General features: G+C 37.9%; 4 protein-coding genes and 1 pseudogene across 4 annotated transcripts; 3 read left to right on the top strand and 2 right to left on the bottom strand.

Annotated features, from left to right (window-relative positions):
* LOC136200409 (uncharacterized) overlaps window positions 1-1,538 on the top strand; it is a 13,829-nt pseudogene extending 12,291 nt beyond the window's left edge.
* An 8,186-nt stretch (window positions 1,539-9,724) lies between these two features.
* Window positions 9,725-12,232, top strand: LOC136201213 (protein WALLS ARE THIN 1). Its single transcript, XM_065991829.1, has 6 exons — window positions 9,725-10,008; window positions 10,085-10,147; window positions 10,230-10,346; window positions 10,427-10,832; window positions 10,973-11,124; window positions 11,757-12,232. Exons 1-6 carry the CDS (start codon window positions 9,785-9,787, stop codon window positions 11,947-11,949), a joined length of 1,155 nt encoding a protein of 384 aa, XP_065847901.1. The 5' UTR covers window positions 9,725-9,784; the 3' UTR covers window positions 11,950-12,232.
* Window positions 12,233-32,094: 19,862 nt separating this feature from the next.
* On the bottom strand, window positions 32,095-34,853 carry LOC136235057 (protein NRT1/ PTR FAMILY 8.2-like). The gene is made up of 5 exons (XM_066024575.1): window positions 34,402-34,853; window positions 34,151-34,265; window positions 33,852-34,069; window positions 33,222-33,772; window positions 32,095-33,125 (listed from the first exon to the last, which is right to left on the bottom strand). The coding sequence occupies exons 1-5, from the start codon at window positions 34,495-34,497 to the stop codon at window positions 32,225-32,227; spliced, it is 1,881 nt and encodes a 626-aa protein (XP_065880647.1). The 5' UTR covers window positions 34,498-34,853; the 3' UTR covers window positions 32,095-32,224.
* Window positions 34,854-36,044: 1,191 nt separating this feature from the next.
* On the bottom strand, window positions 36,045-39,179 carry LOC136235703 (asparagine--tRNA ligase, cytoplasmic 1-like). Its single transcript, XM_066025595.1, has 6 exons — window positions 38,610-39,179; window positions 37,287-37,874; window positions 36,963-37,219; window positions 36,757-36,886; window positions 36,481-36,539; window positions 36,045-36,377 (listed from the first exon to the last, which is right to left on the bottom strand). Exons 1-6 carry the CDS (start codon window positions 39,054-39,056, stop codon window positions 36,194-36,196), a joined length of 1,665 nt encoding a protein of 554 aa, XP_065881667.1. The 5' UTR covers window positions 39,057-39,179; the 3' UTR covers window positions 36,045-36,193.
* A 20,910-nt stretch (window positions 39,180-60,089) lies between these two features.
* LOC136201414 (purple acid phosphatase 2-like) lies at window positions 60,090-62,591 on the top strand. Its single transcript, XM_065992077.1, has 7 exons — window positions 60,090-60,375; window positions 60,449-60,649; window positions 60,728-60,839; window positions 61,135-61,364; window positions 61,442-61,801; window positions 61,912-62,033; window positions 62,124-62,591. The coding sequence occupies exons 1-7, from the start codon at window positions 60,205-60,207 to the stop codon at window positions 62,332-62,334; spliced, it is 1,407 nt and encodes a 468-aa protein (XP_065848149.1). The 5' UTR covers window positions 60,090-60,204; the 3' UTR covers window positions 62,335-62,591.
* The last annotated feature ends 9,498 nt before the right edge of the window (window positions 62,592-72,089 follow it).

The raw sequence follows: 72,089 nt of genomic DNA on the forward strand, positions 1-72,089 counted from the left end.
CCTTACAAGGGACCAACAAAGAGTGCAAGGAAGCCTTTGATAAGTTGAAGTCATTGCTAACAACTGCTCCCATCATTCAACCACCAAAGTGGGATGAACCATTCGAAATCATGTGTGATGCAAGCAACTATGCAGTCGGAGCTGTTTTGGGACAACGAATTGATAAGAAGAACCATGTCATCTATTATGCCTCAAGGACTTTGAACGATGCACAACGAAATTACTCTACAACAGAAAAAGAGCTTTTGGCTATTGTTTTTGCTTTAGATAAATTTAGATCATATGTGTTGGGTTCTAAAGTAATTGTGTTTTCTGATCATGCAGCATTGAAATATCTTTTGGCAAAGAAGGAGTCTAAACCAAGGTTGATAAGATGGATTCTCCTACTTCAAGAGTTCAATTTGGAGATTAAGGATCGGAAGGGATCTGAAAATTCAGTAGCTGATCATTTGAGTAGAATTATCCAAGTAGAAGAACCTCTCCATCTCTCCGAGCACTTTCCTGATGAACAATTATTCGAAGTGCAAGGTTTGCTTCCATGGTATGCTGATATAGTTAATTACTTGGTTATTAGACAGTTTCCAACTGATATGAGTCGTTCTAGGAAAGAAAAAATTAAAAGAGAGGCAAGATATTATGTGTGGGATGAACCATATTTGTGGAAATTTTGTTCGGATCAAGTAATTAGATGTTGTGTACCTGAAAATGAACATGCATCAATTTTAAATTTCTGTCATTATCTTGCATGTGGTGGTCATTTTGGAGCCAAAAGAACAGCTAGGAAGGTTTTGGATTGTGGTTTGTATTGGGAAACATTGTTTAGAGATGCATACATGTTTTGCAAAAGTTATGAACGATGCCAAATGACCGGAAATATTTCTAATCGTAATGAAATGCCTCAAACACCTATACTTGTTTGTGATATTTTTGATGTATGGGGCGTTGATTTCATGGGTCCTTTTCCGTCATCTTGTGGGTATGTTTATATACTTTTAGCTGTCGATTATGTATCAAAGTGGGTGGAAGCTAAAGCCACCAAAACTGATGATTCTAAAGTTGTTATAGGTTTTATCAAGTCTAACATTTTCAGTAGATTTGGAGTTCCGAAAGCCATCATAAGCGATCAAGGGAGTCACTTTTGCAATCGCTCAGTTGAGGTCTTGTTGAAAAGGTATGGGGTAAATCACAGAACATCCACTGCCTATCATCCCCAAACAAATGGGCAAGCTGAAGTATCAAATCGAGAGGTCAAATCTATCTTAGAGAAAACGGTCAATCCGGGACGAAAAGATTGGAGTTTGCGTCTCGAAGATGCACTTTGGGCTTATCGGACCGCATACAAAACACCTATAGGGATGTCTCCCTACAGGTTAGTGTTCGGGAAACCTTGCCATTTACCAGTGGAAATTGACCACAAAGCATTCTGGGCAATACGAAGATGTAACTTGGATATGGAGCTAGCCGGTGTAAATCGAAAATTGCAAATGCAAGAACTTGAGGAGCTACGTTTGGAAGCTTATGAGAATTCGAGAATTTAGAAGGAGAAGACGAAGTTGTTTCATGATAGTATGATCTTGAGAAAACAATTTCAAATCGGACAAAAAGTTTTATTATATAGTTCTCGATTAAAACTCATGCCCGGTAAGTTACGTTCTCGTTGGATTGGTCCTTTTGTTGTGATTAACATTTTTCCTTATGGTACAGTTGAGATCAAGAGTCTCGAGACGAATAAAGTTTTCAAGGTAAATGGACATCGCTTGAAGGTGTTCCATGAAGGTTTCAAAGAGGAACGAGAGTCGGAGATGAGTGTGGGAATCCCACATTATGAGAAAAATTAAAAAAGGGAGTTCGTCGAGCATAGCGACGTTAAATAATTGCGCTCTTGGGAGGCAACCCATTAAATAACCTTTTTTTTGTAGTATTGTTAATTTTTAGTTTGAATTTCAGGGGCTAATTTCGTTTAAGCCGTGACCACTAGGGCTGCACAAAACTAACCGGAAAACCGAAAAACTGATTTCCGAAACCGAAACCAAACCAAAAAATATCTTAACCGTAACCGATGGACTAGTGTACGGTTTTTATTTTAAAAACCGATGGTTAACCGAAACCGAAAAATAAACCGATTATGTATTAATATATATAAAACTAGTATAAATATATAGAAATTTAATTATCAATCTATAAATATACATATTTGTATTTAATTTTTAAGTTAAAAATATCAAAATAACTTAAAACTTATTTGTTTTGGCAATTTTGTTAATTAAAATTGAAGTTACATATTTTTATTTAATATTTAAGTAATTATATACTTATTTTAAAGTGAATAATTATAAATGTAAAGTGATATTTGCTACGAAAAGTCACTAATGGTTAACCGATCGAAATATAGGTTAACCGACCGAAGTTTATATTAACTGAAATATGGTTAACCGAATTAAATGGACTGGTTAACCGACCATGTGCACCCCTAGTGACCACGTGTCAAATTATAACATTTTGGTCAAATAAAAGCAGAAACCAATTTTACTTTGACCGTGCCCACGGCTTATGAAAAATTGGTTACAGCTCTTAGTGTATAAGTGCGTTGACAATTGACGTGCCCACGACTTAAGTAAAATTGGTCTCTGTTCCTTTTGTTTCTTTCACTACCAATTTTTTTATTTTTTTTATTTTTTTATTTTATTAGTTTTATTTATTTATTTATTATTAATAGTTTTCTTTAATCAATTAATTTATATCATAATTATAAAAAAGTTGAAAAAAAAAGAAGTGAATAAATCGTGACGATGTGTAATGGTTTGGATCCGTTGTATCCAAATTATTAAAAACCATTTTTTTATTATTATTTTATTTTAATTCTAATAAAACAAAAGACTTGAACTAACCTAAATTGTTTCTTCTCCTTCGTTTTTTTCTTTTTGCGCAGCAGCAATATCGGTGATTAACAGATTTTCTTTTCTTGTTTTCGCCGTCCTCGTTTCATCCCGATCACCAGAGTATAGGGGTCTTTCTGTCGTTTTTCTTTCTCCTTTTTTCCCCTCTGTACCCTCCTTACAGTCATGGGAAGGAAGCGCGCCGCTAGAACAATGAAAATCGATGTTCCGTTCACCTCTTCGCCACAAAAATCAGCAACGCCGGAGGACCCATCAGAGGATGTGATCGGAGCAGTTCCTCCTTCCAGTCACAAGCAGAAAACCAAACCAAAAGGTTCTAAAATTCCTCCTACTAGTAGATCAAAAATGCAAAAAGGTAAGGCGATTCTTCCCCCTTCCGAAAAAGCTCTTAAAGGTAACCTTTCTTTCTCAACTCAGGCTAGGAGAAATCGATATGCTTTGATTCAGTCTAAAACTATACTTCCTTGCAAGTATGTGGATTATGCTACCCTTAAACATTTTAGCTTGGTTGAGTCTTTTGAAGATTTGGTTGCTGATAATTGTTGGAAAATTTACTTGTCAATTAATTGTCCTGCTTATATCGAGTTAACAAGAGAATTTTACACTACATTTCAGTTTGACAAACCTGCTAATTTTGATTTGGATAGTCCTAGGGTTATTCAATTTAGATTATTGGGACATGAATTTAAATATTCAGTTACTGAATTCAATTTAGCCTTGGGTTTCATTGACAAAGCATTTGCTAAAACTGAAATTTATAAGCAGTCGGTTGTTGATTTTGGAAATTTTGAACCTGTTAATGCTTGGAAAGAATTGTCTTCAGATAAGAGTTTGTATAGGGCAAGTACAAACAAGGATTCTTACTTTATTGAACCTGTGTGGAGATATGTTCATCGCTTGTTAGCGTTTAATTTTTCAGGTCGTAAGGATAGTTCAAGCTTATGTTCTAAAACTGAACTGTATTTTATTTGGTGTATGGTAAAAGGTATTAAGGTTAATTTGGGATGTTGGCTAGCTAACCAATTTCAGTCGGCTATAACTAATTCTCGCAATTTAATCCTTGGTTCAATTATCACTCACTTGGCCGTCAATTTAAAGTTGTTCAGTCTTGAGAAAAATGATTTACATATAGCGTGTGATATGGAACCTCTTAATATTGATTGTCTGTACAGGATGGGTTTAGTTTCTTCTGCGCAGGAACCTTCTGCTTTCTTCCCATCTGGAGATTATGGGGAACCCAAGAAAATCGCCAAGCGGAAGCGAATGGATGAAAGTGACAATGTTTTTGAGGATGGCGAGCCTTCTTCGTCTTCGAGTTCGGATATTCAGAAATTATTGACTCAAAATCAAGAACTGAAGGATGAAGTCAGGAAACTAACTCACATTGTGGAAGGGCTTTGTAGTTTTTTGGGTTTCGCTCCACCTCCTCCACCAACTCTTTGATCTGTTATCTGCATCGGCTCAGTTAAGGGACGTTTTCTATATCTCTATCTTTATCTTTCTGAGCCGTTTGCTTATGCATACATTGGGGACAATGTAGATTTTAAGTGTGGGGAGGGAAATCATTGATTGTAACCAACATCTGCATCAATTGCCTAAATGTTTCCAAAAAAAAAAAAAAAAGTCAAAACAAGTTTTGGAACCCCATTTCTCTTTTATACAACTGTTTTGCATTGATTTTTAACGTGATATGCATTCTTCAAATTTAAGTTTTGATGAATGATGAAGGCAAGTATCAAAGTAGATTTTCTTCAAAAATTTGGGCATTTTTGCTAATTTTGACATTGGAATTGGATGAAAAAGTGCAACATTTAACTCTATTTAACATAGGTGAGCTTTTGAGCAATTCATCACTTATTGCTCCATATTTCTTGTTGTGTGTTTAATCAAACATAACTTGTTCATTCTAGAATTTTCTCTTTGAAGCATTTCAAGACCACATAGATGATTGTATGCTTTCAAAATGATTTGGGCATTTAGGTATAGCCAATTTTGAATTCTTAAATAGCCTACCCTACTCTTTTCCATTAGTTAGCCCTTTTGAGCCTCTAGCCTTTTTCTTTCATTAACACACCTCATTTCATCCCTTTTCCCTTTCACTTTTATCCTTCTAAATTACCCCATTTTCTTAAGAATTAGTAAGTCGAGTCATTTCTCTGCAATTATCAATATTTTCAGTCAACTATTAGCATAGGTGGGGTAAACTTTTCACCACCCCCTTCTTTTAATGTTATGTTAAAAAAAACAAATAAATAAATAAAGTTCATCCTACAAAAACTTGTTTCATTTTACTCTTCCTATATGAAGTGTCAAGCATTCAAACGTCATTCCAATATCCTCATTATGCTTGAACACTTATTATCAGTAGCTTTCTTAAAGCTATCTCCTTATTTTAGTTGTGTCTTGTTACCTTAAAAAAAAGAAAAAAAAAAGAAAAAAAAGGATTGAATTGTCATTTTCGTTAATTGCAGACCCGCGTTATTTACTTTGGCTTACTATTCTTATTTTCGCCCAAAATTTCCTTTCTCTTCACACCCTTACCTAAGCCCCGTTACAACCTTGAACAAAGACCCGTTGATTGATTGCATACTTTCATTCCAAGTGGTGGCGATTTGATCTTTGAGCAAACTTATGGTAATTACATGTTTATGTTTTGATTCAAGTGCTTATTGATTACCCTAAACACTTTGAGTGAATAGAGTGAATTCCCCTTGTGAGAGAGTTAAATTGTGTGCTTTGATTCTAAGGAAAGTGTTGAGAGAAGTTAAATGCTTGTTTTCTCTATTAAAACCAAATGCTTATATTACTTGCCTATGACTCATTCTTCTTAATGGAAATTCTTGATGCATACTCACTAGTGAGATCATGTAGATAGTTCTTAATTGAGTTTTGGATGTTCTATATGCTTGAGGACAAGCATAGTTTAAGTGTGGGGAAGTTTGACAAGACCATTTTAGTCTTGTTACTTTCTATCTTATTCTATGTAATTTGGAAACATTTGGTGTTTAATTGATGTTTTTGTTTCATATTTTGTTTTGGGAGAAAGTTTAGATGTTTGGTGAAAAATCTGGAAATTAATGGCCTTTTGGAGCATTTTGGAGTATTTGCAAATCAGAGGCCAATTTCAGTTAAGGCGTGGGCACGTCCTGTCTCAGTTGTAATTGAGAAACAGCAGCCAATTTCAGTTAAGGCGTGGGCACGTGGCTGGACGAATTTGGAAAAGATAAGAATATATTTTCAGATTTGATTTTGGGATATTATCTTATTTAATTGTATTCTATTTTAGTTAGGATTTGAATATTTCTTATTATCTCTATTTAATCATTAATTAATTAGAGATTTAGTTTCTTTCCTTATCTCTTAAGGATATTTTAGTCTTTCTTCTTAGGGTTTTCCCCCTATAAATAGAAGGCTTAACATTCCTTAGAGAGGAGAACTAGGTTTTACAGATTTTCAATTGTATTGTTGAATTGTTTTCATTATGAGTAGCTAAGTTTCATCTTCTGATTCAAGAGGGATTTCATTAGGTTGAAAGTTGTGAGGTTTCATGTATTAATTTCTTCAAGTATTAATTCAAGTTCTGATTTCCTTCTTCAATTCTTTTTATGATTATTGAATCGTATTCGATCTTCTATTGCTAAGTATTTATTCTTGATCCGTAATTGTCTTGAATGAATTACAACAAGTAGCAAAAATCGATCTTGAGTAATTGAGTTTTTGCTTGAGATTGATTGAGAAGAAAATTCAGCCAATTGCTATTGTTTGTCGACGTTCCTCTCAATAGGAATTGATTTGATAAATTTTCTTAATCCTAATGCGGTTATTGAGAAATTGGATATGCTTCATTCCCTTTTCTTAATAACCAGGTTGATTTAGATGCTTCATTTAAATTAATAAATTAAGAGAAAGTGAAAGAGTGAATTAGGTAATCCTTATACTCTTTAATCAAAGATTTGAATTTTAATTTGTTTATCATTTAAACCAAGGATCAACAAACACCCAATGAACCCAATCTCTTGAATCAGGCTCTCTCATTATTGAATTCCCATTTACTTTACTTGTTTAATTTGATTTAATCATCCATCAAAATCAAAACCCCCCTTTTTTTATTTTATTTGCTCATTTGAATTAAGAGGTTAATTGTTCTCTTGGGATTCGACCTGGTCTTACTATTACTACAAATCAAATTGTAGTCCAATAGAGAAATCAGTAAGTAAAATTATAAATCTATTTTGTTGGGCTTCGACAAACCCGTCACATATGGACATAGTCCATACAATTTTTGCTGTATATATAAGCATTTATTATCTATTCAACATGTATCAAAACAAGACAAGGAATTTTCGGCTCAGGTGAATGTTGCGAAGACTGACATCTTATTTAAGAAAATAAGAACTCTAAAATGTGGAGTTCAATTAAGTGAATCGCTGAAAAGAAAAAAAAGCTTTAGACTTTTCATTAGTAATTAGGATATATGACTCTGATACCGTGTGAAAGAGTTGTGTATCTTCGACGTGTTTGTTAGAAGGGATATAGGAGGTGGGATAGGGATAAAAAATACGAGATAACTTATCCCGTGTTTGTTTGGGAGATAGAAGACTGAGACGGATGAGGGATAAGCTTCTTATCCCTCAAATCCTATACCCAGGAGGGGGGTGGTATAAGGAGGTGGGATAAGGAGGGAAAATTTTAGGGTACTCCTGGAGTAATACTCCTTACCAATCAACCCATGACACGTGTATATATATTTCTTTTTCCACCAATCATACCCATGTAGTGAGATGCAAAAACGATTTTGATTGGCCGGGAGTATTACTCCCGGAGTACTGTAAAATTTCTCGATAAGGAAGTGGGATAAGCTCCTGCGATTTTAATAGGATGGAAAAGTCCATATTATCCCTCAAATTAATGTTATGTAGTTTAAATAAGGTTAAAAAAGTAAAATGTATTATTTTATCCCTATCCCTATCCCACATACCAAACATTGAATAATAATTCTCGACTATCATATTTTATCCTTATCCCAACCATTTATCCTTATCGCTATCCCAACCTTTATCTCTATCTCTATCCCAATAGAATACCAAACGCCCCGCTTGTGTATATATTGAAGAAATATAATAGCGGGTGTTTGTTAGAGGGGATAAAGACACGGGGATAGGGATAAAAAAAACTGAGACGATGTTTGTTTTAGAGATAGGTTATGGAGATAAAAGAGGGATACGAGTCTTATCCCTCAAATCGTTTACCCAAGAGGGGGTGGTATAAGGAGGTGGGATAAGCTCATGCGATTTTAATGAGATGAAAAAGTACATCATGTCCCTCAAATTAATGTTATGTAGTGTAAATAAGGTTAAAATAGTAAAATGTATTATTTTATCGCCATCTCTATCCTACGGACCAAACATTGATTAATAATTCTCGACCGTCATATTTTTATCCTTATCCCAACCATTTATCATTATCCCTATCCCAACATTTATCCTTATCTCTATCCCAATATAATACCAAACGCCCCGTAGGGGGTAGGAGTGTGTATATTTATACAATTTCAAAGAAAATTCCAAAATTAGGAAAGAAATACAAGAGACACAGAAAACCCTAACCCTAGAGACCTAGAAACCGTAGAACTCTTTTGTTTTGTTTTCTTCATGATTGAAATTCGTTTATCAAAAAAAGTATAGTGCAGTTGTAAATTTAAATATTATACATGGTTCTATCCTCTTTATTACTTTTGCTGTATTCTTCATTTCCGGTCAATATTGAAAACGATAGACTGTAACACCAAAAATCATCATTCCAGCTCTTATAATCCTGTCAATTAGTATAATCTTATAAAAATGTAGTGAAGAAGAATGAATATTAGTAGGAACATAATATAAATATACATATAAACAATAATAAATAAAAAAATAGAAAGCAAAAGAAAAAGAAAGCATATGTAGTAGCGTAGGTGAAGAGGAGAGGAGAGGAGAGGAGGTGGGGTTGAAGTTCGTTGATGGTCATAGGCATGGGTCACCCACTTTCCCTCGTGCGCTCTCTCTATCAATGGCGGCTTCTTCCCCTTCCATTAATCATCATTCTTCCGCATGCTGCCAATACTCTTTCTGTTTCTCCATCTTAAATGGTATTACAACCCTCCTATCATTACCCTTAATATATCATTTTTCCGGATTAGAGCTTTCAACTTTCAGAGTGTCCCATAACTCCCTCATTATGATTAAAATGTCTCGATAGCTTCCTTATGATAAAGGTGTTTTACACGTTATTACATAATTCAGATAATAGATTAAAAATGAAGTTCTTTAAGCAAGTTGAAGAGGCTATCAAAATATTTTAAACAAGTTGACTAGGTGTATCGAAATACTTGAAAGTTCAAGAGGTCAATCGAGTGTCACAGATTAGTATAAGATCTACAATTGGACCTTAACTATCGGCTTTGAACTTTTAGTTCAAACGGTTGCATGACATCGAGTAGATACAGGTGATGTACTAAGCGTGATAAACATATGGAGAAATGATTTAGATATTAATGTTCCTATATTCTTAGAGCTAACCTTAAGGATCAATAATCTAAGTTAGCTGTAGGTCTCTCTTGTAGTTGGTAGCCAGTTGTGCGGTTAGGGATTGTCTTGTCACCAAATAGTGTAGAAGAAGAAGAGGGCGTGGGGTGGAATAGAGAATGAAATTAAGAAAGTGAGACAACCAAAAACATCTCAACACTTGATTATACCTCTTTTAAGGGTCCTTGTAGGCCCTTTTGTAGGACCATCCTCTTTCTTTTGCACTCCCTCCAACTATATTTATACCAATCCTCCCAACCCCTTGCTCTCCACAACTCCTCCTCTTCACTTCATCACTACTACTACTAATCCTTCTTTTCAATCATGGCTGACAATGGAGGTTCAGTCTCCAATTCAAGGAGAATATGTTCAGTCCCTGAGAAATTCCAGCTGCATTTGGCCATGCTGGCCTTGCAGTTTGGTTATGCTGGTTTCCATGTCGTTTCTAGGGCTGCCCTTAATATGGGCATCAGCAAACTTGTCTTCCCTGTTTACAGAAACATCATCGCCTTGCTTCTTCTTCTCCCTTTCGCTTATTTCCTTGAAAAGTACGCCTCTTTACTCTTTTAACACTTTCATTAATTAGACTCAACCATTAATTAATGTTTTCTAATCTGTAATTAGGAAGGAGAGGCCTCAAATTACACTCAACTTCCTCATTCAGTTCTTCCTCCTTGCCCTCATAGGGTACGTATACGTAACGATTCAAATCTAATTACACTTAATCTAATTTAATTTAGTTAATCATCTGTTTAAAACCTGTAAATAGAATCACAGCAAATCAAGGATTCTACTTGCTGGGATTAGACAACACATCGCCTACCTTCGCATCAGCGATTCAAAACTCCGTCCCGGCTATTACTTTTCTCATGGCAGCTTTACTCCGGCAAGCCACCGCTCTCTTCCTCTCTTTCTCTCGTATATGAGTACCAAAACGACACCGTTTTAACACTTTTTTTGTTGCAGGATTGAGAAAGTGAGGCTAGACAGAAAAGATGGAATTTCGAAAGTGATAGGAACAATCTGCTGTGTAGCAGGGGCTTCGGTTATAACTTTATATAAAGGTCCAGTTTTATATGGTCAATCAAGTACAGTCCAAGTGAACATAGCCATGTTTGAATCACTTGGAGATGCAAAGGGGAAAAGCTGGACTCTTGGGTGTATTTATCTGATCGGACATTGCTTGTCATGGTCCGGTTGGCTTGTGTTACAGGCACCGGTGCTTAAGAAATATCCGGCGAGGTTATCGGTGACCTCTTATACTTGCTTTTTTGGGCTTATTCAGTTCTTGATTATTGCTGCTATATTTGAGAGAAATTTAGATGCTTGGGTTTTTCACTCCGGTGGAGAAGTTTTTACCATCCTATATGCGGTTAGTAATTAATTAATTAATTAATTAATTTGGTTTATTTATTTAATTAATTAAAGAAGTATGTATATGGTAGTATAAAATATAAAAAAAAGGAGAAGTGGTTAGGAAAGGAAGGTTCTAAAATGGTTAAAAAAATGCAGGGAGTGGTGGCATCAGGGATTGCGTTCGCTGTACAGATATGGTGCATTGACAGAGGTGGTCCTGTGTTCGTTGCTGTATATCAACCAGTTCAAACTCTTGTTGTCGCTATCATGGCTTCTTTTGCTTTAGGTGAAGAGTTCTATCTCGGAGGGTATGTGGGTCCTTTCCTTTCTTTCTTCTTTCTCCTTTCTTCCATTTTGTCCTTTCCCACCCTCCCCGAGCCGTTCTTTTCTAAACTCATCAGTACTAATCTGAAATTGTTTGTTAAAACTTAACTAATTGTTAATAGTTGTTTGTGTAAAATAACAAATAAAAATATAATAAGCTAATTGAAAAGGCTCGTAAAATAAACTTTTTCAAAATTAATTTTTTAGACTAATAAGTTTTTTTAAACCTCTATTCACTAAACACCACTATTAGAGATTTGACTAGTAAAATCTCTAAAGTGTCTCAAACTTCCAATTTTAGTTATTATTTACCAAACAGGATCACTGTCATACTAACAGTTAGATTGACGAATTATTATCTAAATAGATAGAATATGTACTGATCTCGACGAATTAGATACTTCTTTATTACACTTTAAAGAAGTATGTAACTAGTTTTTTATATTTTGGATATAATAAATACTATTTTTAGACTTTATTCATCAACTTAAATATGAGGATTCTTTATTCATTAAAGGAAAAGATTAGGATTCTTTAGAATCTAAAGTTGATATTTTAAAAAGGAAAAGTAGAACTAATGGGATATACTTGTCTTGGTATGGATGTGGATGTACAGGATAATCGGAGCAGCACTGATTATAGTAGGATTATACCTTGTACTATGGGGCAAAAGCGAAGAAAAGAAGTTTGCAGCAAAGGAAAGTGCAGCAATCCAGTCTATCTCAGACCACAGTAACATCAGATCACAACCACACATCAAGTCCTCCATTACTCAGCCACTTCTCCCTCCGTCAACGGAAAATGTTTGACCACCCTTTTGACAAAAAAAAAATCAGTATTTATTAAGAAGGCTTGTGAGTGTATGAAAAGTTGTTTTTTTTTCTTTTTTAATTAATATTTTTGATTTTTTTTTTTTTTTTATAATCCTTATGGGTTAGTAGGAGATTGAAGAAAGGGGAGATTTTGAGGGATTGGAATGATTATCTGTGGCCTTATAAAACACCCCTTTTTATGCTTATTTATTTATATAATATGGTTTGTTTTTACAGAAAAGATATAAACATTATGATAGCTATGCTATGTTCCAATTAATTTCATAATGTTTAATGGACCCACATTTTCAGAATTATCACATTTTAATTTTTGTTTCCTTCAAAAAATATAAATGGAAGCAACCATGCTCATGTTCCTATACTGTCTATCATCATAATCTAACATAATTTTTGTCGGAGAATTAAAATTAAAATTCCAATTTCATTTAATGTGACATATATAAAATAATTGGATAGGTACATATATGTAAATGCAAAAGGTTCATTTGTGTTTTTATGTATATGTATCTTTTAGAATTAAAATGTTCCATAAGAGGGTGCCAAGATTGACATTACAACCATTTTAGTTGCTAAAATTGATATGTTTGGGGTCATTAATTTTAATCAATCATTTTCTAATCTGCATTATTTTTTTGACATGGAATATTTGATCTTTTTCAATTTCAATAGTACTAATTTGAGCATGTAAAGAAAAAGTTTATAGTTTCTCAAATTAATTAATTTTCTACTGTAAAAAAATTTATTTTTTTTTAAATAATAATAATTAATTTACTCTTTATTTCAATTCATGGGTGAGAACAGTGGCGGAACCAGGACCCCGGATGACCCGGGGCTCAAACATATCAACAAAAAAAATTCAAAACGTCAAAAAGAAAATTGAAATTAACTGTACGGTTGACGATAAATTTTCAAAGTCCAACCCGTAGGGGCTGGGCAAAATTTTTTTAGCCTCTAACACATTAAAACTGTAAAAATGTTATCATTTTTTTAGAAACTAGCATTGAACTAATAGAAAATTAAACATGTTTACTTTTTTTTAATGGTAAAGACATAATAAAAATGAATTTAAACATGTCTACTTTTTTTTAATGATAAAGACATATTAAAAATGAATTCAAAAGTGTTATCTTTTTTTTTATCAATTCAAAAGTGTTATAAAAATAAAAACAAAGAGTCCATTTAAATTAATTAATAATGGTGACATGTTTTTATAATTATTAAAAAATAAAATAGAAATAAATAAAAACTTTTTTAAAAAAATGAGGTTGAAAAGAGTCGAACATATGACCTCTAAAATATAAGTAAACATCTTTAACCATTTCATCCACCTTTAAATATTGAAATAATACTACATAGAGTCAATATAATTATCTTCCAAATATTACCAGACATCATTACTAAAAAAAAAAATTTCAATTCTCCGACCGCCGGCCGGGGCTCGAGCCCTAACCCCCTTAGTTCCGCCCCTGGGTGAGAAGGTACATTGCACCTTATAAAAATCCCACTTTTTTTCTTTTTTTCCCGGAGAATGTGGATATCATATGTTAAATCAATTGGAGGGAAAAAGATTTGAAATATATATAATATAATACTGTATATGGTTACTGGCTTTTTTTTTTCTTTTTTTCTTTTTGAAGAATTACTGGCTAAATATTTAATTAGATAATCCATGAGAATGGTCGGCCATGATTGGCAATAAAGGGAAGGAAAGGTTCAGCTCATAACAATAAATAAATTCATATAAGTTAAGGTAGAGGATGCCTAACCTTATTTCTGTTTATAGTAAATATTTCCAGTTAATAGATTTAAAATTATTCATAGGCATTTTTAGGTGATTATCTCTTCATTAAAGTTTTATATGTATATGCAAACATTACAAATTAAAATTTAGGAAAATTTACATGGAAGCTCATTTTCTTAAATTATCTACAATTATCAAATAAAAATTTCAATTATGTCAAACTAAGTAAATCATTATTTTTACTATATTTTAAAAATTTGAGGTTTATAAACTATGAGTTTAGAATTTATGAATTAGGAGTATAAAATTCTTAAATTATGATATAAAATCATACTTTATTTATGATATCTATATATAGTAACATATTTAGAATTATTTTTAGTAATATGATTTAATTGTAATTTTATAATCAAATATTATTTTCATGTAAATAGCCTTTAAATTTATTAACAATTCTCGCGCAATTTGAAATTTGAATGAAATTAGACAAAATCGGAACAAGAAAAAGCCTTCTTAGGACCTCAAAAATTTTAAGGCCCCAATTTCATTCCATATTAGTTTTATAAATTCATTTATTGTTGGAATAGAAATGATTTAATTGCCCATTAATCTATTGAAAATGTTGGTTATTTACCTTCTGATTTAGTTGCAGATAAGCTGGATAATTTTGGTAGAGTTAGTTCGGAATTTTGTTAGTGAGATGGAATTCTGGATTTTTGTTCTTTTCTCCTTCGCGATAATGCTTTAGGTAGAGATTCTTTCCGTTTTGTTTAGTTGTTGTTTTCTGGATGTTCTGTTGTTAATTTTTGCTTCGCTTTTAATAATATTGGGTATTACCCAACCTTTATTCAAAAAAATATTGGTGAAATCTCAATTAATATAAATAATAAATTAACAATTTCATTAGATTGTCCAACTTGATATAAGTTTTGACATGCTAAATAATAGACATATGATAATATAACAGTAAAAATTTGACATATAAATAAAATATGTAGTATAAGTCAATTCATTAAAAAAAGGGTTAAGGTGCAAAAATACCCCTAACGTTTTGGATCAGGAACAATTTTACCCTTAATGTCTAAAATGGTGCAATTTTACCCCTAACGTTGGAAGCCAAGAGCAATTTTACCTCTAACGTTGATAAATTTGGTGATTTCAAACACTATTATAAATACAGATATTTTTGTTCATTATTCTGCAGCAATTGCATAATAATTCGTTCTAAAAAAAGAATTCATGTTTTTTATAATTTAATAATAGAATTTGAGATTAATATTTATAAATTCGGTAGATTTTTTGAATTTTTTTGTCTAATCCGTACAAAAAGACAATCTATTTTATTATTATTTTTTTCACATTCTAACGAATGTTTGTGATTTGTTACTGATAAAATGACACACGTATGAAGTGTAGATAACAAGATTTATGACCGAGAAGACAGTTTGATGAATTATTTCTCAAATTGACCCAATTTATGAACGTTAGGGATAAAATTGCTCTTGACTTTCAACGTTAGGGGTAAAATTGCACCATTTTAGACGTTAGGGGTAAAATTGCTCCTGACCCAAAACGTTAGGGGCATTTTTGCACCGTAACCCTTAAAAAAATAAAACAAATCCTTAACTAACAAAAATATGATCCATGAAAATTTAATGAAACTGTTTAACTTATCATCACATTGATAAGATTTCACCAAATTTAATAGGTCAATGAAAAAATATTATAAGATGATCCTTGAATAAATACGAATATTTTAGATAAATGAGAAGGCAAATATTATGGAATACATATTGACAAGACAACAAAACAAACCCCAATGTAATTAAATAATATTGAAGTGTTCATACATAGGGTTTAAACTATAGTATTTGAAATTAATGAATTGCTTTAAAAAAAAAAATGAAGTGATGGAACAAAGTTAGACTTTTATAGATGGAAGTAAGTGATGGAAGGAGACGAGAGGAAGGGGACAAAATTGTAGTTGAGATTAGATTAGGTTAGGATTAACGGATCCCGAGATCACATCATCATTAAAGGTAAATTAATCATTAGGTTTCACAATTGCTTTTCCTAAAAAAAAAAGAGAGGTTTCATTAACATTTGAATTAGACCTGAAAATTATCGTGTTCGTGTCATGTCATTTCGGTTCGTGTTAAAAAGAGTAAATCCAAATCCAAATCTAAAAACTTTCATGTCACAATCGTGTTAATTTGTTCAGATTAGTATCGATTTCGTGTCATATTTTCGGGTTATATATGTAATTATGTTATGCATATATATTAATGATAACTTTTAAAAATATAAGAATATATAATATTATTTTTAAATATTTTATATCATTTTTAGGTTAGTACGTTAACATTAACCATCGAAAAGTTCTCCAATATCGTATTATAGGGTTATACAATGTGTTCATAACAATTTAGGAGGTTCAACTTATAGTTACAAGTAATAATTATAATTTTATTATCTTTATAAAGTGACATATAAAAACATGAAAGAATATAACAATAATTTAAAATATTTCGTGTCGTTTTCGGGTTAGCATATCAACTCTAACCCAATCCAAAAATTTACGTGTCAGTTTCGGAAAGGTTTGAGCGGAACCAGGTTTGTCATGGTCGGCTTCGGAAAGGTCCACAACAGGTTGTGGCGTCTGTGTTGTCAGCTTTGAATGGGTCTATTGTTGTTGATCTTGTGTACGATACAAGAGTTGATTAAGTTTTTTCTAGACAAGGTGTGGCTAGATCGATCCACTGGTCTCCACCGCTGATTCACCAATATAAACTTAATTGTGATGCAGCTTACTCTTGTAGGTCTAATAAGGGAACTTTTGGTTTAGTTGTTCGTGATTCTGCAGGTTATGTAGCACTATCGGGTGGAGAACCTTTGGGTGTGGTTATGTCTACCTTGCATGCAGAATTATTGGCAATATTATCATCAATTCGTATTGTTCGGGAAGCTGGGTTTAATTCAGTTTAGATTGCATCAGATTCTCTATCGGTTATCCGTCTTCATTGCAAACAAGAAATTATTCACAATTGGATGGGTGTGCTTGTTAATGATATTCTTGAAGAGATAAAGTCATTCTCACATATTGATTTTATTCATGAAAGGCACCAATCGAATATGGTTGCACATAACCTGGCAGTCTGGGCTATTTCTCTTTCATATGTAGAAATCCTTATTGAGGATTTCCCTTTATGTGTTTACCTTGTATTCAAAATGATTGTAATTATTTGTGTTATATGCAAGTGTTTTTTTATTAAAAAAAAAAGCTTCTTGAAGAAGATGATATAATTTTGATTGATAAAAAGTTAAGATTTACAAAGAGAAAGAGATGAATTTATATCACCTCAAACCTCAATGGCAAATTACAATAAAGGACAATCACATAGTTAATTAAAAATGTAAAGATAAGGGTAAAATGGATTGAATATAAAGGGATGACATGAATGGTAAATAGGGAGTGGCATGTGTTGTAAATAAAGAGTGGTAGAATTGTAATTAAGGAGGAAGCTGGAGTAAGGGACAAGTTCTTTAAATTGAGTCCAAGCGGAGCATGCCTAATTCCAAAGTGAGCGTGGATTGGCTGCTGAAACTTTTCTCCTGATCAAACCTTCCTTCACGCGGAGCGTGTTTTCACTCAAGTGGAGCGTGCCCAATCCAAGCGGAGCGTGGATTGGCTGCTGGAACTTTTCTTCGGATCAAACCTTCCTTCACGCGGAGCGTGCCTGAGATGCTGACCTGTCGTGTGGCACTATTTGGCCTCTTTACTCGCTTGTTACTCGTGCTTGGTTCTTTCTCCGACTTCCCTCGTCCAGACTCGATCCTCCAAGGAGATGCCCCGTATCATACACTCTCTCTTAAAAAGAACTTGACCCTAAGTTACTTGCTACATATTGATGAGACGTGTTCATTTTGAGCGGACCCAAGCTCTCAAATCGAACCAAGGTGTTGTTCGAAATGAATTCAAGAAACCCACTCCATATATCGCCAGACTCACCTTCTCCTCACGAGCTTTTCCCCATATTTCAACAAGTGCCTCACCCCGGCTTTCATCTTCCGTGGTACTCATCTCCCAATCTCTACCAACATCGAATTGTATGTCTTGGCGAAGCTTGTCAAACGACTTTCCAACAAATGCTTGGATGGTCTTCCAACGCCCCTTATTTCGTTGAACGGACCACCCATGGATCCTCTTGATCTCCCCATCATGAACTTGAGGAATCAACACAATCTTCTTCCGCTCATGGCCTACCTCGAATGGAATGTCCCGACGACATGTATCAACCCAATTAGAATCAATCCCATAAATACTCTTCAAAACCCCAAAATGACCTTGAGTCGAATATGCTCGGACCCCAATATACCTCACGCCATCAACCCGGATGCAAGGTTCAAACTCCACTTGCTCATAGCCCACCTCAAATGGCATGTACCGGCGCCATATATCAACTCAAATTGGAGCGATCCCTTGAGTACTCTTCACAACCCAAACATGGTTTTGAATTGAATATGCCCGGCATTTGCTTTCACTCACTTCACTAACTTGGCTATCATGTTCCACCTCGACTTGCCCATGGCCCACATCAAACGGAATATCCCGGTGACACTTGTCAACCCACTTCATAGAGAACTTAAGCACACACATAGTAGCTCCATCCTCACCTTGGGCTAACAACCTCGGGACCTCAAGACTTTCCCCTTGACTAACTCGGTCACCATTCCATAGCCTTGGCTTCCTTCCATCTTCTCTATATTCCCCAGGAAGTCATTCCCCATCAACAAATATTCAATGAAGCTCACATTCTTCACAACAAAATCACCCCTCATGGGTTCATCATAGGAAAGGTCCTCCCTCAACATACACAACCAAGATTCCAACACATATATTTCAACAAAGCACAAAAGAATAAGTTCAGATTTTACCAAGTGAGTGACTTGATTCTTTTGCATGTGGCATGTGTTAGGCGTCTTGGTGCTATTAATAAGCCTCGCGGAGTAACCTTCATCCTCCTCTTTAGAGCTCAACTCACCATATGTAGGGCTATGTGCACTATCTCTCGGATCTCATGCTATGTCATGTGGTAGCTTCCTCAAAGGTGGAAGCCTTTTAGGAAACCCTTTAGGTGGCTCGTTGAAAGACATGTGATTGTCACCCTCGGACATCGGCTCAACTTCCCCCCTTTCAACTTTGCTCTCCCCCTTCTCAACTCCATTCACCTCTTTGGATTTGACTTCATTGGGAGAGTGGCTAGCTAACTCAACCATGGAACCCAAGTCAAAATGATTTAATGTCTCACCCGTTCCACCAATGCTCCCATTCACATTCAACTCCCGAGTTGGACAAACTCCCAAAGTGGACTCTATTTTCTTACTAGGAGAACTTTTCAAAGGTGTAAGGATGTATCGGACTCCGCTTTTGCATATGGTGTAGGTGTTGCTTCTTCCCGCATGTGAGGCATCACAATCAAATTGCCATGGCCTACCTAGTAGCACGTCACAAGCATCCATCTCCACAACATCACACATAGCTTCATCCCCATAAGCTCCAATAGTGAAAGGAACTTTACACCAATGAGTAACTTGAAGTTTTTCCACCTCGTTGACCCAACCAAGGCGGTAAGATCTAGGGCGTGGTTCGGGACCCAACCCAAACTTACTCACGGCGGACCGACTAATGATATTCACTTGGCTTCCTCCGTCGATCACCATCTCACACTTCTTCCCAAGAACTAAGCATCGAGTTCTAAATAATAGATGACGTTGGCTATGCTCACTTTCACTAGGCATTAGCACCCTCGTCACCAAATACACATTGTGCTCATTGCCATCATTATCAACTTCATAGGTGTCTTCAATTTGGCCCCACTCAACATTTCCTGACTTATCTTCAACTTGGAACCGATCTTCTTCACCATCATAAGCTTCTTCATTTCGGTTCCACCCAACATTTCCCGACTCATATTCGGTTTGGAATTGACATTCATCACCTTCATAAGTTTCATCGTTTCAGTTCCACTCTACATTCCCCGAATCATCTTTATGATGGAACCTACCTTCATCATACTCATAGATATCTGCATTGTAGTTCCGTTCAACATCCTCCAATTCATCATCACAATGGAATCTACCTTAATTATCTTCATACGGAGCCCCATGTCGATCCCAATCAACACACTAATGCTCACTCTCTTCATAGTAGACCCCATCTTCGTCTTCCTCATAAGCGGCCCCATATTGGTTCCACTCAATCCTTCGACATTCATCCTTATCATAGTAAGCTCTACCATCTTTACCATAATCAAATTCATTTGCACGATGATAGAATTCACCATCTTCATATATTTCATCTTCGGAAGGGCTCTCTCTCTCTCTTCAACCTCATCCTCGAATTCGCCTTTGCAATAATCACGTTCCTCATTTCTTTCTAGCTCATTCTCGGATTGGTTCTCCTCTTTATCAATCTCCTCTTCTAACTCATCTTCTTCATGTTCGTACTCAAATTCATTTCCCTCTTCGTCCATGAACCATCTTTTCCCCTAACCTTTCGTTTCCTCGCACTCCTCTTCATAATTCGAACCGACTAATTCACATGCCAAGTCGCCCGACTCAAAAGACATGCTACAACCCAATATGGTAGGACCACCAACATCTCTCCCATCTCCATAGCCATCAATCTCCACACAAACTAACTTCATCATTCTACTCAAAGAGATTAATAAGCACAAACTCCTTCTCCCCCTCTTCAAGGCAAATACCCTCAATGTCTTTAAGCATACATATGTAGTTATGCTTAAGAGGCATTTCATCAAACACTTGGGGAGCATCACTTGCTACATTGTTTTTCCCAACATCCTCACCTACCAACACTCCTTCCTCCTCATCCATACATAAATCCACATTCTCATTCACAACATCATTACCAAATAACCCAAAATGAGAATCTAATTCACAAATAACATCACCAACATCCAACCCCTCACTAGAAATAAATTCATCCATAACTTCCAAATGAGAATTTGACAATGTTGGGTTTACCTCTTTCTTGTATAATAGAGGAAAGGTTTGGGATGAACCTTGAGGATGCAAAATAGAGGTTTCTTCATCCTTTTTCTGTTAGGCTCGACGTTGTCGTCTCCTACTATTTCGGGTTCCCCTTCGGAGTCTCTCCATCTCTTCTTGCTCCAAGTTCTCTCTTGTCTTTCTCATCATCTCGGCATATTGGAGCTCCATCTCCCTTGTCTCGGCTTCAAGACGTTCCTTTTAAGGCTTGTGAAAAACTTAGTTGAATCATTGTCGAAAGAAGTCTCCATTAGGATAACGATCGGCTCTGATACCAAATGATACTGATAACAAGCAGAGAAATTCTGATCAACTTCCGTCCCTGTGGGGGCGTCGTTGGGTTCGACGGGGGGAAGCTCCGATGCCAAAGTCAATAAAGTGAATCAAAGGAACAAACTAAATTGATAATGGATGTGAGAATGTGTACCTTGATAGCCTAGGGATGTAGGCTATATATAGCTAAGAATTCATAACCTTCAGCAACTAGAAAGTCTCCATTAATGCTCCATTAATGGCGGTTACAGGTTACCCTTAACCTGGCGGTTAGCTAATTGATATCTCATTAATGGTCTTTATGGCCGAGTCGGCGTTCAGCCGTTACAGTGACGAATTAGGTGAATGAGGAGATTCGCCTCCTAGGTTCGCCAGCGGATCCCTTCAAACTGGATCAAGGAGATCCGCCCGCCGGATCTTCTTTGGGGATCTGTACACGGCGTTTCTCTAGGTGAATATCCCTTTCGGTCCTTGGGATAATATCTCAATGTTATCAGAAGCCCCCCTCAAAAGTCCCTTAAAGTCCTTTAGGGCTTTTGGGCTTCCGCGCGCCGTCATGAACACCTGTATTAATGCGCACTCTGTTCGATGCCAATCGATGAGTGACACGTGTAACGGGCGCACTGTCCTAGGAAAGAGAAGACGTCCGTCTTTCTCCCTTGCTTTCTCTTCCTTCTTCATTTCGTCTTCACTTTCTTCTTTACTGCTCGAAGCTTTTCCTGGGAATTTCAGAGTTCAAAGCTTTTCGATTTCATGTAAGTTCATCTTTTCTTACTTGATTTGTTCTGAATGTTTAGGAGTTCTTCTTCATCTTCTAGATCAACTTCGGAGCTTTTTAATTCGACCCCTTCCCCCGAAATAGTAGTTGATTTTAGTTGGACCACTTCGTCATCGGAGAACTCTTCTTTCTCCGAGGACACAGTTAGCTCCGATTTAGTCGGGTTTAGTAACTCGGCGCGTAATCGTTACCAAACTCGTTCCACCAGGAATCCAGTTCTTTCTACTTCTGTCTCCGGTACTGCTCCGGCCGTTAGGTCTAGGTGTTTTCCGGGGACAATGGCCTCTTCTTCAATCCAACCTAGGAAAAAGAACCCTCGAGCGGAGTCTACTCCGTCGCGTATGAGTGTCGCGGATCTAATGGATCTGGCGAATCGCTTCCCTTGGATCAATAATTATGAGACTCAGTTAGCCGCAGCCCATCAACGACCCTCTTGTCCGTCTAGCGGTTTTCTAACAGTATATTACAGTCATGTGGAGAGAGGGTTCCGACTTCCTCTTCCAAAGATGATGGCGGACATCCTCTCCTACTTTGATATTATGGCAGCCAACTGCATCCCAACGGTTGGTTGGATATTGCTTTAAACTGCTACCTCGCCTCAAATTTAGGAGTGGTATATACGGGTCGTGTTTTTAGAGCTTTCCATAAACCCTCGAAATGGAAGTACGAATCCTATCTTACTTTCGCCAAATTCAGAGTATATTCGCCATTCAGTGACAAAATGTCCAATGTCCATTGCTGGGATGAGAAATTCTTCTATGTGAAGATAAAAGAGGGCGAATCACTGGGTTTTCCCTCGTTTTGGAATCCCAAGCCTTTACACATGGCGGGCGATATGCGAATATTGACCGATAGCGATGAAGTGGTGGCGGAGCTCATGAAGAAGATCAAGGCGGATGCATGGACATACGCAGACGCTTTAGCCTTCATGATGAGCGATATTCCGCTGATTCGCCGAGAGGGGGAGCAGTTCATTTACTCCAAGATTGCGCAATTTGACAAAGGTAACTGTTATTTCTTCTTGAACTTTGATTACTTTAATGTTTTCTTTGGCAGGGGTTTATCTAAGGCCAATCACGCTATTGCAGAGAAGCGTAGGAAGTTCTTAGAGGCTGAGGCGCGTAAGAAAGATCAAGTGGCGAATCCTCAAAAGGATACTGGAAAACGTCCTGCGGAAACAGTGGTTGAGCCGCCACTAAAAAGGAGGAAACCTGCAGCTTCTGGAGGTTTTAAGCTTATGGCGGATGCCATGAAGTCCGCCATGCCTGTAGGGGAGATGGAACAGGTAATTTGCCTTTTATTTTTATCTGTTTATCAAGTTTTGGACTTGAGTTTTGACCCTTGAATGTTTGTGCAGATGGCGAAGCCTGATATGGGCGGATACTGGTCCGCTAAATATGGCGCTCAAGGATCTTTTGAGAATGAATCCATCATAAACGACTTGGATGAGGCCCTGGGTCAGGTGGGCGAAGTGCAAAGGAATCCGAACCAAATTCCTGGTTCCATTCATGCGCAAAAGGGGAAAACGGAGCTCCTTATGGTGAGTCCCCTAGAAAGGATTTCTTTTTATAGAGCAAGTTGTTCCTTTGCTCTTTTCTTTTAACGAAACTGTTTGTTTTTGACAGATGTATACTCGCATACGTGCTATGGAGGCCGAGCTCCTTCAAGGTGTGGTGGATAAGGCAACCATTGAAAAATTGGAGAAAGAGGTAGCGGATGCCAATGCGAACATTGCTTCTGCTAATGCGAACCTTGCCTCTGCCACAACCGCCTTAGTCCTTAGAGATGCGGAGATCGAGAAGCTAAAGGAAAAGATTGTGACAGACGCCAAGAACCATGAGGACGCCTTAGGAGAAGCTGAATATACGGCGGGTGAGCAAGCCTTCTATTATGGCGAACTGCTCATGGCGTACTTTTCCCTGGCGCATCCCGAGATTGATTTTATAGATCCGCAGTTCGCCGTCGCCGAACCAGAAGACGTAGCCAAATATGACAAAATGTCAGATGCTAAGGAATACCTCCGCGAATATGTTCGGAGATGGATGAAGGGACCCATGGAAGAAAACAAACCTTCCACTAATGTCACGCTAGTGGAGCTTGAGGAAGTGCCCCCCAAGGCGGGTGAAGAACCGATCACTGATAACGCTCTTCCTCTTGGTCCCCCATCTTTCGTGGAAAAGGAGGTACCCTTGGTTGGCGTATCTGAGGCTGTGGAGAAGGAGGCTTCCCAAGCAAGCACCGTAAGCAAGGATAGTGTAAAGGAGGATGCTCCCATTATTACTTAGTTGTTTACTTGTGATTTGTAAAAAATCGTTAAGTACAATTTGTTTTAATCCTTTATGGTAGCTATTTATTTTACTATTACGTTTGCGTAAGTAAATATATAGGCATCTAGGATTTATTTTGGAGTAGGTGGCCAGCCATACTCCATTGCATGGACCTTTGTGAAGGTTCGAATCTGTTTTATTCCATTGAAGGAAGTAAAGCTGCCTAGGGGATCAATTTGCTACCTGTCTTTGAGGTGAAGTGATCCGCCCGTAGGACTTGTGAATCCTTTTTTGGGAAGGATATGTAAGAGAGTGTAAAGACCTTGCGTCCAAGGATCGTTTTAACTCTATCGGAGATTGGGATCCTCTTAGAGATGGATCCGCCCATAAGATAGATTCTCTTATGTCTAAGGAGAAAAAGTAGCTATGAGATAGCGATACTTTGTTAATGCGGAGAGCGTTGGATGCCCCCCTTCTTTTTAAGACTGGAATATTGATATTGCTGCAATAAACTTTAAAAAGAACACAGATAATAGAACAAATGATGTTTATTAATGGGAGAAATGCTTTATTACAGCAAGCAGGTCTTATAGGTGAGCCTCATTAAAACCTTTAGTAAGAAAAACCACATGGGAAAAAACTTACTAAAGGAAAAAGAGTACTCAAGACCGTGTGTACACCTCATTTTCTGACAAAATATTTGCGGAGATTTTGGAGGTTCCATGTGCGCGGCAATGTGTTGCCCTCCATGTCCTGAATTTTAAATGTGGCGGATCTAATCTTGTCCACTATCTGATACGGACCCGTCCAGTTGAGCCCTAACTTGCCCTTGCCTTCTCGAGACTGGATTTTGTCGGCCTTTCGGAGCACAAGATCACCCACATTTAGATCCACAAGCTTGGCATTTTTATCATGGTAAGCGGCGATCCGTTGTTTATACGCCGCCATGCGTACATAGGCTTGGTCTCTTCGATCTCCTACCTGATCTAAACTTTCCCTTAGCATTTTGCTGTTGTCCTCCTCACAATAAAAGGCCACTCTATCGCTTGGGACCTGTATTTCGACTGGGATCACAGCCTCTACACTATGAGAGAGGGCGAATGGTGTTTCTCCTGTGGCCGTCCTAGGAGTGGTGCGATAAGCCTATAAAACGTTCGTCAGCTGATCCGCCCACTTCTTATCATGCTCTCCCAATCTCTTCTTTATCCCCTTTACGATCGTCCGGTTTGTGACTTCGGTCATTCCGTTGGACTGAGGATAATAAACGGAGGCAAATCTGTTTAGAATGCCCAACTCTTCACAGAAAGTTTTGAACTCGCTACAGTTGAACTGTGTTCCATTATCGGTGATAATGGTATGCGGAACACCGTATCTTCCTACGATGTTGTCCTTGACGAATTCCACCATTCGCTCTGCAGTGATGGAGGAGACAGCTTCGGCTTCTACCCACTTGGTGAAATGATCCACTGCCACTACCACATACTTCCTCTGTCGGCGAGTTGGAGGGAATGGTCCGATGATGTCTATTCCCTAGAGGGCGAATGGCCGTCCTTCTATGATGGGCCTCTGGAGATGTTTGGCAGTATGTGATTCATTCGCATGAATCTGGCAACTATGACAAGATTCTACCAATTTTTGTGCATCCAGTTCGGCTGTGGGCCAGTAGAAACCTGCTAACCTGGATTTCTTTAAGATGGTGGCGGATGCCTCATGGGCCCCACATGATCCCTCATGTAGCTCCTTGAGGACTTGTTGTCCCTCTTCCGGCAGAATGCACTTTAACCAAGGGTGGCTAAAAGATTTTCTATAAAGGCCATCGTTGATTATGGAGAAATAAGCCGCCCTTCTAACTATCCGCCGAGCATCTTCCTTATCCTCAGGTAAAGTTCCACATAGCAGATATTGGCGAATGACCGATCTCCAATCATTTTCTACTGTTGTGAGTAGGGATACTTCCTCTGAAGCGAAGGCTGGAGCTATTTTAACTTCGAAGGGACAGTCTGGATCTGTCCAGTTCTCCTCACTAGAGGCCATTTTGGCCAAATGATCCGCCTCAGTGTTGGACTCCCTGGGTACATGAATCAGTTCCCATTTGGTTTCTTTAGCCTCAAGGTGATCTAGCAATTTTTTGACTTCTGCTACATATTTGGCCAAAACATCATCTTTTACCTCATAATTCTTGATTACTTGATTGACCATTAGTTTGGAGTCACTATAGATCATAATCCGCTCGGGAGTGATTTCTTTGAGTAGACGCAATCCCAACACCAAAGCTTCATATTCAGCAGCATTATTAGTTGCATGAAAATTCAATTTTGCTGCGTACCGTAACTTTATGTATTGAGGACCTTTGATCACAACGCCTATGCCAGCTCCATCCGCCGAGGAGGCGCCGTCGGTGTACATTGTCCACTCTTCCATTGGAGGTTTAGGATGATCAATCCCCTCTTCAGTGAATTCATTCACAAAGTCTGCCAAGACCTGACTCTTCAAAGCTGACCTGCTTTCATATCTCACATCGAACTCACCAAGGCGGATTGCCCATTCCATCAACCTTCCAGAAGTGTCCGGCTTCTGCAACACCTTTCTCATCGGTATATTTGTTCGAACCACCACAGTATAAGCCTGAAAATATGGCCTAAGGCGGATTGCCGTGGTGACAACAGCCAGCGCCATTTTATCAAGCTTAGAATATCTGGTTTCGGCATCTTTCAGAACCTTGCTCACATAGTAAATCAGAAACTGCTGGCCATCCTCCTCTCGTATCATGACCGTGCACACAGCTTTATCCGTAACCGATACATACATGTAAAGGTCCTCACCTTTCATTGGCCGACTCATCATGGGCGGCTCCGTGAGGAACCGCTTGATTCCTTCGAAGGCCTTTTCACAATCCTCATTCCACTCGAACATCTTTTGCTTCTTGATGACCTCGTAAAAGGGCTGACATCTGCGAGCTGAACAGGAGATAAATCTGCCCAAGGCTACGATCCGCCCGTTAAGGCGTTGTACTTCTCTGATGTTCCGTGGTGCTTGCATTTCTAGGACAGCCCTAACCTTGTCAGGATTTGGGCTAACTCCTTTTTCGCTGATCATGAACCCTAAGAATTTTCCATACGTCGCACCAAAAGTACACTTCTCCGGGTTCAGCTTAATATTATTGCATCGGAGTACGTCCAGTACCTCCTTTACATCATCTGCATGCTTTTCCATGGTTGTGCTTTTAATGATCATGTCATCCACATAGACAGAATAGTTATCACCTTTACTATCTGCGAATATCTTGTTCATCATCCTCTGATAAGTGGCACCTGCGTTCTTAAGCCCAAAGGGCATGACTTTGAAGCAATAAGTGGCCTGATGTGTTACGAACGAGGTCTTGATTCTATCTGAGGGCTCCATGGGGATCTGATGATAACTTGACTTCACATCCGTAAAGGAGTACATGGCGTGACCGGCGGTTCCGTCCACGAGAATGTCAATACATGGCAGAGGATAGTTGTCTTTGGGACAAGCTTTATTGAGATCCGTAAAGTCAATACACATGCGGTAGGATCCGCCCGCCTTCTTTACCAGAACGACGTTCGCCAGCCATTGAGTATAAAGCACCTCCTCAATGGCGTCCGCCCGTTGGAGCTTGGTGATCTCTTCTTCTATCACCTTCTGCCTTTCGAGGCCATGGTTTTTCCGCTTCTGAGCTACAGGAACTGCATTTTTTATCAATGTTGAGCTTGTGAGTGATCACGTCTGGACTAATTCCGAGGAGAATTTCATCCTTCCATGCGAAGACATCCTCCGCTTCACGGAGTACCTTGGTGATTGCGTCTTTAATTTCGCCTTTGAGCCCTTTAGCCATTCGCACCTGCTTTTCATCCGCCATAAGGTACATTTCTGTCTCGCCCAAGGCCATTGTGACGAGCTCCTCTTCACCCTCTTCTTTAGATTGGGGGCGAATCATTAGTGATGCCGAATATGTCTCCTGGGCCACCTTTTGGCTACCTCTAATCATTACACCTCCCTTGGCCGTGGGGATGTAAAGCGTTAAGTGGCGTATGGAGATAAGGGCTGCTACTTCAGAGATAAAGGGCCGTCCGAGGATGATATTGTAAGCTAACTGACCATCCAAGACAGAAAATTCTAGATCACCTTTCCAGACCTGATCATCATCTGTAAGCTCACAATCCAGAGTGACTTGGCCTTTTGTTTGGATAGTGTGTCCCGTCACTCCTAGGATATCAACCACAGTTGGCTCTACTTGGACTGGATCAATCATGAGTTTGGCGAAAGCTCCTCTGGTGATGACATTGCACGAACTTCCAGTATCAATCATCACTCTTTTCATCTCCCAGCCTTCTACCACCATAGTGACAACCAATGCATCCGCATGGGGAGAGATTTCAGGACCTACATCGGCAAAGGGGCGATTTAACGATGTTCTGTTAAGAGCGGTGGTCTTTGCCTTTTTTTAGCATTGGTTGGTATCCAGGTCCGCCTGCTATGACATTAATGGTACCCTTTCCCTTCTTCTTTGGGTCCTTTTTGGATCTATCGCCATCTCCTTTCTTGCCATCACTTTGGATGAACCGATCCAATTTTCCTCTCTCAATGAGACGCTCGATTTCCCGAGCTAACTCCCAACATGCATCGGTGTCATGGCCATTTTTCCTGTGATATTTACAATAATTTTTAGGATTCTTACCAGTATTGGTGTACTCCCCCCTTTTGGTTCGGGGTATGAAATGCTCCGTTTGTGTAGACTGTTCTCGATCCACATAAGGACTTCACTTTTAGAAGCGTTGAGAGGTGTGAAAGAGGTGACAAACGTTGATTTGTTCTTAGAACCTCTTTGCCTGCTTCTAGAGGAAGAATCCTGATGCTTGTCTTTGTCTCTATCTCGATGGCGAGATTCGCCATTGTCCCTTTTAGGCGATGACAGTGATCCTCGGCGAATGTCATCCACCTCGATAAAGTCTTTACAACGCTCCATCAATTCTGCCATGCTGGTGGGTTTCTTTCGAATTAGATCTTCTTGCAAGCTTTTACAAGTGGTGTTTCTCACAAAACATTCCACTGCTACGGAGATATCCACATCAACGATTTGTATGCACAATTGGTTAAAAGTGTGCACGTACTCCCGAAGGGATTCGTTCGCCTTCTGCTTTAACTCAAAAAGCTTCCCTGATTTAACCACTGGAGGAATACAGCCGGCGAATTTAGCGCAAAATTCCCTGCTCAATTGATCAAAACTGTTTATCGAGCCCGGAGGTAGAGACTGAAACCACCCATAGGCTGGACCCCCTAGCGTGGTGATAAACATTTTGCAAAGCACCGGCTCGGTGGCACGATTGAGTTTAAGCAGTATTCGGTATTTTCTGACGTGAGCTTCCGGATTGTCAACACCTCATTCATACGGAGTACCAGAGCTCTAACTCTATCATCAAAATTCTCCGGATCCGCCCTTGGGCGACCCCTTCGTGGAGATCTGCTTGGAGAGGAAGAAGAGCTTGACCCAGATGATGGATCTGATGGCGAACGCCCTCCTTCGCTTCCGCATCCACCTCCTCCTCCGCTACTACCTCCTCCGCCCCCGCCCCCCACCTGGGGGAGCTTGCCCACTACCCCCTCCATGGCTTCTCGACGGGATGTGGCTAACAGTTCCTGGGGGGCGGCGGCAGTGGTCCACTCAAATGGGGTGTCTCCTTTGGCCTTTTACTCCGTCTACGACCAGTAGATGGGGGCGATCAGCCACGATGGGAGGATTTCGGTCGTCGAGGAGAAGGTGATTTAGACCGCCTACCTTTCTCCTTCCTATGTTTTTTGTGTGTTCGCCCTCCGGATCCGCCAAGGGAGAGATTTGTCCGTGGGCGCCTCGGGATTTTGGACCCACCTAGATTTAATCCAGGACCCGTAGATCCGCCCGGAAGGGTTGAATCATTCCTTTGACTTCCTTCTGCGCCATCAGGGAATAACTCCCGATTGATTTGTCGTTCTCCAACTGCCGCCGTAGTAGTTACCATGGAATCCGTGTTGTGAGCTTGGAGAAATGAAGAACTCTGGGTGCCCGGTCCAAAGTTTAACAAGGGCCAAGATGATACAGCTGATGTGGACGCCATGCTCCAATGCGGAGGGAGGGTCATAAACGACCGCAGGCGATTCCCTGTCTCGGGTCCAAACCGCTCTCCGATTGCTTATGCACACATGTTGATGAAAGCATCAGGGTTCATACTACTTTCGATGTGCGTTGCAGGAGCAGTTGAATCTGTGCGGCCAGCACTAGACGGTGTAACTAATGGTGTTTCAATCCCTGAAGAGGGATTCTGATCTCCAGTTGTCATAGTTTCTTAATGTGAACGAAAAACCCTTTGTTTGATTAAGGATTCCACGTTCACCGCACCAATTGATAACAAGCAGAGAAATTCTGATCAACTTCCGTCCCTGTGGGGGCGTCGTTGGGTTCGACGGGGGGAAGCTCCGATGCCAAAGTCAGTAAGGTGAATCAAAGGAACAAACTGAATTGACAATGGATGTGAGAATGTGTACCTTGATAGCCTAGGGATGTAGGCTATATATAGCTAAGAAGTCGTAACCTTCAGCAACTAGAAAGTCTCCATTAATGCTCCATTAATGGCGGTTACAGGTTACCCTTAACCTGGCGGTTAGCTAATTGATAGCTCATTAATGGTCTTTATGGCCGAGTCGGCGTTCAGCCGTTACAGTGACGAATCAGGTGAATGAGGAGATTCGCCTCCTGAGTTCGCCAGCGGATCCCTTCAAACTGGATCAAGGAGATCCGCCCGCCGGATCTTCTTTGGGGATCTGTACATGGCGTTTCTCTAGGTGAATATCCCTTTCGGTCCTTGGGATAATATCTCAATGTTATCAGATACATATCGGTTTTGGGACGTGTTAGTTTTAATTGTAAACTAACAAAGATGTTTCTTCTCAAGCTAAACTTGAAGGAGTTAATCCCGGTTTTATGGACTAAATCCATAGGAATAGTGAAATCCCTATTGTTGAAGGTGAAAACCTTAACAAAAGCTTTTTAAAGAAAATGATATAATTTTGATTGATAAAAAGTTAAGTTTAACAAAGAGAAATAGATGAATTTATATCACCTCAAACCTAAATGGAAAATTACAATAAAGGACAATTACATAGTTAATTAAAAATGTAAAGATAAGGGTAAAATGGGTTGAATATAAAGGGGTGGCATGGATGGTAAATAGGGAGTGGCATGGGTTGTAAATAAGGAGTGGCAGAATTGTAATTAAGGAGGAAGCTAGAGTAAGGGACAAGTTCTTTAAATTGAGTCCAAGCGGAGCGTGCCTAATTCCAAGCGGAGTGTGGATTGGGTGCTGGAACTTTTCTCCGGATCAAACCTTCCTTCACGCGGAGCATGTTTTCACGCAAGCGGAGCGTGCCCAGTCCAAGCAGAGCGTGCCTAATCCAAGTGGAGCATGGATTGGCTGCTGGAACTTTTTTCCGGATCAAACCTTCCTTCACGCGGAGCGTGCCTGAGCTGCTGACCTGGCGTATGGCACTGTTTTGGCCTCTTTACTCGCTTGTTACTCGTGCTTGGTTCTTTCTCCGACTTCCCTCGTCCGGACTCGATTCTCTAAGGAGATGCCCCGCATCACCATCTCACAAACAACAAAAGTTTGAGATATTGGAACTAACGTATTACTCTAGCCGTTTGTCGCACCAATCACAGCATGCCAGGTGAAAGATGTTGCCCTCAAACTTCTTCTCCTCGCAGGTTTGATACTCTAGCTCTTTTCAATTCAAAACAATGTCTAACCATAGACATTATCCCGAAGTGGACACTCTCAAAAAATTTCTTTCTAGTGGTTAGATAGTGTTTTACGATTTTAAATATTTGTAGAATGGTCCTTTCCTTAAACTAATGAAGGTGGTCTAATCCGCTGTTTTTAGTGGCGAAACTTCTTTTCCCCCGCTATTGTTTCTCCACTAAAAGAGTAATTTGATTTCCAAAATAAATACATGTATATCACAAAAGTCGGACTTCTTTTTTTTTTTTTAATTGAAAAGAAAAATTCATACTATAGTCATATAGAACAATAAAATCCCAGTATAGAAATTAAAACAAAAAATGCAAATTTATCAAAAGATAACCCGTTGAAACTCAACTTGATGTTCATCCTCTACTTCCTCCTTTTTCATATAATCAACAATACTCATCTGAATTCTCGACTCATCCACCACACTTCCACTTCCAGAATTCCTCCCCTTAAACCTCCATGCCACAAACACATACACCAAGAAATTCACCCCATTAATACCGCTCAATATCCAGTAGAAATTATCAATCCTACTTTGATTCAAATCACTTCTAATCCACCCCTTTTCTTCTCCACCAGTTGTCCTCTCGATTATCTTTACAATCGCAGTACTCAACCAACTTCCAATCCCAATTTCACTCAGAAACAATGCACTGCTTATACTTCTTGTCCCATCCGTCGCTTCATCGTAGAAAAATTCCAATTGCCCAACGTATGTGAACACCTCCGCTGCTCCGATCAAAAAGAACTGCGGAAACAACCAGAATACGCTCATGAGTTTCGGGCTAGAACTAGAATGATCTCGTCTTTTCTTCTCGATTAAAGCGGCTGAAGCTAGGGCGAAGATTGAGATAAATAAGCCGACGCCCATTCGTTGCATTGAAGTGAGGCCGCGGCGGTGGCCGGTGTGTTTTCGGAGGATTGGGACCATGAGTTTTTCGTAGATTGGGACGAGGAGGAGGGCATTGACGGCGCTGAAAACGGTGACGGAGCCTGCGGGGATTGTGAAATTGGGGCCGAGGTTTCGATCCATGATACGGGCTTGGCTGGTGAAGAAGGTAGCGAGTTGGGAAAATGAGATTGAAAGAGCGATTGTAGATGCCCAAATTGGGAGGATTCTGATTAGGGATTTGAATTCTTCCACTTGTGTTACTGTGCAGAGTTTCCATCGGTTTTTTGTGTCTGCTTCTGGGTCTGTTATAACTGCTGCCTTGTCCAAGAACCTGCAATATTGATTAGAGGTGTCAAAATGGATGGTAACACATTTAACCACTAGCTTAACTCGCAATTAAACGAATTAGGGTTGACCTAACACTTACTTGAATTGGGTAGTATGGAGGAGCTTTTTAGCACCCTTAATATCAGATTCGGGTGTATTAACTTCGTAAAGCTCTCCGAAACGAACTCCTCTCAAATGATTCCTTAACGAAGCAACAATGACTTGAACAAATCTAGTGAACGGACTTCCCATGGGCTTTTGATAACGATAATAACGCATTCCAGCACTTAAAATAAAGATAGAAAGAATAGTAGTTGCAGTAGGAACCCCAAATCCCCAAGTCCAGCCCTTTTCTTCATTTATATAAACCATTACTGTTATGCCTAATAATGCTCCCATGTTTATGGCAAAGAAGAACCAATTAAAGAAGGCTGATTTTTTGCTCTTTTCTTTCTCATCTGCCTCGTCGAATTGGTCGGCCCCGAAGGATGAGACACAGGGCTTGATACCACCGGTTCCAATGGCTATAAGGGCTAGTGCGCTGAAGAGGAATGCGTATTGGGATTGTGTTGCTTTTGTGCATGGTTTTGCAGTGCAGGGTGGTGGGCGGAGGCTATCTATTGAGGCCGAGAGTGTAAGTAACACCATCCCCTGAAAATTATGATTTTCAAAATGGGTTAACGTGTCATAACCGTACTATATAATTTATACATGTGTATAGTTTACGTACCAAAGAGTAGATGCAGGAGAAGATAATGATGGTTCGGAAACGGCCAAGATAAGCATCAGCAAGAAAAGCACCAAAGAGAGTAAGAACATAAGCAGCTCCTATCCAATCTGTTACATAAGTTGCTGCATTTGGCAGTGACACTTTCATTTCACTAACCATGTATAATACCATATTCACCGCTACCGCGAAAAATGCTAACCTCTCCGCGACCTCATTCACTGCATTTTTTCGTACTTTCATTAATTTTATTTTTTTCCTACATTATCAATATTTGTTCAAATATTTCCATAAAATGTCACCTATGATAAAAGGAGAGGCTTTCCAACCCCCAGTGGTTTGCTTGTCTGCAATTCTGCCTCTAAAATCAACACACCCATTGCTTACCAATGTGCTGCTTGCTAATGTTTCTTGTTGCTGCAACATAACATACCTTAATTAATTACGGAAAGTCTGTATTAATCTGGAATAGTTATTAAACTGATAATTAATGGATATCTTAATTACCGTCATAAACCATTTGAACTAAAAGTGTAAGCTGACAATTACTAACCTTGCTTTGGTAATGATCATCTTGTACGAACTTCTCCATTGATGGTTCCATAAAGGACTTCTCGAATGGATCGGCAGAAACCGCTCCTATATTCATTAATTAAAAATGAAGTTTTCAATCTGTCAATTTTCTAAGAAAGTGTCCTGAATTTAGTCAGGTTTATGTGTTGATGATGGGGTGCTTACTTATAAATAATGAAAGGGTCAACTAAGTGTTGATGTAGGATTTTGTAGTTTGTGGTAATTAAGGTTTGTTTGTGATTGGAGGTATTATAAGGAATATATGCCGGCGAAGTATAAAAGATGTTAAATTATGAAAGGGAATTAGGGAGAGACACAAATGGGCTGCACTGAAGAGAAAACTTGCAGGGACAGTGTTGATGCACACTATGTTAACAAGACCTTTTCAAAGTGCCGCCCCAGTTTTATTGGCTGTTGCCTGATTAAGACAGCCTAAGATGATATCATTTTCAACTAGCTAGCTGAAGTATCAAATTAATTTAACTCAGGAAATGGATAAGCTGGCAGAGTGTAAAATACGTATCGGAAATAAAGAGAGTATGACTGTATTAGGTATGTTTCCAAAACATGTAAATTCATTTTAAAACTGTAACACTTAAGGAAATGGATTTGAACTAAAACAGACAATATTTACATAGTATTGGACCGGACTCTGGCAGTTTAAGATGCAAGTCACGGTCAAAAATCAATATGTACTCGTGACAAACGCAATGCTAATTACAATATCCAAGTCACGGTCAAAAATCAATATATACTCTTGTGACAAACGCAATAACAATTATAATGCGAAGAGATGCTGATAAACAGCATGAATTCGGATTCATTATCATTTGATATGATGATGTATTGATGCAACTGTTTAAGCAAATCTTATCCAACACTCTTCTTGGCTTCTTGCATTTCTTGCCTCCTTCCAATTTTTCAATTTAATCAATTCCACTGACTTCCACTGAGCTTCTCCAAGTTGGCACTTTTGCCACTCATTTACCAAACCAGTAAAATATGCACTTGCAACATGAGTTTTTACTTGTGTGATTGGATCTGTTAATCCACACTGGCAACTTCATGTTCTTTAAAGTGTAATACCCAATAGTCGTGACATGCTTTCCGGCATAACTCTCACCAATGACCTAAATCATTCGATATTCTACGTCAGTAAACCCAGTGACTAAAGCAGTGAAGATGTTGAGCAACAGTGTTGATCTCTGGTATCTCTTCAGGATTAGCAACAATACTAAACCCAACCCTGCTTAAGGAAGTTGTCAATTATGGAGCAGCAGCAAGGGCCGCCTGAGCAGAGGCAAGGATGAGTTTTGGGCTGAATTGCTATCAGTTCGACAAGGACGAGTTTTGGGCTGAATTGCTATCGGAAAGGTAACCGAATTTGGTAGGAAGTGCTGGAAAATGATAATGAAGAGGCTGAAAACTGTCAGAGGAAACATAGGATAAGTAGCAGCAGCAAGCAGAGGGCTGATTTTTATTTTTGTGAGGGTGAAGAATTGACTGAAGAGTGGCCAAGCAGCATTCTGTACCAAAAGATTCTTGTTGTTTGGGTTGATTATTATGTTCGTAATTTCATTGGATTATAACTCAAAATATAAACCTGTTTTTACAACTTTGACGTCAAGAACTAAAAATGAGATTGTACCTCAATTATTCGGTTAAATTTATACCGATTTCTAATCACAGTTTAACTTAATCTCTAATTATCTAACAAGCTGTAACTAAACTAAAATCAAAATAATTATATCATGCTGACCAATTAAATATTATCACAGATCTGCTCTCCCTGGGTATCTGGGGAAAGGAATGACGTCTCTAATATTGTCAATGCCAGTAGCAAACAGCAGCATCCTTTCAAAGCCCAAGCCAAATCCACTATGCTTTACAGTTCCATAGCGCCGCAGGTCAAGGTACCACTCATATGGCTCGGTAGGTAACCCCGCCTCAGAAATTCTACCAGCAAAAGTTTAATCATTAGCATGAAATTGCAATTTTTTATCATTTATATGTATGCATATACCAAAAATGAAGTGACTTTTCCAGTAAATCCTCATACCTTTGCTCAATAACATCCAACCGCTCCTCTCTTTGGCTTCCACCAATCAACTCCCCCACCTATGATATAGGATTGTTACCGCTTAAATATATGCAAGTCAAAAACTATGTTGCACAAAAATAAATCTTGATTTCGACGGTGAAACTCTCAAAAACTCAAATTTTACATTTTCCTTCTCTTTCAGTCTCCGTAGGTCACAATAAAACAGTTTAAAAACTAAGTGAAACATTAAAATCTGACATTAGAGACACAGATGGAAATGCACAAGAAAAATACCTTAGGCACAAGGACATCCATAGCAGCAACTGTCTTCAAGTCATCATTGAGCCTCATGTAAAATGCTTTGATCCCTTTTGGGTAGTTGTAAACGATGACAGGCTTCTTAAATAAGACTTCTGTCAAGTATCTGACCAAACAGAAAAACTATTACATCAGGATACACATAAACTGTACAGAAAGAACAAAGTAGACGAGAAAGAGACCTCTCATGCTCTGATGCTAGATCTATCCCCCACTCAACACTGTTCTCAAATGTCTTGCCACCTTTTACAGCTTCCACTAGAAGATCAACTGCTTTAGTGTATGTAATGCGCTCAAAAGGTGTGGAAGCAACCATTTTTAGTCGATCAACGCAGCCTTTATCATAAAACTTAGCCATAAGTTCCATATCATCAGGACACTTCTCAAGCAGCCACTGACACATGTATTTCACATAAGCCTCTGCACAGTTCATGTCATCCTACAATAAAAACCGAACCTGTCAACATTGGAGAGGGAAAATAACTAAAATTTGTATTTCAGTTTACCTGGAGATCAGCAAATGCCATTTCAGGTTCCACCATCCAGAATTCTGCCAAATGCCTGGAAGTGTGTGATTTTTCAGCTCGAAAAGTAGGTCCAAATGTATAGACATCGCTAACAGCGCATGCGTAGGTTTCAACTTGTAGTTGGCCAGAAACAGTTAAGAATGCTTGACGAGCAAAGAAATCTAGGGCATAATCAACTTTTCCATCTTTTTTGGGAAGGCCAGGCTTAAGACTAGATCTTTCTACTAACTTCGAGAGATTCTCTTTTGCTTGCTTCAATTCAGCCACTGAAGCATTTATATCCTCCTTACTTGCTTTAGCAGATTTCAGTTGAGCTACAGCTCCCCCTTTCTCCTTCACAACAAGCTCAGCAGCTTCGACATCAGCCGGTGATGGAGGATTCTCAACTAGTTCTTTCTCTATCCTTTCAACTTCATTAATCAATGTAGTAACTTGGAACATTTCACCAGCACCTTCACAATCACTTGTTGTAATAATTGGAGTGTGGACATACAGAAAACTGTGTTCTTGAAAGAACGAGTGCGTAGCAAAAGCAAGTGCATTGCGAATTCGCGCAACTGCAGAAATCTGAAAGGAGGCATAATTATCAACAACTCCACAAACAGTTACATTTGATTTGAGAGACAACATATCATTTGATTCGAGAGACGTCCAAATTACCAGCACACCACACAACACAGCTCAAAAATAAAGGGATAAGGTACCAAAATAGATCTAAGGTTTTTGGGGAAGTATCAATTTAGGCTTCACGTTCAAAATAGCACTAATATAGACCTAATGTTTACAAAATAGCACCAATTTAGGTCTCGTTAACGGAACGTGATACGTCATCCGTTAAGTTCCACCAACTCAGCACCACATCACAATTTTAACATGCCCGTTATCCAACGTACCAAAATAGACCTAAGGTTTTTGAGAGTGTCAATTTAGGCTCCATGTACCATGTAAGCTTAATGTTTACAAAATAATACCAATTTGGGCTTAAACGTTTACAAAATAATACCAACTCTGCGGAACTTAACGAATGACATGTTAAGATTGGTGTTATTTTGTAAATGCTAAGCCAATATTGGCGAGCCTAAACTGATACTTCCAAAGATAAACGATCTGCAGATTTTCATTTTCCAATGTAACAGTTACTCATCTATTTCTCACTGGAAATACAAAATTAACATTTTTCTAAGTAAAACAATATCTTAGATGAAATCACTAGCTTCTAAAGCCACAAAAAAGAACAGATTGGGGATCAAAATAAAACAATTTTGATGCGTACAACTAAGATAATAAATTGAGGCGGTTTACCGTGTTAGTTCTGGGGCGGAGGTGGACATGGTCTCTCAAAAACTCAAGTGTGAGCTTTGTTTTAGGAATCGGGTACTTAGCCGGATCCACAGGTCCAACATGTAGCACTTTTTCTACTCGGAGCTCAATCTTCTGCTTGGTTCCTTCCGGTGGCTCCTTAAGGACGCCTTCAACGGAGACACAGGCGCCGGTGTGCACCAGCGGAGACAAGTCTGCCACTTCCTTTTCAATGATGACTTGTAGGTTGGCTGCAGATGAGCCATCGTTCAGCTCTAAGAAAGCAAAAGATCCTTTTCCCTGCTCTCTCCCTGTCTTCACCCAGCCGCCAACTCGTACACGCTGGCCAATGAGGCTGGCTTCGCCATTGGGACAGTTGACGATGGATCGGATTCGGACCCGATCGGCAAATTGGTGCTTGGGAGCTGCGCCGTCGGGTTCGCCTACCATTGTCAATAGGTCTATCTGCTGGCTAAAACCCTAATCACACTCTGAGAATTGAAGTGTGAAAATCACTTTTTTATCTTTTATCACTTATTTTTTGGTTTTATAAAACAATGTGTAAGTCTTTCAAAAAAAAAAAAAACAGTGTGTAAGAGCATCAAATACCTCTCTAAATTGTTGAATCACTTTGTTCGGAAGAGGTTAATGTTTGTTCCCAAACAAAAAATTTGGAAGTGTTTGTGTATTTAATTGTAAGATAAAAAGTGCTTAGTAAAATAATGGAAATGGAAAAGTAAAGGAAGTTTGGAAGTTTATTGAATGTAAATAAAAGTAAAAGTTTAGTTTTTATTATTTCATTTGGCATTTTTAATTAGGGCTGTAAATGAATCGAGTTGTTCATAGTCGGTTCGATTCGGTTCAATTTGTAAACGAGTCATTTGCGAGCATGATTTATTGGCTCGGTTTGTAAACGAGTCGAGCTTGAGCATGTCAAAGGTCGGCTCGAAAGCTCGCGAACAGGCTCGATTAGAATATTTATGAACACATTTTAGTTTTGTAGAAAACTATATAGTTTTGTGTTAGTTCACAAATATCCAAACTCAGCATTATTTCATTTTCTATTAGATGCGTTCATTCACAAACATAATAAATGAGAAATAGACGGACTATTCGTAAGCATCTTGTTTATTTATTCACAAACTTTGCTTGTGAGTTTGTTTATGTACACAATTAAAGAGCTATTTGCGAGCAAACTTATTAAATATAATTAATGATTTACTCACAAACAAGTAATGGTTATATAATTTTCTTAATCAACAAAGTTCCAAGAAGATTTTGGGTTCGAAACAAGCTCGAAGCTCGGCTCAAGCTCGTTTATTTTCTAATAAACTGAGCCGAGTTTGAGCAAGCAAAGCTCGGCTCGGGCTCGAGCTCGTTAATTTTATAGCGAGCTTGAGCAGGCCAAAGCTCGGCTCGGCTCGATTACAGCCCTATCTCTAACTAGGGATGGCAATGGGTAGGGTACACGTGGGTAATCTCAATCCCAAACCCTTACTCTTTTATTTTTTAATTACTCGTACCCTTTCTATTACCCTAATGGGTATACTTTTTGCATCTCATACCCGTCCCATTTAATTCGCGAGTATCCTTACCCGTTAAGAATTAATAAATAAAACAAAAAATATTACAAATTTAATAAAGTATAAATTTAATAAATCATCCATCTAAAAATTAAACACATTGAACATTAAGTAGCTTAGTTGTTTGAAAAACAAAAGATTGTGTTCAAATCTCATGTCTTACATCTAAAAAACAATGATATTTATTAATATATAAAAAAGTTATGACGGGTAACGGGTACCGGGTACCCTGGGCTCCCATACCCGTCCCATTGCCCTAACGGGTAGGGCTGCACAAAACTAACCGAAAAAATGGTTTTCGAAACCGAATCGAAAAATAGGATAACCGTAACCAATGGACTAGTTTATGGTTTTTCATTTCAAAAACCGATGGTTAACCGAAATCGAAAAATAAACCGATTATATATTGATATACATAAAAACAAGTATAAATATATGTAGAAATTTAATTATCAATATTAGCTGATCATGTTATTGAGCATTTCTCTAATCTATTTCGTAATTCTAGGGAGCATATTGATCTTTCTCCAATTAATGAGGTAATTCCTAACTTAGTAACTTCCTTGGAGAATGAGGAATTAATTTCTAAACCTTCCATTGAAGTTATTAAAGATACGGTCTTTTCTATGGATCCTGACAGTGCCCCTGGTCCTGATGGTTTTGGGGGAACTTTTTACCGTTTCTTTTGGGATATTGTAGGGGAGGATGTTTACAATATGGTTCAGGCTTTCTTTGATCATGGTTGCATCCTGTCTGGCTTAAACTCTAGTATTATGGCTCTAATTCCTAAAGTTGCTGAAGTTGATAGAATAGAGAATTTTCGTCCAATTGTAATGAGTAACTTTGGTTTCAAAATCATCTAAAAAATTCTTGCAGATCGACTTGCAGTTATTGCAGCAAAGATTGTCTCTCCCAACCAGTATGGTTTCCTTAAAGGTAGAAGCATTCACCAGTGCATTGCCTTAGCTTCTGAAAGAGTTAATATGCTTGACAGAAAATGTTTTGGTGGTCACATGGCCTTAAAAATTGATATTCGTAAGGCTTTTGATACTTTAGATTGGAACTTCCTCTTGGCTGTATTGGACTCTTTTGGGTTTTCCCTCACTTTCAGAGATTGGATCCTAAACATTCTAGCATCTGCTCGTATTTCTGTGATGATTAACGGTTCTCCAAAGGGTTACTTTTCTTGTTCTAGATGGGTTAGACAAGGGGACCCCCTCTCTCCTCTTCTGTTTGGCATTGCTGAGGGCTTTTTCTCTCGTTGGCTTGCTAAGATGGTGAGGGAGGGTACTTATTCTCCTATGTATTATTCTGGTGGAAATTCTTTTCCCTCTCACCTTCTTTTTATTGATGACATGCTCATTTTTGGAGTGGCATCCTTGAGCAATTTGCATGCTCTCAAGAATTTCCTCCTGCTATATGGACAGATCTCCGATCAGCAGGTTAGTTGAGACAAATCTGCTATCTTTTTTGGTTCTCAGGTGAGTCCCCCGAGGAGGGTTCGTCTTGCTCACTGTCTTGGCATCCGTCTGGAGTCTCTCCCCTTCAGTTACTTAGGAGTCCCTCTATTTAAAGGAGCTCCAAGAGCTTGTTATCTCAGCAGCCTTGCAGACAAATTTCTCTCTCAATTTAGCAAGTGGAAAGGTAGCTCTCTCTCATTTGCAGGGCATTTAACTCTAATTAAATATGCTATTACTGGTTCTTTGGTTCACTCATTCTTGATCTATAAGTGGCCAGTGGGTTTGTTGAATAAGCTCAATAGAAGTGTTAGGAATTTCCTCTGGACGGGTTGTGTTGACCAGAGGAAGTCAATCAACTTGTTGCAAAAGTTTGGAGGATGGAGGTTTGGGCATTAAGGACTTTAGGATCTTTAACCAGGCTCTCTTGGGTAAGATGTGTTGGGAATTAATTCAAGGCACCAGTCTTGCTATTTCTCTGATGAAGTCTAGATTTCTGGCTGTCTCTGGTTTGCCTAAAGCTTCCATTGCTCCATCCTCGATTTTGTCTTCTTGTAAGTTTGTTTATTCATCCATTTGGGACCAGACCTTTTGGTGGATTGGCCAGTCTTCAAATCTCAATTTCTGGACTGATAGGTGGATCATTCCATCAGTGGAGGACAAATTGGGTCTTGATCATCAGGATAAGCGTTCACGCTTTAATTCTGTTGATGATTTTTTTGTTAATTCAGAGTGGCTTGACTTAGGCACTCTTCCTTTGGTTGTTCAAGACAGTATTCGATCTATTCACATGGGTAGAGATGATCTTGATTTCTGCGTTTGGCAGCCCTCTGCGAAGGGTATTTTCTCTGCCAAAGAGTACTATTCGATTATCAGTCCTAGTTCCTCTTCGGTGGACCGGTATAAATTTGTTTGGAATGCTCACACTCCCCCTTCTCGTTCCTTCACTCTCTGGAGAGTTTTGCATGGTCGGGTTCCGACTCACGACCTCCTACAGCATCTTGGATTCTCATTTGCCTCTTTTTGTGTTCTATGTGGTAGGGATGCTGAGTCCATTAACCACCTATTTATTAGCTGTTCTTTTGCAGATTCTCTTTGGAGGGCCCTTGAGTTTCACTTTGACTGCTCTTTGCCTCGTTATTCACAATTCATCCACTTCTCCAGCTCTCTTCGTAGCATTCATTTTGGCTCACAGGTGTTGATGATCTGGCGTGTTGTCGCTGTCACTTGCATCTAGTTAATCTGGCATTGCAGGAATGAAGCAATATTTAAGGAAGTTTCTCCTTCTATTCAGCACTCGAAGATCACCCTCTTTCGAATGATTCGAGAGTCATTTGCCACTTCTAATGGTTTTTGCTCTTCACGGAGAGATGATGTTATCTTATCCCGTCTTCTGGCTTCTCCTAGACCGCCTCCGGCTCCCAACATTATTCCGGTCCATTGGCTTAAACCTCCTCCGGGCTGGGTTAAAGTCAATGTGGATGACTCTGCTTTTGGCACTCAAGGCGAGGCAGGAGCGGGAGGTATTTTTCGCAACTATCGTGGATTTTCCAAAGGCTGTTTTGCTTTTTCTACCCCTGCTTTTTTTGCTTATATGGCTGAATTGAGAGTCGCTATTTTTGCAATTGAACTTGCTTGGGAGAAAAATTGGCATCAGCTTTGGATTGAGTCGGACTCAATGTACGTTGTTAATCTGCTTAGACATCGTTCCATGGATGTTCCTTGGAGTATTCGTCAAGAATGGTTGCATTGTCTCAGCATTTGCTCTAGGATGAACATTCTTTTTTCACACATATTTAGGGAAGGAAATAGAGTTGCTGATGCACTAGCAAAGTTTGGAGTCTCTTCCTCAGTGATCAATTGGTGGCCTTCAGCTCCTGCTTTTTGCCACAGGTTTATCAATGATGATATTTGTAGTTATTGTCCCAAAAAATAAAATAATTATTTTTATGTATATCAAATGCTTGGGTTATGTTTTTAGGATATAGTTTATATTTTCTAAAAAATAATACACGTGTAAGCTAACCTTCAACCCATGAGAGAGTCCGGCACCACGCGGGGCGTGTCCTCAATACGCAGCGCGTAAATAAGGCGTCCGGAGAAATCAACGTCAGAGACTCAAATATGCAGCGCGTCCTTCACTTTACGCGGGGCGTACTTTCTTACGCGGGACGTACTTGCCAATACGTCATGCGTAAGACGCATCCGCAGAGTGTTCCAAGATCAGAAGCAAGGATACGCAGGGCGTATCCGCCAATACGCAGGGCGTACTCCTTTACGCGGGACGTGACACCAGAGACGCCACGCGTAAAAATCATCAATGAAACGCACAAGGCCCAAGAGCCACAACACGCAGGGCGTAATAGGACATACGCGGGGCGTATCGTCTCTTCCGGAAACAGTCAACGGCAGTTGAGGAAGTTAAGTTAGTTGGAGTGTTAGTTGGAGTTAGTTGAGTTAGTTGATGATGAAAAGACCAAAATACCCTAATACCACTAACTAATTACCAAAACGCCACTTAAAAATACTATAAATAGACTCCCTCCCCTACACTAAAACACACACTCAATCACAACACAAAACCCCTCTCTAAAGGTCCCTTTCAATGTTCTAGTTCTTAGTTTTAAGTTCCTAGTTCTTAAAGTTCTTCAAAGTTCTTTCTTTCGTTCTTCGTTTTTCTTGGTTTTAATCCCTCATTTAGCTTCCTTTAGCTTCAATTTAAGTTCTAAAGCCTTTTTTCGAGTTTCTCAAATCAAATTAGTGTTTTTAAGTCGTTACTCTACTCAAGTTTTCAATTAGAGTTTCCTTTCTAAAGTAATTTTCCAGATTCGTCCATCCTTTTTCAAAGCTCAATTCTGTCCATTTAAAGTTATTTTTTTCCTTCGATCCCTTCGACAAAGTTGTTCCTAACGTCCTGAATTTCGATTTAGCCTTTTGATTCATTCAATTCCGTGTCCAGAAACTCCGTTTACAAGCTGATCTTTATACCCCAAATTCTTTTAGCTATTCTGCCCAGATTTTTCCAGATTCAACTAGTCATTTTCAATCTTCAATTTCGTCTGTTTACCATTCGTTTTGGCCTTCGATCCCTTATACAAAGTTATTCCTGACGTCCCGAAGTTCAATTTACACTATTTATTTGCCCAATTCCGTGTTCTTAAGCACTCCAACCAAGCTCCCCAAAGTCAAGATTAAATCTACCCCATTTGCCTACCAACGTTTAGTCATTGCACAAGGCACATACCGTACGGGCCCGACCGGTTGCAGTTCTCCAAGGACCTCACGCCGACACCAAAATTCAACATCAATCCGAGATAGCTATTGTGGCTCCGAGTTTGTTGTTGAATTCCAATTTATTTTATTGCATTTCAATTCTTCGTATTGATTTGTTCGTTCTAATTCAATTGATTGCCTATATGTTTAATATAGAGATTTCTCAATTGTAATTCATTTCCAATTTTATATATTCAAACCTTTATTCATCAATAAAATACCAATTTTCACCAAATCTTGTGTCAATTTCGCACTTTAAATTCCTTTATTTTCTCATCTTCAATTTACCCGCATTAGCTTAAATAAAACAATTTATCTCGCAAAGTTTCTATAACGGCGCGAGAGACCCAAGAGGGACTTTTTCAATCCTTGCGTCCCTCGCCAATCGTTTCGATTTAGAATTCATGTTTTCGGCGCACAATTTCACAAACGTAACCGTTTTTCATAATTGAGGAATAATTCCTCTGGCACGCCCGCACCCTAACCACACGTGACAAGGTTGAAATTAGCATATTTCGAAAATATCGCTAACAATTTTTGGCACGTCCAGTGGGACTTACAATTTTTATTTAGGCTTTGCCAAAAATTTCAAAACTTTTCTTTATAACACGATTCACATTTATATTTTTTTTTTGCCCCACTTCCACTCTACCAAAATTCATTAGCTATCGCTAACAATTTTTGGCACGCCCAGTGGGACGTGTTATTTTTTTGTTTTGGCTTAGCCAAAAATTTGTAAGATTTGTTTTTTCATACCACGTATATATTCTTCACGCTCATTTTTTTAACTCACTTGTTTTTCATGCCTTGCTTTTGTTCCGTTAATAAGCATTTATTTATTTCCTTGTTCTTTCTTTTTCAGCACTAGATTACTAACATAATTTCATAATTTTCACCCATAAGTACTCACGAAGAATGCCTCCTAGGAAGAACACGGGGAAAGATCCCATCCCATCGGACTCCGAGGAGAGTCAAAATCAGAACCGGGATCAGAGCAACGAACCCGGCATGCCTGAAGGTTGTGCGGCTGAGATGAACAATAGCAGAGGTGCAAACCAACAACCTCAAGGCCCACCCATATTCGACATGGCACCATTTTTAGCAAAACTAGAGAAGCAGATCGACCAATTTCTACATGGATTTTCGCAATCTATGAGAGAAAGTTATGAGGATGTGTGCAAGGCAATGCAAGCCAACAACGAGGCGGTGAACAATTCCAATAAGGGATCGGCTCTCGAGGAAAGGATCGTTGATTTAACCGGCGAGATCAGCAAAATCCCGAAAAAGTGCGCCGAGCTGTTCACACAAAGGGCGACATCTCAAGGACCGGTAGACGGTGGGAAGGAGACACCGACATCAGGAACTGGGGAAAGGTATACCCCGCCACCAGCTCGAGAAGAGAATCTCAGGTTCAATGAGCGCGGTGACAGGATCAGCCCAGAACCTATTCAAATCCCGCCACCTCAACAACAGTTTAGATCTCATACAGGACCTAGTAACCATGCCGAACATTACGAGGAAAGCTATACTCGTAATGTGGGGGGCAATGTGAGACAAGCCAACTTTCACCCACAACGGACGACGCATACACGCATGGAGCCCACCAACAACTTGGGAGAGGCCCAACGCATAAGAAACATCGTCCAAGAGATCTATGGGCCAGCCGTGAGGGAAGTATACCGACCCGAGTTCCAGAAACTATATCCACGGCACTGTGATCAGCTATACCCTTTACCCCACAATTTTAGAGTACCTGATTTTGCTTTATTTTCAGGAGAAGAAGGGCAATCCACTATGGAGCACGTGGCACGCTTCACCTTTCAGTGCAGTGGTTTGAGCATGGACACAAACTTCGGTATGTTACGCTTGCGGCTATTCCCAGGTTCACTAACGGGACCAGCTTTCTCTTGGTACACCACCTTACCATCCGGATCCATTCATGGATGGGAACAAATGGAAAGGCTGTTCCACAACCAGTTCTATCGAACGGAGCCCGAGATCTGTGTTGCGGAGCTGTCCCGAATGACGCAATGACATGGAGAACCGGTTGAAAGTTTTATCAACCGATTCAAAAAGATGCGACATCGGTGTCGAATCAACATCCCCGAGGTCGAGTTCGTGAAGATTTCCCAACGTGGGTTGGAATTCGAAAATCGGAAGAAATTTCAGGGGATAGATTTCCGCGACTACTACGAGTTGGTGGCCAAGGTTTCAGAGTACGAGGAGTTGATGAGGGAAGATCATCGACGCAAGAATAACTCTGTAGGAAGCTACTAAGGGGATGTACAAACGCATGAGGTAGCCATTGCCGACTTAACGAACACCGGATCTCGAACATGTCCCGTGTTGGTAAAGAATCCCAAAGCACCCGAGGTAGTTAAAAGGATCCCAACCACTCAATATATGTTTGACGTCTTGAAGACAGAAGAGATCTTCGATTACCTGCTAAAGGAGCAGTTCATCACATTGCCTCCTAGACATGTGATCCCATCCAAAGAAGAAATACACGGACGAAACTACTGTAAGTATCACGACAACTGGAGCCATAACACTCAAGCATGTTTTGGTTTTAGAAACGCCGTGCAGGATAGGATTAACCGCGGGATACTCCAATTCCCGAAAAAGAAAGAAAGCATGCTGATCGACGAGGACCCATTCCCAGTAGCCAATATGATCAATGCCACTTCACTAGTGTGGGGGAGCAAAGGAAAGCAACAGGGTGACATGAGAACCCGACAGATATGGGTACCAAAAGCGACGCCATCTAAATGGGAGGACAGCTCAAAGCATTCACAAAACGCAAAGAAAAGAGACGTGCAACATCAACGGCCGCGTTTCGTGACACCTTCGAGTACGTCCCCCGTCGATCAATGGAAATTGAATAGCCACAAGAAATTCCCAAGGCCTCTTTCCAGGAATGCAAAGAGAAGATTAAGGAAAAGAGAGGCAGAAAAGAGAAATAGTCAAAAGGAGTCATCCAGCGTCAACTCCAACGATGCGAAAAGAGGAGGAAAAAACCAAGAGAAGAACCTCCAAATCCGGGTTGGAGATTTCATCATACGGGTAGATTGTGCAGCTACCTCTTTAATCTTACCTTCGGATTTTAGAAGCGAAGACATCAAGAAAGAATTCCCCAAGCCCAAGTACAAGGAGCAAGAAGACGCAGCACCGAAGGCACCGAGTGAAGAGGGCATGAAGAGGGTTTACTTTGACAAGCCCACTCCAAGGATGACTCGCCATATCAAACCTCTATACGTCAAGGCTCATGTAGATGGCAAACCAATCTCCAGAGTGCTCATCGATAATGGATCAGCCGTTAACATCATGCCTATGAAGATGATCCTAGCCTTAGGGAAATCAGAGGAAGATATAATCTCATCAGAAGTGTCAGTTTCAGCCTTCACGGGAGAAATTGCAAAGACATATGACGTCCTACCATTGGAACTCACCGTTGGCTCTCACACCACCATGGCCGCTTTCTTCATGGTAAATTCAACCGCGAGCTACCAGGCACTGTTAGGGAGAGATTGGATTCACTCCAACTCATGCATCCCTTCGTCTTTGCACCAACTTCTTCTGTTCTGGAAGGGAGACGAGGTGGAAGTCATTCGGGCAAACGAGAAACCATTCGAAACCTACTCAGATGTGGTCGAGGCTAGACTCTACGAGGAATCTATAGGCCCAATCTGAGTGGGATCCAATTACAAAGAGCAATCATATGGCGAAGAGATTAAGAATATCCTAAGGCCAACGGCAATCGTGCCCCGTCGAAGGCCATTCCATGATGAACCGATAATTGAAGAGATTCCATGATTAAGACAACATCCGGAAAAGAAGCGGTGGCTTCAACCGCTATATCAAAACTGAATGCACAACAACTAGCGGAGAAACTATACTAGGAGAACGACATGAGGGTCTCAGAAATCGAAGCACCTAAAGGAGTAGCAGAACTAGATCCTCAAGGAGAAGAAATCCAATTTCAAGATCTGAAAAGGGCGAACCCGAAGTTAGAAGATGAAGGTTCCATGGCAGTCGACCCTCTAGACGAAGTGAACCTAGGGACAGAAGAGGAACCTCGGGTTACGTTTGTCAGTAGCTTACTACGACCAACGTTAAAGGAAGCCATCATCGTTTTGCTTTAGGAGTTCAAAGACTGTTTTGCTTGGAATTATGACGAAATGCCCGGATTGAGCAAAGACGTAGTGGAACATAGATTGCCAATCAAACCGGAGTTCAAACCCTTCAAGCAACCAACAAGAAGGATGAGCAAAGAGGTTGAAGGCAAGGTGAAAGAAGAAATAGAAAAGCTGTTCAAGGCTAAATTCATCAGACCAGTAAAGTACGCGGTATGGCTATCTAATGCCGTACCTGTAGTAAAAAAGAACGGTAAATTACGCATATGTGTAGATTTCCGCGATCTAAATCTAGCTACGCCAAAAGACATCTATGTGATGCCTATAGCCGACATGTTAGTAGATGCTGTGTCTAAAAATGAATTAATATCTCTGTGTGATTGCTATGCGGGATATAACCAAATCCCCATTGCCGAAGAAGACATTGCCAAAACGGCATTTCGATGCCCAGGGTCAATCGGCACGTTCGAATGGGTCGTCATGCCGTTTGGTTTAAAGAATGTCGGAGCCACATACCAAAGAGCAATGAATGCCATCTTTCATGATCTACTCGGCACCTCTATGGAGGTATACATGGACGACATCGTTATCAAGTCCAAGCGAGAAATGGAACATGTCGGCCATTTGAGGAAGAGCTTCGAGCGGATGCGTAAGTACAACCTAAAGCTCAACCCTCTGAAGTGCGCCTTCGGGGTCAAAGCAGGGAACTTTCTCGGATTCTTAGTCCACCAAAGAGGAATCGAGATTGACGACAATAAGGCAAAAGCAATCAAAGAAGCACAACCTCCGAAGAACAAGAAGGAGTTGCAGCGGTTCTTGGGCCAAGTAAACTACTTGAGACGATTCATATCAAACTTGGCTGGAAAATCCAGAGCCTTCTCAAATCTGTTAAGACTCAAAGACGAAGAAAGCTTCAAGAGGAACGACAAGCATCAAGCGGCGTTCGAAGAGATCAAAACTTACTTGAGCAACCCACCTGTGTTGATGCCACTAAGGGAGGATACTCCACTCAAGCTCTATATATCAGCAACCGACGAGTCAATTGGATGCTTGCTTGCCCAAGACAATGCAAACCGTCATGAACAAGCCATCTACTATCTAAGTCGAACATTGCTATCGGCAGAAACAAGGTACAGCCCTGTTGAGAAGACGTGCTTAGCCCTCTATTTTGCTTGCACGAAGTTGAGGCATTACTTGCTCAAAGCGAGAGTTTATGTGATTGCTAGCACCGACTTGATCAAATACATGCTAAACCAGCCTATCCTCTCAAGAAGAATAGGAAAATGGTCACTAGCATTGGCCGAGTTCACTTTGGTGTATCTCCCGCAATCCTCGATAAAAGGGAAAGCAATTGCAGATTTTGTGGCCGACCACCCAACCAACTTTCAATATCCCGAAGAAGCAGAACTGCCAATTTATCTGACGCACAAAGAACCGTGGCAGTTAAAGTTCGATGGTTCAAGCACAGACAGTTCCAACGGAGCAGGAGTGATCATCACAGCCCCATCCGGGACTAAAACAATATTAGCAGTAAACTTGGATTTTGAATGCACGAACAACCAGGCTGAGTATGAAGCTCTAATCATCGGCTTAGAAATCTTGATAGACCTAGGAGCGAAAGAGGTCAAGATTTTCGGTGATTCACAATTGGTTATCCGGCACCTAACATGAGAATATAAATGCTCAAGTTTATCTTTGCTACCTTATTTCGCGTTTGCAATTCAACTTCTGGAAATGTTTGATGAGGTCAGTTTGGAGCATATTCCAAGAAATGACAACTGGGAAGCTGACGAGTTAGCCCAAATCGCTTCTGGAATGAAGATCTCCAAAGAAACAGCATACAAAGTCGTCATCATCAGAAGACAAAGTCATCCATCCGTGGCAGACAGAGGTGTCCAGTTTGAATCGTTCGACACCAACATCAACTTAGCTCAAGATTGGAGGAAACCATTCATCGATTACCTCAATGATCCTTCCAAAAAAGTAAAATATTCACTAAGCATTCAATCTTGAAATTACATGTTGATGGCAGGTGATTTGTACCGTAAGAGCTACGACGGAATGCTACTCAAATGTCTCGGCTTCCCAAAAGCAATGGAAGTCATGAAGCAAGTCCATGAAGGCATATGCGGAGCTCACCAGTCCGGAAGGAGAATGCGATGGCTTATCAATCGCCATGGATACTTCTGGCCAACGATCCTACGCGATTGCATCACATATGCGAAGGGTTGCAAGAAGTGTCAACTGTATGGCCAAATCCAACGAGTCCCTTCAGAAGAATTACACTCAGTGGTGAAGCCGTGGCCCTTTAGAGGATGGGCTATTGATCTAATAGGGAAAATATTCCCAGCTTCATCAAAAGGTCATTGTTTCATCATAGTTGCCACAGATTACTTTTCCAAGTGGGTAGAAGCAGCACCAATGAAGCAAGTCGGCCAAACGCAAGTGATCCAATTCATCAAAGAGAACTTGATTCATAGATTCGGAATCCCAGAATCCATCACCACGGATCAAGGAACCATGTTCACAGGCGAAGATATGAACGAGTTCGTAGAAGAGTACGAGATTAAGTTGATACATTCCACTCCGTTTTACGCACAAGCAAATGGTCAAGCCGAAGCATCCAACAAAATTCTAATTCAAATCTTAGAAAAGTTGCTAGAAGACAATCCTAGAGAATGGCACAAAGTTCTCTCAGAAACACTGTGGGCTATGCGAACATCTAAGACACGGGCGACCGGAGTAAGTCCGTTTTTCCTAACCTTTGGCCATGATGCGGTAATACCATTGGAAGTCATCGTTCCTTCACTCCAAGTGATGCGTCAACATGATTTAGAGCCGGATAATTATGTGCAAGCCATGACTATGGAACTCGAAGACTTGGATTATGAAAGACAAAAGGCGCTCGATTGCATGATGATCCAGAAAAAGAAAGTCGAAGACGTGTACAACAAGAAAGTAAAAAAGAAAAACTTTAAAGAAGGCGAGCTAGTATGGAAGCTGATTCTACCAATCGGGACAAAAGATCGTGAGCTTGGGAAATGGTCGCCCAACTGGGAAGGGCCATTTCAAGTCCACAAAGAGCTTCCCGGAAACGCGTATTGGTTGAAGAGCTTAGATGGAGAACCACATAGGAGATACATTAACGGTAAATATTTGAAGAAATATTTTCAAAGTATGTGGGACGTAATTAACACAGGAACCGATGGGAACGTCACGCACAACACATGATGTGTAACGTGCGAAGTAGCTAGCCAACAAGGCGTACGGAAGCACATCCCGAAGGACAGCTCAAAAAGCCAAGTACGCGGGGCATCTTTATTTCACGCAGGGCGTGACTCAGGCACGCACGAAAGTCACACCCCAGAGGCTCATTTACGCGCGGCGTAATCCCAAAGACGCCACGCGTAAATTTCTTCTTTAGATGCCCCAAGATCAGAAGCTCAAATACGCAGGGCGTGTTTGACAATACGCGGGGCGTAAACTAGACGTGTCTAAAAGACAGCTCCAGGAGCACGAACACGTGGGGCGTGCATTCTCACACGCAGGATGTGCCCCAAAAACACAGGACGTGTACTAGACGTGCATAGAAGATGTACTCCAGGAGCGAGAATACGCGGGGCGTAAAATCAAAGACGCCACGCGTATTCATCATCGAGCAAGCGCTTCAGGATCAGGAGCACAAATACGCGGGGCGTAACCAGGTACACGCAGGGCGTATGCGCTCTTTTTCTGGGCATTTACAATTTTTCTGGGCATTTATATATTGTCTTTGCAAGTGCTATAAATGTTCATCAATAAAAGAATAAGTGTGCCATGGCCAAAAATAGATGACTTAGCAAATGTTCAAACGGCAATCAACTCACAAAACAATGTCCATTTGTACTACACAAATAAATAAATGAAAGAATAAGCGTACAAACTCAAAACAAAGATGAAAAGTATGGGCAACCCGTGAACGTACCTCACGGAAACAAACAAAAATCAGCCTTTGGGTATTTCGCCCAAGATTCACAAAGTTTGGAGGCAGCCTCTTTGTGTTGCTCGCTTTGTCGGTGCCATGCCACCATCTCATCATAATGATTGGCCAGTCGATCTTTCTCACGGCACAACTCTTCCTCCATCCGCGGGAAACAAGCCCTAAACCCGGAGCTAGCTCTAACCATATCTTCCTTAAACACTCGAGCTTCAGCCACCTCCCTCTCCAATGCCGCAAGCCGCTCCTCTACAGCTACAATTTTGGCTAATCGTTGCCTATCCGCTTCTTCAGCATCAACCAGAGCATTAAACTTCTTGCTGTAGGCCTCTAACTCTGCCATATTTGATCTAACTCGAGCTGCGAGACCTGCTGCCATGTTTTTCTCAGTAACATAGGATTGATAGCAAAATAATACGTGGTTCTTGGCGGATTTCAACGGCTCAGTCTTGAAGGGATGAACACACACACCCATCATAAGGTCAAAATCAATCATAGCTCGTTCAACACGGGTCGGAGTCCAAGAGTCAAGAGGAGAGGCGACAAGTTTACTGAGATTGGCACGAGCATCACTCAAAGAATCATCACTAGGCAAGGATGAGTCAGCTACGGCGTTAGGCGGTCCTTTCAAAAATGAAAAATCCAAACCAGCAAAAGGATTATCAGCCTTAAGACCGACAGGAACTAATGGAGGACGCACTAGAGCTGATTCCTGCCATATTCACAAATGACAATTCAATCAAACAATATGACTCGAGCATCCCAAACGTAGTTCATAAAATAACAGAGTCACAAAATCATACAAACCTGAGACAATGGTGCGGCAATCAATCGGTTTAAAGAAGATGCGGAAGGAAGATGTGTTCGTGCTGGAAGTTGCAATGGAGTCATGTCCACCTCGGTCGAGCCATCATCAAGAGACAGAGTTCTAATCGAAGAAGTCACGTCCCAACGTGCCCCTAGTTGATCCAGTGCTCCATCCTCAAAACCAAAATATAGGTCTTCGTCAGAATCAATTCTCTCTCCTGGTCTCACAGAAGGGCCTGCCGTAGCAGGTACCTGCCCTCCCCCATCCAACATGATTTCTTTGCCTTTGCCTTTGCCCGTTTCGTTTATCTCAAGAGTATTCGGGACTAGAAGAGTCAGATTGTTATCCTTTCCCGAGCTACCGCTCGATGCCAAAAAAAAATGAAAAGAATGTATATATATAAAAAATGTACATACAAAACAAAATAAAAAGAGCTTACCAACGGGTGGAATACACTGCTGAAAAACGGTATCCCACCAAGCATCAAACGAAGGTCGATCCGATCCAAGCAGAAGTGGTCCCTGATCATATCCCGTGCCCAGAACCGCAGCGGCTATATCTTCGTCACTAGCTCCATACCGCTGAGAAGAAGTAGGAAATGGGAGTGGCCCTGGAATAGCTTGGAAAAATCCTAATTGACGTGCCCAAAGACAAGGTGCATACAAAGTCAGACCAGGATTTGAAGATCTCGAGGTTTTAGTTCGGTTCACCCCGTGGTGTAACCGACGTGTCGCACACACCATCATCCACCATTCAGTACCTTCATGGGGGGCAGCAGACAAGTAAGAAAGCGCCCAGGATGGTAGACGGGAATTACACTTATTCCAAAAGAGAAACAGCTCATTGTGAGGGGATGGCACTAAAGTACGAAGAAATCTCACAACCACACCAACGGCCAAACTCGAAGAGCTGTAGCAAAGGTCTACACCAAGATGATCTGAAACCCCCACTGATGAAACAGTAGCCAAATGAGGGAAGTAGATAAAAACCCACAGTTGTAACAACCACAAGCCACCCCGAGGTTTTACAAATGGTCTCCCCTCAACCGTAAGAGCTAGATGGTGGAAGGTTGAAGCTAACAACATGGTGCCAAGAGCTAAACGACGGCCTGAAGCCAAAGCCTTAGCAATAATCAATATTTTAGCAGTAGGCCTAAGACCCAACGGTTCAAAAATGTAATTGCTAAGCATCATCCACAGGAAATGCACATGATCCTCATCATCCAACTCCGCCTTATCCAATTTCTTCTTAATTATTTGGACATACGTCCCAACCTCTTTAGATAAAATGGCTTGCACTCCAGGGAATGCGTGTGTATCGACACAACTTGGGACTTCCTCTCCAATAATAGGCAACCCCGTCAAAGCAACCACATCACGTAAAGTGATAGACATAGGACCCAGCGGGAGAATCAATGAGTTGCATGTCGGTGACCAATAATTCAAAACTCCTTCAAGCACATTCACACAAGGAGTAATTTCATGACGAGTCAAACGAACAAAATCCCTGATGCCAACCTGGTCCCAAACACTTGCATACCTCAACTCTAAACGATCTACAAGGTCATTCCACCCAGTGTAACAACGAGGGAATACCAGACCTTTCTTATTCGCAGGGAATTGATAAGTTTCCCTATGAAGGGCTAATTCGGTAGCGCTACTCATGGGATAAGGGGGCAAAGGCGAGTTATTCATAGCGACAGGACTAATAGTAAAGACACTGTCCTGAAATTGGAAGTACAGACACAATCAATCAAAGCCTATGGACGCCACCTTCAAATACATGATCATGAAATTACAAAAATTACCTCCTGCAAGCCAAGGGTTATGCCTAGGCGAGAATCAGCACGAATGGTGTCGGAATATGAGTTCGCAGCTGTGACAGACAGAGGCAAAATTTCAGCAATACAATTCCATCTCCACGTAAAAGCTCTAAAATTCTTATGTTTTATTCCAGTTCAATTTATTTTCTCATAAAATGTGATTCTACACACACAGAAGCAAAAGAAAAATCAAAAAGAAAGAAAATAAAGAAGAAGAATAGATCGCATACCCATGCTTGAGAGACTGAGAGCTTGATTCTGAATGTTCTTGAGCTTGGGGAAAAGAAAATGGCAGAAACAAAGATAACAAAAAAAAAAAGAGTTGTAGATTGATTAAGATAGAGAGTTCCAAGGAATTCAAATTCTAAAATCCTGCAGGATTCTTTTCTCTATTATCTTAAAAAAGAAAAAGTATTTAATGAAACTTCTTTTGTACATAAATTTTATTATTACTAATTCATTTATGCACAAAAGAGGGGGGCACTTGTTGGCCCAAAAAATAAAATAATTATTTTTATGTATATAAAATGCTTGGGTTATGTTTTTAGGATATAGTTTATATTTTCTAGAAAATAATACACGTGTAAGCTAACCTTCAACCCATGAGAGAGTCCGGCACCATGCGGGGCGTGTCCTCAATACGCAGCGCGTAAACAAGGCGTCCGGAGAAATCAACGTCAGAGACTCAAATACGCAGCGCGTCCTTCACTTTACGCGGGGCGTACTTTCTTACGCGGGACGTACTTGCCAATACGTCATGCGTAAGACGCATCCGCAGAGTGTTCCAAGATCAGAAGCACGGATACGCAGGGCGTATCCGCCAATACGCAGGGCGTACTCCTTTACGCGGGACGTGACACCAGAGACGCCACGCGTAAAAATCATCAATGAAACGCACAAGGCCCAGGAGCCACAACACGCAGGGCGTAGTAGGACATACGCGGGACGTATCGTCTCTTCCGGAAACAGTCAACGGCAGTTGAGGAAGTTAAGTTAGTTGGAGTGTTAGTTGGAGTTAGTTGAGTTAGTTGATGATGAAAAGATCAAAATACCCTAATACCACTAACTAATTACCAAAACGCCACTTAAAAATACTATAAATAGACCCCCTCCCCTACACTAAAACACACACTCAATCACAACACAAAACCCCTCTCTAAAGGTCCCTTTCAATGTTCTAGTTCTTAGTTTTAAGTTCCTAGTTCTTAAAGTTCTTCAAAGTTCTTTCTTTCGTTCTTCGTTTTTCTTGGTTTTAATCCCTCATTTAGCTTCCTTTAGCTTCAATTTAAGTTCTAAAGCCTTTTTTCGAGTTTCTCAAATCAAATTAGTGTTTTTAAGTCGTTACTCTACTCAAGTTTTCAATTAGAGTTTCCTTTCTAAAGTAATTTTCCAGATTCGTCCATCCTTTTTCAAAGCTCAATTCTGTCCATTTAAAGTTATTTTTTTCCTTCGATCCCTTCGACAAAGTTGTTCCTAACGTCCTGAATTTCGATTTAGCCTTTTGATTCATTCAATTCCGTGTCCAGAAACTCCGTTTACAAGCTGATCTTTATACCCCAAATTCTTTTAGCTATTCTGCCCAGATTTTTCCAGATTCAACTAGTCATTTTCAATCTTCAATTTCGTCTGTTTACCATTCGTTTTGGCCTTCGATCCCTTATACAAAGTTATTCCTGACGTCCCGAAGTTCAATTTACACTATTTATTTGCCCAATTCCGTGTTCTTAAGCACTCCAACCAAGCTCCCCAAAGTCAAGATTAAATCTACCCCATTTGCCTACCAACGTTTAGTCATTGCACAAGGCACATACCGTACGGGCCCGACCGGTTGCAGTTCTCCAAGGACCTCACGCCGACACCAAAATTCAACATCAATCCGAGATAGCTATTGTGGCTCCGAGTTTGTTGTTGAATTCCAATTTATTTTATTGCATTTCAATTCTTCGTATTGATTTGTTCGTTCTAATTCAATTGATTGCCTATATGTTTAATATAGAGATTTCTCAATTGTAATTCATTTCCAATTTTATGTATTCAAACATTTATTCATCAATAAAATACCAATTTTCACCAAATCTTGTGTCAATTTCGCACTTTAAATTCCTTTATTTTCTCATCTTCAATTTACCCGCATTAGCTTAAATAAAACAATTTATCTTGCAAAGTTTCTATAACGGCGCGAGAGACCCAAGAGGGACTTTTTCAATCCTTGCGTCCCTCGCCAATCTTTTCGATTTAGAATTCAGGTTTTCGACGCACAATTTCACAAACGTAACCGTTTTTCATAATTGAGGAATAATTCCTCTGGCACGCCCGCACCCTAACCACACGTGACAAGGTTGAAATTAGCATATTTCGAAAATATCGCTAACAGTAGTATTTCTTACTTGCGTTTTTCTTGACTTTCCTAAACTTTTCTCCTCCCCCTTCTTTTTGTTTGTTCTCCTTCCTCTTCTCTTGTTCAAACACTCATTTTTCGTTTATTAATATTTTGCGGGTTTGTCAGTTCTTGGGCCACGGGTGCTCACCCCGCCCAAGTTCTGTCTCGTCCCAATTTCTATCAAAAAAAAATTTAATTATCAATATATAAATATGTAGTGAATGATTGTTGTGATTTGTTAAGAGCCTTGAACTCATGTTCAGTCTCATATGTAAAACGTTCAGCGAATTTAGCAGCTCATAGCTTAGCTAAGGCTGTCACATCTAGATCTGTTCGTGGTGAGTTGGCCTGTCCACCACCGATTATTTTTGACATTCTCGCTTCTGATCTTAGTTAATAAAGTTTACCTTATTTAAAAAAAATATATACATATTTATATTTAATTTTTAAGTTAAAAATATTAAAATAACTTAAAATTTATTAGTTTTGGCAATTTTATTAATTAAATTTGAAGTTCAATATTTTTATTTAATATTTTGATAATTATATATTTATATTTAAATGAATAATTATAGATTTAAAGTGATATTTGCTACGAAAAACTACTAATTGTTAACCGATCGAAATATAGGTTAACCGACCGAAGTAATATGTTAACTGAAATATGGTTAACCGAATTGAATGGACTGGTTAATGGTTTTTATTAATGGATTGGTTAACCAACCATGTGCACCCCTACTAACGGGTAATGGTTTTGATCTCATACCCATCCTATACCCTTTTATACAGGGTACGGATAATCTCATTAGGGTCGGGTAGTGCCGGGTACCCATGGATATAGTACCCGTTGTCATCCTTATCTCCAACTGCTCTTAGTTTGGCTATTAACTTAAAATTTGAAGAAAGATGGTTAAAAATCAACTACAACAACCTCTTAACGAGAGTATCTCCAACAAGTTTTTAGTTGTCTCTCAAGTTAAAATTTGAGTAGAATGAATTAAAAATCAACTCCAACAATCTTTAAGAGTTAAAAATCAGCCACAAATCACTAAAAGTCTCTCTATCTCCTCCATTGATACAGAGACTCTCTCAATTAAAAATTTGTTTAATTGAGCATCCGTAACGAAGGAAATATTTGGTTGTTATCAGTGAGTGGTACAAATTCTCTTACAAATTATTATTATTATTATTCTTTTAATGAAAATGCTTATAACTTTATTAGATTAAAACATAATAAGTACAACAAAAAAACAACGGTAAGGAATCAAATCTTACAAGATCTACAAAGAGACTAAAACGACTGTATAGAGCAAAAAAAGCCATAAAGGCATAAAAAAACACTAAACAACAATGAAACATATATTTATCGTAAATCGAAATCTGTATACAAATAGATGCAATCCATATTTCACCATTTAGGTCATTCCGAACATTTGGATCCGAATTATTTCGTTTATTCCAACCACGTAGATTTATTGATCCACGGATAAGATAAAGAGTTTCCGCTCTTACTAAATCAGGAAAAAAGTATAAATGACAGAATTGTAGAAAGATATAATCCAGACGGATAACTGAAAAGAAAAAAACAATAATAAAACTGAAAAGAAAAAAACAATAATAAAAGTACAGAAATGTGAAAGTAGAATACAAAATAGAAACCGTTAAGGGGAAAAAACAAGAGAAAGAAAAAAGAACTGGATGATGACAGTTTTAATTGTTGGTTTCTTCAAATAGATTTTGAAAACTAATTATTATTTATTACTTCAATAATAATAAAGATCCTCATCAGCACATAAATGTATATATAGAGCGACCGAAACTGTAAAACTAAATTGAGTTAAATTATGTACAAAACAAACCATAGAAAATGAAGATAATTTTTTGTTCAACATTCATTAGATTGAGAGTGTATGTGTTTAATAATATGAACAAAGATCCTCTGACTTTTAGGCAGCTGTCTGAATCTCGGCTACTGTTCGTGGCACTCCTCATTTCCAGTTTTACTGTCATTTTCTCTATGGGAACTTCAACTTGTTATTCGTATCAAAAAAACGAATATTCCTTTCTCCTTTTACTTCTAAACTTAGCATCAATGGCAATCATTTAGGCAATCAAACTAATTTACACTTTGGGAAAAGGTTTTGATCGATCAAAAGCAAGAATCTAATGGATTCTGCTGTTACTAATCTTTTTCTTCTGGTTCTTGTTCTGGGTTTTACAGAGATTTCAATTAGTAAAAGAACAAGCAGTTTCATTAGAAAAGATGAGTTATCTCTTGACATGCCATTGGATAGCGATGTTTTTAGGGTTCCTCCTGGTTATAATGCTCCTCAACAGGTACTAATTTTACTTCTGCTTCTCTTCTCTAATTGAATTCTTACTTAAATTTCCTTTTTTTCCCCAATTGAAGGTACATATAACACAAGGAGATTATGAGGCTAACAGTGTGATCATCTCTTGGGTTACTCCTGATGAACCCGGTTCAAAAACTGTGCTTTACTGGCCTGAGAATAGTGAGCTCAAGAATAGCTCAGATGGTTTCATTGTTAGATACAACTTCTTTAATTACACTTCTGGTTACATTCACCACTCCACAATTAAGAATTTGGAGGTATGGTTGTTAATTTGAACTTTCACAAACTGTTTGAATCCCTAGAAATTACATTGATTCTTAATCCAATTTTTGCAGTTTGACACTAAGTATTATTATGAGGTTGGGAGTGGGAACACAACAAGAAAATTCTGGTTTAGAACTCCTCCTAGACCTGGTCCTGATGTTCCTTACACTTTTGGCCTCATAGGTAACTGATTCTTCAAAAAAGTTCAATTCTTTATCTCTTGGTCAATGTGTATTTGTGTAGAATTGTGAGTAGACGCAACCTGCTTGACTCGATTATCATTTTTGTGTTCATATATGTCAGAGATTAATATAAGATCTATGACTGACTTTAACTATTAGTTTGATCTTTTAGTTCAATTGGTTCTATGAAAATATATGTCATACATAATCATGTGTAATATATAGATCAAGACACGAAAACCCCTTTTGACATCTTTAATTGTGTGATCTTAATAATGCACAAGCATTTTGAACAGGGGATCTTGGGCAAACTCGCGATTCGAATCGAACGCTTGCTCACTATGAGCTAAATCCAACAAAAGGACAGACATTATTGTTTGTTGGAGACCTTTCCTATGCAGATAAGTATCCATTTCATGACAACATAAGGTGGGATACATGGGGAAGGTTTATAGAAAGGAATGCTGCTTACCAGCCTTGGATTTGGACTGCTGGGAATCATGAACTTGATTTTGTTCCTGAAATTGTATGCTTCTAATTCCCCTTTTCGCCTCATTGTATCGAGATCGAAATTAGTAAAGAAAGTACCTGTTGTTGTTGCAGGGTGAATCTGTACCCTTTAAGCCTTATTTACATCGGTTTCATGTCCCGTATAAAGAATCTGGCAGCACATCTCCGCTTTGGTACTCCATCAAGAGGGCTTCAGCATATATCATTGTCATGTCGTCTTACTCGGCTTTTGGTAAATACACTCCTCAATACAAATGGCTAGAGAACGAGCTACCTAAAGTGAACAGAAGCGAGACACCGTGGCTTATTGTTCTTATGCATTCTCCTATGTATAATAGTTATGTAAAGCATTACATGGAAGGTGAAACCATGAGAGTAATGTACGAGGCGTGGTTCGTTCAGTACAAAGTTGATGTCGTTTTTTCTGGCCATGTTCACGCCTACGAACGATCTGTAAGCCACCGTTCTCCCTCCTTGCTAGGCAAAGAGACATTATAGATTTGTTGCTTATTGTCTTTGATGAATGGTTGTTGTGACAGTTGAATTACGTTTTTGCGTGACAGGAGCGTATATCGAATATTGCATATAATGTTGTGAATGGGTTGTGCAAGCCTATAACTGATCAATCTGCTCCAGTTTACATAATAATTGGGGATGGAGGAAATGTTGAAGGATTAGCAACAGAGTAATTTCTTTATCGTTATTGTTTTGGGACTAATTATAGGCTATCCAATTAGTTGTAATTGAAATTTTGGCTGCTTTTTTCATCATACAGAATGACGGAGCCACAACCGAGCTACTCAGCATTTCGTGAAGCTAGCTTCGGTCATGGTCTTCTTGATATAAAGAACAGGAGTCACGTGTTTTTCAGTTGGAATCGCAACGAGGATGGGTATGCGGTCGAAGCTGATTCGGTATGGTTGATTAATAGATATTGGGGCTCTGAATCATTTGTTGAACCATTTAATGAGAAAATGGTCATTTAATGAGCCAAGTACAACTGATGAAAGTCCTAGAGTGTATCACAAGTCATAGTGAGTTATTTACTCAATTACTTATGCATGTATGAGCACATGATCAGAGCTGTCTCGTCTTGTGACGAGCGACGGATCTAGGGGATCACTATGAATTCATTTGTCTATTTGTTTCAGTTCCACAAAGGGAATGAAATATCCTTTCCTTTTGTGGCTGTTTGATTCAAATAAAGTAATAAACCATAGTTGTTCTTTTAACAATAATTTTATACATATATGTGTTTGTATTAATAAATAAATCACATGTAAATAAAAGAATAAAATCAATTACTTTAACCATTAAAATCAAAAGAAACAAAAAAAACTGAAATAAAACAAATCAAACAAAATGCATAAATATTCTATTTAAAAAAATAATCATTTTAAAATAATTAAAAATAAATACTAAAAATCCCTACAAAAAATACTAAAAATGAATAATATAATAAAAAAAATATTTGTCAAAATTATTTTTCAAGCCAAAAAGATAAAAACAAACAAATACAATGATCAAAAGTAAAATTAGTCTATGGATAAAAAAATATATATATATATATAAATATAAGCATCAAAACAAAAATCCAAAAATAAAATCTAGATAAAATATGTTTTGAGGAAAGAAATTAAAAATATATAAGTATAAGGATCAAAAGTGAAATTAATTAACTAAAAAAGTAAAAATAAATTAATATATGGACTAAAATAAAAATTAAAAATAAAATAGAAACTAAAATATAATTTTATAAGAAGGGTGGAAATTCAAATTAGAAAGAGAGGTGAAGGGGAATGAAAAATTGTAGGGGAGTTTGAGAATAGGATTAGAGGAGTTAAAGATAAACTCGAAACTAAAACTAAAAAAATTAAAAGAATGATTAAATTAACAAAATAAACACCGACAAAAGAAATAAAATCTCATCTTCTCCTTATCTTTTCTTTAAAACCCAAAACAAAAACCCTTAAATGGATTAGCTTTATTTAATGAAAATTAGGACGGATGATTTGCTCGAAGATATTGGTATTACAAGCAAGATTGTAAATATTTATGATTTATCCAAAGAACTTGTAGAGATCGGATCTGTTTAATTTGGGGATTAAAGTATCTCTCTACCAAAAACAGTAAAATTCGGCGTCAACTTAAAAAATCCTAACAGTTAAAAATTTAGTTCTAATTTTTTTAAAATATTCAAGCAACTTCAACCTATTTGTATATCAATGGCAAGATTTAATTCAATCCTAAAAAGATACGATGTTTTTATTAAGTATTACATCATTAAAATTAAGGTCGTAAAAAACGTTAGGCGCTAGTTGAACAGACAAAGTCTTTAAGGATTAATCGGAGATTTGTTAGGATTAATCGAGGATTAAACGGATTTGTATTTTTGTATTTTTTATTTGTTAATCAACAAATTATTATATAAATTCAATTAAATATTCATTATACTATCTAAAAAATAATAATATAAAATTATTTAATATAGGAAAACACATATATTTGTAATATATATCATTAAAAAATTAGCAAACATTAAAATTTCAACAACAATATCATTGAAACAATTCAAAAGAAAAAAATAAATTCATAATAAAAATGCTTTTGTTCATTGTCGCTTAGGCAGCACCTAAGTAGCCTAGGCAGAGCCCTGACGGTTAAAAATCAATAATGGACCACAAAAATATCTATAGGGACTAATTGGAGAAAATCGGAACGGATTCTCAATTTCGAGCGTCTAAACGGTCCAGACGGCTTTGGTTTTGAACAGTGAATAGAATTACGTTCTTGGATTTCCAAAATATTTACTTAATAAAAATTGGAATTTGATACTAAGATTCAATTAAAATTTGCTTTAATTCTAAAAAAATATAATCTTTTTTATTGATTATTTGAATTTAGAATCTGATCTTTCCGTATTATGAAAAGATATGATCTTTTTTATTAAGTATTTGATAAGATTCAGAAATATCTTCACTATTAGAGATATATATCGTTATCTGATATTTTTATTAAGTATGCAATCTAATTCAGAGATATTTTTACAATTAGAGATAATCTTTACATTTTATAGATGAATGGTAAGATTCTATTCGATCCTAAAAACTCTATAAACTCTATCTGATTTAGAGATATCTTTATAATCAATAGTAAGATTTTATTCACTCTTAAAAAATATTTTTATTAAATATTTGATCTGATTCAGAAATATCGTTACCTTCAAAGATATCTTTATCTAATTTTTTATTAAGTATTCGAATTTAGAATCTGATCTTTTTAGGTTTCTTGGCCTCTTCGTCCTTTGAAGCAGAATTTGGGGTGGGATTGGCAGCCTTGGACTGGCGTACCTTCTTGGTTGTATTCCGAGATGCCATGAAAATTAATTTGAAAAGAAGAAAGAAGAACTTACAAGTTGATGGATGATAGCAGAAGAAGAAGGAGGTTGAAAGTGTTATTCCTTCGAAGAGTTTTTTGCTAAAGAGCTTGGTGATTCAAAAAGACAGAGCAGATGAGGAGTCTCTCAAAAAGCTGACGTCAGGTGCCAATAGTAATGATGATAATGATCCGTTAATTAAGAAAATCCGAAAGGATATTTTTTATTTTAAAAGGGGGGCTTCTGATATAGTATGAAACATGAAATGGGCTTAAAGAGGATCACTTAAGCCCATTATCTCATGTTATCAACTAGCTCACTCAGAGCTCAACGGGCTTTTATAGAAATGAAAAGGAGGAAAAACCTTGGACGCACACGCCAAAGTCACCTATTGCGGGATTTTAAGTTCTGAACCAATCTGATGGTGACACGTGTGTCCAAACACAAACTCAAATATCTGTAAATAAGCGTCATTATCAAGAATGAAGGTACATAATTCTAAATAACAGAATATTATTACATTCTCTTTAAGTTTTGTATTCTCAATACTGACTTAAGCATCAGAGAGGGTTTGCCGGTCTCCAGCTCCTATTTGACAGTTTTCTATCTTTCAGATCTCTGGAAGTCACATTCAGATACTTCAAAGATAATCTGATATCACATGTCAATCTCACCATGTATTTAAATTCTACAATAAATGAGGTTGTCAGAATTCGAACCATCAACCATTTAGTCAAAGAATCAATTGATTTAGTTCATAATTAAGAGACATTTGTTTTGGGGGTTCTAGGAAAAACATGTTCATGGGTTGGGCCGGACCGGGTTCGGATCGGGCTTGACATATATTTTCTTTGTCCAAGCCCAACCCAGCCCGTATTATATTCACACCGGGCTCGGGCCGGGCTGGACAGGTTTAAATATTCTAATTTTCAAGTCCAGCCCAACCCGCCCAACTAATATATAAATTAAAAATCAAATTAATTATAACTATAAAAAATAAAAATTCAACTAAAAATTAATAAATTAATGTTCCATATAGATGTACTGTTCTATTATACCGTTCAAACTTAAACCTGTAATCCATTTGATTAAAAAAAAAAAAAAACCTGTAATCCATTTTAGTCTAAACAAAACCGTTTTTTTTTTTGGTAAATTAATAACCTTAATAGCTTAAATAATCATTGAAAAAAAAATTAATATTTGAATTCATTTTATTAACGGACAAAAAAAACATCTAATATAAATTACTAACAGTTACTTAATATATATAGGAGAGGGCTCTTGTGAGAAAAAAACACTATTGCTATAGGAGTTTGAACCTTGGACCCTTTGTTTACACTCCATATTACTTACCACTGAGCTAATTACTTTTCTTGCATGTTATATCGCGCGCTGATTTATATATCACTGCACTTCTAGCTTCTATTGTTTAATATTTGACGCATGCACTTATTAATATCGATTAAATGTGCATTATAATGAATTATTAATAGAAAAAAAAGAAACGTGCATAATAATGAATTATTAATAGAAAAAAAATCCAAGAACATGCTCTAATTTCTTATTTATTTAATTCCTTCATATTTTTGTAATTTATGTTTTAAAATGTTAAGGACGATGTTCTAAATATTGTTACATGTGTTCTTAACTTTATAATTTGTGTTCTAAAAATTAAGTATAATGTTTAAAAAAACAGTAAATATATGGACCATTTTTGCATTTGTTCTATAATATAATTTATAACTCATATTCTAAATAACATAACGTATGTTCTAAAAAACATAACGTATGTTCTAAAGTTTATAGTTTGTGCTCCAAAAATTAAGTATAATGTTCTAAAAAAATCAGTAGATATCTGGATTGTTTTTTCATTTGTTCCAAAAATATAATTTATAACTCATGTTCGAAAAAACATAACACATGTTCTAAAAAACATAACGTATGTTCTAAAAAATATAACGTATGTTCTAAAGTTTATAGTTTGTGTTCCAAAAATTAAGTATAATGTTCTAAAAAATCAGTAGATATTTGGATCGTTTTTTCATTTGTTCCAAAAATATAATTTATAACTCATGTTCGAAAAAACATAACACATGTTCTAAAAAACATAATGTATGTTCTAAAAAATATGTCGTACGTTCTAAACTTCATAGTTCGTGTTTTAAAAGTTAAAATATATGTTGTTTCAAAAAAAAAAAAGTTAAATTATATGTTATAACATATGTTTAAGAAAATATATTTTCTTATATAGCATAAATTACAAAATATAAAGGAATTAAATAAATAAGAAATTTGAGCATGTTCTTGAATTTTTTCTATTAATAATTCATTATTATGCACATTTCTTTTTTTTTCTATTAATAATTCATTATTATGCATATTTAATCAATATTAATAAGTGCATGCGTCAAATATTAAACAATGAAAGCTACAGTGCGATGGTATATTAATCAGCGCGGCACATATCACACAAGGAAAGTAATTGGCTCAGTGGTAAGTAATTTGGAGTGTAAACAAATGGTCCAAGGTTCCTTCGGCAGCAGTGTTTTTTTTTTAATTTTTAGACTCAAAACTCTTTGGCAGCAGTGTTTTTTTTTTTTAATTTTTAGACTCAAAACTACGTAGTTTTAGTGGTTCTCACCTAAGAAAGTGTCCTCACCTAAGAGGAGGTTCTCACTTGATCCCTCCCCTATATAAAAGGCCGGACCGGGCTAACTCGGGGTTTTCAAACAAGGAAAAATTACATAGAAATTCATATTTTAAAAACTATTTACAACTATGTCAAGTCATAATTTTAGATTGTGTCAAATTAGTAAAATCAGTACTTTTAATATATTTTAAGGATTAGAATTTATAAATTAGAAGTCTAGAATATATTTTATATGGTTTATAATTTATGAATTGGGGTCTAGAAATTTTAAATTAGGATGTAAAATCATAATATATAGAAAATAATGATATATTAAGAATTAAATTTGATGATATGACTTAATTGTAATTTTATACCTAATTATGATATTCATGTATTTGACCCTTCAAACAAATCCCAAACCCAACCCATTTTTATGTGCAGGCTTGTATGGGTTCGGGCTGGGCTGGGCCAAATGATGAATATATGTATCCAAGCTCAACTCATAGAAGACAGGTTTGGACGGGCTGGGCGGGCCAACAGGTCTAGGAAAGAGTAAGGGAAATATGAAGTTCCATTTAGTAGTGTTTGTTTTGTTAATTCAATTATTCTCTTTACCTTTTTTAGTTTTGTCTTTATCTCTAACTCCTTTAATCTCATTCTCCAACCTCCCTAAGGTTTTCCATTCATTTTCCCTTCCCTTACTAATTTTGAACATTCACCCTCCTTATAAAATTCTACTTTAGTCTCTATTTTATTTTTAACTTTTATTTTGATCCATGTATATATTTATTTTTACTTTTTTAATCATTGGATTAGTTTCACTTTTGATCCTTATACTTATATATTTTTTATTTTTTTCCTCAAAAAATATTTTTAACTAGATTTTACTTTTGATTTTTATTTTGATCCTTATATTTTTTATATATATTTTTCTATACATAGACTAATTTCACTTTTGATCCTTGTACATATTTGTTTTTATCTTTTTACCCTAGAAAATAATTTTGACCAATATTTTTCTTTTATCATATTATTCAGTTTTAGTAATTATATTAAAATGATTATTGTTTTTTTAAATATAATATTTATGTATTTTCTTTGATTTATTTTATTTCAATTTCTTTTGTTTCATCGTCTTTTGATTTTAATGGTTGAAGTAATTGATCACATTCTTATATTTACCTATGATTTATTTAGTAATACAGATATATATATATATATATATATATATATATATATATATATATATATATATATATATATATATATATATATATATATTATTGTTAAAAACAAAACTATGGTTTATTACCTCATTTGAATCAAACAGTTACAAAAGAAATCATGTTTATTTTATTCCATAACAAACAGACAAGAGAATTCAGGTCATTCAATTCCCCCCTTCTTATTTTCCTTTTTTGATTCCATTTCGTTACCTTTACGCGGATCAAACGTCTCGTAAAGTTAAAAGATTCACACCATTTATATAGTAAAAGTTGTTATGCTTAAATTAAACTGCATAATCCAACAACGCCATGCACCTCTCCCTTGGTGTATGAAGACAATATTTATTTATTTATTTATAATTAAGTTGTTTCCATTCCATTATTTTATTTTTATTGAAAGCAACATAAACGGTTTTTTCAGTCTTTTCCGGGGGCTTAAAAAGTTGGTTGATAAAATTCAGAAAACATGTGATGTTGACGTTAACAGACATGGTGGTTTGTTGGTTTTGTTTCATGACCACGAAAAGACAAAAATCAAATGAGAAAACAGCCGCAGTCTTTTAATACTTTTTAGAGTTCTTACTAGGATTTTACGGATCTCATAAGTGACAATGTTTTACTCCCTTCATTTCTTGTTTCAATTTTGAGAAGTGATATTTCTTTTTTTCTTTTCAAAAAAAAAGGGAAAGAACCGTACTAGGTGTTTTTTTTTATAAAACTTAAAATTAAGTGGTAAAAAAATAAATATTACCTTATTACTCTTTTGTAATTAATGTTTAAATTTCTCTATAAATTTTTTTCCTTTTATTATATGAGGACAAAGTTGGAAAAAACACATTTAATGCTCATTGAAAAGTGTAAAACGTCAAATAATTTAAAACAAAATTTTTTTCTCAAAACGACAATTATTATGAAACGGAGGGAGTACTAAACTTGCTTATTCCGTAATAATTAAATACAAAAAAATCAAAATGCTAACTTGCCCAAATCCAATACATTGGGTCTCACGGCTTTAAAACGCGTATGCATGTATTGGATTCACATCTTACTAATAAGCTCCAATCACTCCCTCTCCATTTCCGATGTGGGATTCAGTTCATTCCTGCCCCCCATCGCCATCCCTTAGGGTCGCTCCTTGCTCAAACCTTCTACTCCGGTGTCACCCACTCCGGACCGGGTCGTTGCACATTCGAAACCTGCAACACTAGCTATTATAATAGGTTGAAATGTAGAAGAAGAGAAAAAATTACCTCACAAATAGATAAAGATGTATTTTTAGAATTTAGATTTAATAGAATTTTGTATTTAGTTGTTACGGAATAAACAAGTTTAGTGAGTTAGTGAGAATCTTATAAAGTTCGAGGAGTTAATCTATTTTTATGGACAATTTCATAAATTTAGTGATACGAAATAATCATGTTCAATGATCTAGTGAGACACTTGTAAAAGTTAAGGAGTCAATAAACAAATTTAGAGAGCCGGTGATGTATTAGGCATTTAAAAAGGATTTTTAAGATCTCATGCATTAACCGTGTTCAAAAAAGAATATTAAAGATTTCATACGTGACAGTAAAAAATGTGGCTTGCTAGTTCACTGTAATGTAAGACCAACTTCAAATGGATGTTAAAAGAAGAATCTTAAAGAGTATTTAGTTGCTCATTTTCATACACCTATTTGTCTTTTCACTTTAAAAGGGTGAGTTCTAGGTGTTTGGTTAGCAGTGGCGGAGTCAGGATATTCTTTTCACGTTGGACAATTTTAATGTTTTAGCGAGCACACCATCGTTTTGGTGTGTTCGTTAAAACATTAAAAGTGTTTGACGGTGTGTTCGAATAAACATTAAAATTGTCCAACGTGAAAATATGATGTAGATTGAAGTCGGGTGAAGGTTTTAATCGTAAACCGACAAAGATTACAAACTTATCTAGCTCAACTCAGGGCCGTCTCCAGCATTTTGGAGGCCCTAGGCGCACTGTGCACTTTTTTTCATATCTAAATCTAATACTATTTTAGAAATAATAAATATTAAATAGTAAAATCAATATATTATTAACTACAATTCAAGTCATATAATAATAACATAAATCTAAGAAATTATTATTCTTCTTACTTTTGTATATGTAAAATCGAGTTTTCTTTTATATATTTAAAATCAAGTTTCTTCTCACCAGTCATGCGAGAAGCAAGCAGACAACAAAGTATTAATTTCTGGAAATTAATCTTGGACGGCTGAACTCGAACCTTTTCGCAAGATTCTATGGAAAGGAAGAGAATAATTTATCTTTGAGATTAAAAATTGGTTGAGTCGCGTATTTATTATGAATTACATGCTTAAATTACTATTTGGACATCGGTTGATCTAAGGAATCTTGTCATTTGGCGCTTGATCTATCCAAAATTTTATCATTAGGCCACTGAACTATCCCAATTGGTGAAATTTCAATCCAATTTGGATGGAAACTTAATAGAATTATTGACATATATTTTGATATTTTGATAATTAGACTTGATAAATTTTAGTTTAGAGATTTTTTTTCTTGTTTTAATCTCATTAATTATTTGGATAAATCAACTTTAAAACGTACAACATGTCAAGCTCATATGTCAAAATATCACCACATATTATAAGGAAATAATTTTATCAAGACTTCATCATAATTAAGTAGAATTTTATCAATTTGAATAGTTTATGGTCCAAATGTGACCAAATAATAAATTAGTGGTCAAATATTAAAATTTTAAATAAATCAGATTCTAAATAACATTTTATACCAAATTACAAATTGTAATTCATAAGTGAATTTCATCTTCTAATTTATAAAAAAAATAAAAAAAAATAAAAAATTTAAAAATAACTATAAAAACAAAGTAATAATTTATAAATTTGTGTTGTCAAAGAAAAAAAGAAAAAATAAGAAAAAATGTGAACAAAAAATGATAATCTAGGGAATTGAACTCTCACCCTTGTAAACATCTCCACTATGTCTTAACCATTCAAGCTAGCACTATTTCTTGTTATATATTTAATTCTATACACCTTTTAACCATAACGTTTTTTAATAATTATCAAATTTTAAAAAATTTCCGATCGGAGGCCCCCGTAAGTCGGAGGCCCTAGGCCGCCGCCTAGACAGCCTCCCCCTGGAGCCGGCCCTGGCTCAACTAGAAGGTTGAATAAACCCACAAGGATAACCTTGGTGCTCCAATGGAGGCTTTAAATTCAATAATATCAAAGTTAGTTCATATTACAAACAAAAGAGCTTATATACTCTCCCAAATAATAAGGAAAATGACCCTAAAGTCCAAAGTAGGGTTTCTAGGTTAGCCTTAAGGATAGGGTCAAATTGGGAAAGAGAATAGCAAGGATAGTGTTGGTAAATAGTAATGGTGGCAAAACAGTAATTTCAATTGAAGCAGAAAATGGTTCCCTAACAAGTAAGAACTTGGTGGAGAAGTCTTCTTCCGGAAGCACGCCCCGCGTATAGGAGTCTTTGGGATTGGGAGCC

The sequence above is a fragment of the Euphorbia lathyris genome, chromosome 7 (assembly GCF_963576675.1).
Source record: "Euphorbia lathyris chromosome 7, ddEupLath1.1, whole genome shotgun sequence".
NCBI classification, from domain to species: domain Eukaryota; kingdom Viridiplantae; phylum Streptophyta; class Magnoliopsida; order Malpighiales; family Euphorbiaceae; genus Euphorbia; species Euphorbia lathyris.

Excerpts from the sequence above, each read along its gene's own strand:
- LOC136201414 (XM_065992077.1), top strand. The coding sequence starts at position 60,205 with ATGGATTCTGCTGTTACTAATCTTTTTCTTCTGGTTCTTGTTCTGGGT. Across the intron at positions 60,376-60,448 it reads GTTATAATGCTCCTCAACAG|GTACATATAACACAAGGAGA; the intron begins GTACTAATTTTA and ends CCCCAATTGAAG. Across the intron at positions 60,650-60,727 it reads CCACAATTAAGAATTTGGAG|TTTGACACTAAGTATTATTA; the intron begins GTATGGTTGTTA and ends CAATTTTTGCAG.
- LOC136201213 (XM_065991829.1), top strand. The coding sequence starts at position 9,785 with ATGGCTGACAATGGAGGTTCAGTCTCCAATTCAAGGAGAATATGTTCA. Across the intron at positions 10,009-10,084 it reads TTCGCTTATTTCCTTGAAAA|GAAGGAGAGGCCTCAAATTA; the intron begins GTACGCCTCTTT and ends ATCTGTAATTAG. Across the intron at positions 11,125-11,756 it reads GAAGAGTTCTATCTCGGAGG|GATAATCGGAGCAGCACTGA; the intron begins GTATGTGGGTCC and ends GTGGATGTACAG.
- LOC136235057 (XM_066024575.1), bottom strand. The coding sequence starts at position 34,497 with ATGAATATAGGAGCGGTTTCTGCCGATCCATTCGAGAAGTCCTTTATG. Across the intron at positions 34,070-34,150 it reads AGCCTCTCCTTTTATCATAG|TGAATGAGGTCGCGGAGAGG; the intron begins GTGACATTTTAT and ends GAAAAAATGCAG. Across the intron at positions 33,773-33,851 it reads TCTCCTGCATCTACTCTTTG|GGGATGGTGTTACTTACACT; the intron begins GTACGTAAACTA and ends CATAATTTTCAG.
- LOC136235703 (XM_066025595.1), bottom strand. The coding sequence starts at position 39,056 with ATGGTAGGCGAACCCGACGGCGCAGCTCCCAAGCACCAATTTGCCGAT. Across the intron at positions 37,875-38,609 it reads TCCGCCCCAGAACTAACACG|ATTTCTGCAGTTGCGCGAAT; the intron begins GTAAACCGCCTC and ends GCCTCCTTTCAG. Across the intron at positions 37,220-37,286 it reads TGGCATTTGCTGATCTCCAG|GATGACATGAACTGTGCAGA; the intron begins GTAAACTGAAAT and ends TTTTTATTGTAG.